At 43.5% G+C, this 71870-nt stretch overlaps 4 protein-coding genes and 1 long non-coding RNA gene across 6 annotated transcripts; 3 read left to right on the top strand and 2 right to left on the bottom strand.

Annotated features, from left to right (window-relative positions):
- The first annotated feature begins 21287 nt into the window (after nucleotides 1-21287).
- Ir7a (Ionotropic receptor 7a) lies at nucleotides 21288-23129 on the top strand. The gene has a single exon (XM_064683628.1). The coding sequence runs from the start codon at nucleotides 21288-21290 to the stop codon at nucleotides 23127-23129; it is 1842 nt and encodes a 613-aa protein (XP_064539698.1).
- Nucleotides 23130-29527: 6398 nt separating this feature from the next.
- On the bottom strand, nucleotides 29528-42847 carry LOC135429415 (uncharacterized). The gene is made up of 3 exons (XR_010436416.1): nucleotides 42661-42847; nucleotides 42385-42607; nucleotides 29528-29677 (listed from the first exon to the last, which is right to left on the bottom strand). It is a non-coding gene; the product is annotated as an uncharacterized LOC135429415 (long non-coding RNA).
- On the top strand, nucleotides 29930-31487 carry LOC135429347 (aladin). The gene has a single exon (XM_064683620.1). The coding sequence runs from the start codon at nucleotides 30000-30002 to the stop codon at nucleotides 31368-31370; it is 1371 nt and encodes a 456-aa protein (XP_064539690.1). The 5' UTR covers nucleotides 29930-29999; the 3' UTR covers nucleotides 31371-31487.
- Nucleotides 42848-47343: 4496 nt separating the features above from the next.
- Nucleotides 47344-48250, top strand: LOC135429391 (uncharacterized). 2 transcript variants are annotated; one of them, XM_064683673.1, is made up of 4 exons: nucleotides 47344-47546; nucleotides 47608-47688; nucleotides 47743-47967; nucleotides 48033-48250. In XM_064683673.1, exons 1-4 carry the CDS (start codon nucleotides 47483-47485, stop codon nucleotides 48119-48121), a joined length of 459 nt encoding a protein of 152 aa, XP_064539743.1. In that variant the 5' UTR covers nucleotides 47344-47482; the 3' UTR covers nucleotides 48122-48250. The 2 variants fall into 2 exon arrangements, with proteins under 2 accessions (XP_064539743.1, XP_064539742.1); XM_064683672.1 differs by having other exon boundaries at nucleotides 47605-47688.
- A 1066-nt stretch (nucleotides 48251-49316) lies between these two features.
- LOC135429356 (protein PF3D7_1417600-like) lies at nucleotides 49317-50896 on the bottom strand. Its single transcript, XM_064683627.1, has 2 exons — nucleotides 50852-50896; nucleotides 49317-50687 (listed from the first exon to the last, which is right to left on the bottom strand). The coding sequence occupies exons 1-2, from the start codon at nucleotides 50894-50896 to the stop codon at nucleotides 49317-49319; spliced, it is 1416 nt and encodes a 471-aa protein (XP_064539697.1).
- Between the last annotated feature and the right edge of the window lie 20974 nt (nucleotides 50897-71870).

The following is a 71870-nucleotide window of genomic DNA, read 5'->3' as shown; positions in this document are numbered from 1 at the left end:
TTTTGTATGCATTTCTTAAGCCCTGTATCTTTTTCAAAGATCCGCCCAGAAGCCTCAAAGTTACTTCAGATTGCATTTTCGTCTAACGAGTACTTGATGGCAGCTGCTCGCCAGCTGCAGGGTATTTGCTAGTCGGCAAGAAAATGCTTCATTTATTTTTTATTTATTTTTTTATTTTTATTTTTTTTTGACTGCGAATCGTGGCGCGAGGACGCGCCGTTAACAGAGCGTGTCCGGAGTTTGCTTTTCGGTAACTGCGCTGGCTCTGCGGGTGGCAAGGGGGGCGTGGCGGGGGGGAGGGATGGGAGGGGGCGGGGGCAGGCGGGCAGAGGGGTGTGTGGCGCGGATGTCAACCGCTAAAAGGGCGTTAAGTGTTTTATTTACCCTCAAAATATAATTTATATATTGTGATTGTGTGTGTGCGAGAGGGTGTGCGAGAGGGTGTGCGAGGGTGTGCGGGGTGTGTGTGTGTGTGTGTGGATTTGTATTGTGACGCTTTTGGTCTGAAGTGATTTAAATTTTAAGCACTTTTCTGCGTTTTGTTTGTTTGCCTTGGCGTCGCTTTAGCGCTTAGAAGCGCTGGCGAGGGGGCTGCTGGTTCGAGGGCGGGGGGAAGGGGGGAGGGAGGAGGGGGGGGGCATATTAGAGTTGGAATTTTGGGAGTTGGGGTTTCGGTTAACGCGGGCGTTGATTACTTTTCTCATATTGCAAATTGACTTGATGACATTCTCAGGGTAATTTGCACACACACACACGCACACACGCACACACACACACGCACACACACACACACGCACAGACAGCGCTTAGCGCTGTCAACAGCCCAACCCCCACCCAACCCTACCCTGCCCCCCCTGCTGCCCCACTTTGCGGTCTCAGTTGATTTAACCAATTATTTTGTCAAATCCTTGACAAAACGCAACAACTTTCGCTTTTCACAATTGCCGAAAAATGTGTTGAGCATTAATTTTGTGCGTCTAACCCTTAGTCAGGGTTAGACCCCCCCCCCCCCTCCCTACGTGGCGAACAGCCACCCCTCCGTTCCTGGTTGGCTGTAATCGCCTTGCAAGTAAATTAAAATATTTTAATGAGTACTATTTATAACGCGCCAGCGGCCCAGCGAGTCCTTGCCGCAGCGTCTGGTATAAAAAAAAAGGCAGCAGCAGCAGAAGCTGCCGCCCCCGTCCAACACCCCTCCACCCCTCCCCCTCGTGTCGTTAGCCTGGGCTGCGGCAACTTGTTGCGACAACATTTAATTATTGGCGACAGGATAATCAAGTAAACTTCCTGCCAAGAATTTCAATTTCATTTAATGGTTTAACACATTTTAACAGCAGACTTTAAGGGGCGGGCCAGGCGGATGGGGGGAGGGGGGAGGGGCCGGAAAAGGATTGAGAATGCGGCCATTGACTAAGGGTTAAGCCTCAAGTGTCATGTTAACGGCATTAAATGAACGCTGGAAACGGGCCACAGCGAAAGGGGTTTTAACATTTTGGGTCTTGATCCTTGGCAGCTGCTGCTGCTGCTGCTGCTTCTTCTTCTTCATCATCTGCTGCTGCTGCTGCTGCTGCTGCTGCTGCTTCTACCCTCGGCGCCTATCATTGAACAATTAGTAATGAAAACAGCAAAACAAACAGCAGCAGCAACAACAATTAACATAAACATAATGCCCGCAAAGACAATTATTTGGGTCCTTTGGATTTGAATGGGCTGCAAATCGCTTGAAATTTGAAGGTAGCCTCAGGCGCAGGGGCAGGGTAGATGTTTGTTGGGCTGAAAGGGGTTAAGGGGGTGATACGGCGGAAGGGTTAAAGAGTTAAGCGGAAATGCGTTGAATATTCTGCTACAAACGAATATGACAGGCAATGGAACGTGTGGAATGAAACAAAAGTGCTAGGACAATAGCACAATTTGGAACGAGTGGAATGGAACGGTTGTCTAAACGAAACATTTGCTCAATAAATCTATGGATATTCTGCTACAAAAGAATATGACAGGCAATGGAACGTGTGGCATGAAACAAAAGTGCTAGGACTATAGCACAATTTGGAATGAGTGGAATGGAACGGTTGTCTAAGCGAAACATTTGCTCAATAAATCTATGGATATTCTGCTACAAAAGAATATGACAGGCAATGGAACGTGTGGCATGAAACAAAAGTGCTAGGACAATAGCACAATTTGGAATGAGTGGAATGGAACGGTTGTCTAAGCGAAACATTTGCTCAATAAATCTGTGGTTTAATAGCCCTAATATCAGTATCAATTGTAACTGTTGACTAATTAACGCAAACAAAAATGGTAACTTTTGAAACAATATGGAATAGCTCAACAATGGAACGTGTGGAATGAAACAGAAGTGTAAGTGAAACGTGTGCTAAGCACACCTTTTGCAAAAGCTTTAATATCTGTATCGATTCTTAGCTATCGACTACATTACGGACACAACAATGCCAGACTTTGGAACGTGTGGAATGAAACGGATGTATAAATGAAACATGAACTCAATATAACTTTGGTAAATGCTTAATAGTGAATATCAATTCTAACTATTGACTACATAATGAGCAGAACTATAGCACATTTTGGAACGTCTGGAATGAAACATATGCTGTCGAAACCTGTGGATTTGTAAACGATGCATCACCATGCCAGCAATCGTTTACAGTAAGAAGGTAAGTGGGTCACATTTCCGGATTGCTTTGAATTATTGTGAACATGGGCATATAACTAGAGAGACAGCAACTGTAACTTACTACAAATAAACTAGTAAGCCCTTGTTGTGGGTTTCACATAAACCTGATCTGCTTAGGGCAAACGAGAACTGGAGAGATGAACTCTGATAGACTCTGTGAATTCATGGACAGATAGACAGACGGACTTCGGATCGATTCCGTTCTTGATGCTAATTAAAAATCAATTAGAATAAACATTTACTAATAAACGGCATTTTGTTTTGTGCTTGTTACTATCGATAACTTTCGATGGCTTGGTAACACTGTGAGTATCGATAATTATCGATAACCATCGACAGGCATAAAAAGCATATTTAAAGAGTTCTCTTCTTCACTAGATTTCCCTTTGTCATTTATTTTGTTATTCGCTCAACTATCGGTTTTTAGCAATCAATTTGGATATTTATCGATAGTTATCGATAGCTTAGCACCTGCATATAAATAATGTTTGCGCTGCAAAGTGTTGCTAAACTTTGGCATTTCATGTTGTCGCACACATGTGCAAGTGTCACACACACACACACACACACACACACACACACACACAGACGTAGACAATGAAAGAAGCCGCTCAAGGGCATTTGACATCAAACTACACACACACACACACACACACGCATACAGACGCAAATGGGTCACTTGCTGGCCTTTGTTACACACACACATACACACACACACACACACACAGGCGCATTCATACGCGCGCAAGCGTCTGCATCGCATTTGGTTCTGGGAATGTAATTAGTTGGCTCGAGGTGCTTTAATTAAAATGTATATCCTTATTGTCCTGCCCACGTTCTAACGGATGCGGGGGGTTCACGTGGTTGAGTACGGGCTGGCGGGCTGGCGGGCTGGCGGTTGGCATCGGGCATCGTAATTGTGCCGTGTTACAATTAATTATGTCAAACGGGCCACAGCGGCAGGAGCCAAAGGGGAGCCAAAAGGGAAGCGATTTCTCCTCCAATCACGAGTCGCTGGCCACTTCACGCACATGCTCTAGGTGTGCGTGTGTGTGTGTGTGTGTGTGGCATATAGAAATCAAATACAATGGCCAACAAGCTGCATAAAAATACAATGCGCCAGCAGCAGCAGCTGCGAGAATTGAAACGAATTGAATTGGATTGAATTCACAATTCGCATTGGCATCTGCATGAGCAGCAGCAGCAGCAGCACCAGGACCAGGGGCAGCAGGGGCAGCGGGGAAACAGGGTGGAGGGGCGGGGTGGAGCTGTGAGCCTGTCAATCAATTTGCATATCGATGACCTAAACATAAAACGCTCGAATAGCGCCTCGCCTCGCCTCGCCTTGCCGCGCTTTCAATAAATAAATGTAATAACAGTAAAATGGCTTGCGGCCAACTTAACGTTGCTCGCGATTGACGCTGCGCATGTTGTCCATCTTCTGGTTTCGTTCGACGGTAGCAGCAACAATTGCAGTACCAGCGAAATGTTAATCAAAACTTGTTTCATTCATTACGCGTACTTGTAACTCCATAAATGTTCAAATAATTCGTTGATTGAAAAGAGCTCATAAATGTACAAACAATGGGAAAATCAATTAAAAAAGTACGATTGTTGTTAGTACATGTCAGAGCTTTAAACAATAAGTTGATTAGATAATAAACATATTATCTACATAATTATGTGGATGATTGATTGACTGATTTAATTATGAGCTGACTGATTAACTCACTTTTCGGCTAAACGGCTGATAATCTTCCTAACTGAGTGGCTCCCTGATGGACTGATGGACTTACCAATTGACGGACAGATTGACAGACTGATTGATTGAGAGACTGATTAACTAACTGGCTAACCAATTGACTGACTGAAAGATTGATTGATTAGCGGACTGACCATCAGGGCGAGTGGTTGAATGCCTAAATAATTGACTAACTGACTGATTGATCGATTATTTGACTGACTGATTGATCAATTAGTTGACTGAGCATACTAACTGACTGAGCTAACTAATTAACTGGCTGATTAATTAGATTATTGACTGACTGACTAATTGATTGCCTGACTAATTGACTGAGTGATTGACTGACTGGCTGATTGAATGACTGACTTATCGACTGTCTAACTGATTGATGCTCAAACTCTTTGAGTTAGCAGAGTGCATTTATTAAAAGTAGTTACGTTTCGTAAGACAAATGAACGCTAAGACGCTACGAAAGATGTAGAAAATGTGTGAAAAGCTTAAAAATTAAAACTTGATGCCCCTATTTTTATATATTTTACAATTGACTTTGATTGATCTGTGTAGAAAAAGGGAAACGGATGGCAAAGGCAGGAATGTGGGCAGCCAAAATTTCACGTAAGGCCGGGTAATATTTTCTAGAATATAATAAGCCAACTATTATATTTCCTGCTTCTGAGATTAGCTGCCACACGCTCTCTGGCTTTCACTCTTAATAGTATTTGTAGGGCTGTTCAAAATGCAAATTTAAAAAGGTAAAAAAAAATATTCTGCTGTCTGTCAACTTTAATCTAACTTAACCGAAATGGGAAAATATGCAATAATTGTTTGGTCTGTAAAAAATAACAGAATTCATTGCTGTTTATGCACAATGTTAACAGAAAAGAAAAGGTTAAGCAATAAGGCGCGCTGTTACTAACAGCTGTACGCCATGTTACTGAGAGCTGTTCATAAACTTATATCTATACTTGTAATTATAACCAGTTGATGTCCAATATATATATATATAAAGGATATTTCTACTAAAGTTAACAGTTTTCTGTTAACATTCGGAACACTTAATGTTAATGTCACTTTAACATTGCTGCTGCAAGGTGACTTTGACTAGAGCCATTTTCATATATTTTCAGCTTGTTTTCGAGTTGATTTCTGCCAAAACTTGGTGAGCAAAGCGCGTAGCCGACTTTGTTGGTGGCCAACAGCCGACTGTCGGCACTTTCCTGACTGTGGCTGCCTTTTATGCGGACGAGGACAACACGGACACGAGGACAATACTGTCTTGAGGCAACCAGCCAACTCTTATACTCTCAACTAATACTGGGAACAGTTCGCGTCATATGCTAGCTATGCGCAAACACATGTTTCATGTGAAGTCTTTGCGTATTCCCCCCAGATAATAGCACAAAATTATGTAAATGATATTTATATGTCGAAGTAGTAATCGCTGGATAATCAGATCTTTTCTTATAATAATATAATTTGGACTTGATAATCAGACTTAAAGTTCTCCAGACATAAAAGAACACGTTTTATATAACCTACTAGCGGGTCTACCCCGGCCTTGACCGTGGCACCCATAAAATAAATTCTCTCAAAGATCTTTGAAAATTCGTTTTAAACCGATCAAAAATTTTGACCCAAGTCTATGTTGGATATTTGATTGATATTTGAGGGTGCCATTTTTCACATGAATTTTGACCAAAAATTTAGATGCCAAATTGATCGAGATGCCAAACAATGACCAAAACTTTATCAAAATCGGATGAGATTTGACCAAGTTACGGGGGATGGGAAATTTAAATCTATGTCTATATGGGATATTTAAAGGTATACCTCGGCTTTGCCCATAAATAAATTCTTTCAGAGATCTTTGAATATGAGTTTAACGCTGAGTTTAAAACTGAGTCATTTCATTAACCATTTCATCCATTTCCCGGTCGTTTCCCTAATTGTCCAGCTGGGAAAAACTGTTTTATGTACTTACCTGTAAACTGTCACGATTATTTTATCGTCATCAATCGGATTGCGGGAGACGAACTTTTATAAAAACACATTACTGAAAGAAAAGCGGAAAAATCGTTTGTTAAAATACGGATTATTTGCTGAACCTGAATTGAATTAGTGAGAATCGCGTAGAAGAGTAATATTTAAAAATACGTTTTAAGCTCAATATACACACATATTCAAATACATGCAAACCAAAATGCATACAGACGATTGTCATAGTTATTACTTTTGTTAATCATAATTGATTATGTTTATAATACGTACCAGTTGCTTCAATGGCCTCCGCCATAGCCATAGTCACTGCCTCCTGCAAGTTGATGCCGTCCCCTTAATATGCTCAAGCTGCCGTCTCCTCAATAGTTATTAAGGCCATCGTCTCCTTCATCGTTCAAGCTGCGTCTCCTCTATAGTTGAAGCCGCCTCCTCTATTGCTCAAGCTGCCGTCTCCTCCAATATTGAAGCCGCCGCCTCCACAACTTTAAGTGAAGCATATAGGCTTTTCATACGACTAACTTGAATTCCTGAGAATCGCGTAGTAGGGCATTAGTTAAAAATACTTTTTTTTGCTTGTTATTGCATATAAACATGTAAGCTATATGCATACATTTATTTCTATAAAAATAATGCATACATATATACATGCATATGCACAAATACATAAATTCGTATATGCATACATACACACATACATGCACACATACATATAAACATATTTACATGCATACGTACATGCATTCATAAGTATATACATTTTAATTGTAAATTTTCATTAAATTTTTAACGCATTATGCAAAAGTGCGTTTATATCGAAAACAATTTGATGAAATATGTGAAAAGCTTGAGTTCAATCGGCTGTTTGGCAAAGTGTAAATGAGTTTGAGCTGATTGAAGCGTTACACTAAAAAAGTTTCAAACATTCATTTTCACCTATTTTCCACACTTGACTGTGGAATTCGTCAAAGTTCCGTCTCAACATGCGTTAGCATCACATAAGGTAAACGCAGTAAAAAATTCAGATTTCTATCTCTTACAGCTTGGCCTGTGCGTTGCTTATCAATCAGTCAGTCAGTCAGTCAGTCAATCAGTCGGGTCAATCAGCTTTAAATCGAAGAAATTGCTAAGAGTCTTTAAGCTTAGGTTAATTTTTTACTGTAGAGCATATTTGATACATCTTCTAAAAACACCTTATTTTTATTTTTTTTGTAAGTATACCCTGGAGCCATTAAAAATGGGTAAAAAGGGTATAATGTATTTGTGCAAATGTATGTAACAGGCAAAAGGAAGCATCTCTGACACCATAAAGTATATATATTCCTGATCAGCATCATTAGTCGAGTCGATATAGCCAAGTCCGTCCGTCTGTCCGTGCGAGTTTTTTTCCGATAATCGATAACTTGCACCGTCTCCAAGCATTCGATAAAAATCGATATCGAAATCCGGTTTTTTGAAGCAAATCTGCTTTTAAGAGCTAGAATCAACAAACTTGACATGAAGCTTGTGGAATAGTATATGGAGGTCAAGTATCTTTCTAGAAAAGGGGTTTAGGGTATCTCCTAGTCGGCAACTCCCGACTGGAGCCTCTTACCCGTTATATTTTTTCTTAAATGTTTTTCGATCAGCTTGAGCTTGTTTGCTTTTAAGTTTTTTTATTTAATATTTGCCACATACATACTTTTAATTTGCTTAACTTGGCACAAGTTATGCAAACTACAAATGTAGATATATATATAATACATGTAAGATATATAGTTGTATATATATATATATATATATACATATATATATATATTTTTTTAAGATTTTTGTATATTTTTCTTTTTATTTTTGCTGGCTGTTTGGTTTGGCTTTAGGTACGTTTGGCGCTTTATTTGAGTTACGTGACCCTGCGCCATTGAGCGAAAAATTTTCCTGCGACATGAACATTAAACTCCATGGCACACACACACACTCACGAACACACACACATGCACACACAGCCAAACTGCATAACGTATGTGTCTTTCTTTCTGTCTTTCTTGCTTTCTGTCTGTCTGTCTGTCTGTCTGGCTTTCGTCTCTGTTTTCGACTGTTTTGTTGGTGCTTGTCCAAGTGCAGCTCCTGCTGCCTGGCATGTCCTGGCCCGGCCCGGCCTGGCCTGGCCTGGCTTGTCCCGGCATGTCCTCGCAGTAGGTGCTGCTCCTGTTTTTCTGGCTCTGCTGCCGGCATGTCCTACTCCTCCTCCGCCTCCGCCTCCCCTTTCCGCTGCTGCTCCACCTCGTCCTTGTCGTCTTGTTAAGTTCATTAAGGTTGAATAATAACAACAGTAACTACATTTTAAAGGAGTTGTCAGTGCCTTGTGCGACGTTTCCGCTGCTTTGCGTTGCGTGCCCCTTGCCCATTGCCTCTGCCAAAGTCATGTGCTTGTCATGCCTTTTGGCTTATGTGTGCTTGCGTGTGTGTGTTTGTGAGTGTGTGTGTGGGCAGGTGCTAGAAGACTTCATCTTGCTCATGTTTCGCTCGCGTGTGTGTGTGTGTGTGTGTGTGTGTGCTACTCTTTTTCGGGGCTTAGTCCATGTTGTTAACTGCTCTTATTACAACTTATTTTACTTATGCGCTCTGCTTGTTTGTCAAACAACAACAACAACAACAACAACAACAACAACAACAACAACAACAAGCACAAGAAGAAGACACAGCAGAACTTGCCACAAGGCCTTTTGTTTTGTGGCAAATGCTTCGACTTAAAGTTGCATTTACATTGAAGTTCCACACACACACACACACACATACACTCAAGCTGAGAACTCTTTTTGCCACACACACACACACACACACAACACATTTGGGGCTAATCCAAGCCCCGCCCCCCTCCTGCTGCTGCCTGCTTCCGCTGCTTGTACGCTGCGGGCGCCGCACACAAACATCTTCAGTCCGGAGCCGCACACACACACACACACGCACACACACACACACACACACACAACATGTGGCGTGGGCCAACAAAAAATATATAAAAAATAAGTTTCGAGTGCTCAGGTCGAGCGTGCCCGACTAGCAGATACCCTGCATCGAACGATCAGCCGCCGTTACAAATATTACAGCATCTCCTCTAAGCCACACACACACACACACAGGGGCTGCGGCCGTGCTTCTTCTTGCCTTTGCGGCACACTTAAGGCAATGTGATCTCCTTTAACTTCGGAGTTTATAGTAAATAGGGTGTAGAAAGTAATGTGCATGGCAAACCGCAAGGCTCGAACTTTAAGGGCAGGTTTTCCAATTCTAGGAGGAATGGGAAGGAAGTATTCGAATTGTAAAATGTGTCTTCGAGTTAAGCCTAGATAGCCGTGTCTCACATTCGATACTTATCGATTTTATGACAATAATAAGCTATCGAAAGAAAATACTAAACACATTGGAGAGGAGGTTTCTAAAATGTGAAATACTCTAATGCTGCGAGTCGTCAGCTATGCCCAAGATAACAGGTCTCAACATCGATATTTATCGATATTATGAAAGTGATAAAGTATCGAAAAAAAATTGTGAACACAATGGGTAGGTTTCTAAGAAGAGAAACGTTCTCAAGCTGCGCGTCGTTTGCTGTTTTCGTGTTAAACCTAAGAATCAAGGACTCAAAATCGATATTTATCGATATTATGAAAATGACAAAGTATCGAAAATACAATAATAAACACATTGTGTTTATGGTTTACGATATTATGTGCATCAAATATCAAGTCCCTAGCTTTTTTAGTTTCCGAGATAAATAGGTGGGCATGACGCATAGAGAGACGCAGCTTTCCCTACCCGATCTCGACTATATATATACTCTGTGGGATCGATGGGGCTATCTTCTGCCTGTTACATACATTCGCACAAAAACTTAATGCGCTTTTTTCTTAAGTATTTGCAAGGGGTTCGAAGCATATCAAGTACGCATGTCACAGTCGGGTCTCACCGACCAAGTAATACTCTGTCTATAACCCGTTTGAGCCAGAGGCTCTTGAATTGTTACCTTCTGGCAATCAGAGAGGGCGTGCGTGGGCGTGGGCGTGGCCGTGGCAGTAACTATGCATCATCAATTGCACCCAGCGAATATACCCATTTTGCACTCCGTGAACAGGGTATAGAAATTGCAAAAAAATCGCAAAAAAAGAAAGCAGCGAAAATAATCAAGTTTCCGACAAACATCAACATGACGCCAAGATAAAAACCTTCAGGATGCGCCAACGCTGACGTCGACGCTGGCGTCGCAGTCGCCATCGCTGCAGACAAGATAAGACACATCAGCAGCTGAGGCGGCAGCCGTGGTCCATTTCTATTACAGTGTGTGGTTGATTTTAGATACCCTGTAAATGGCACAATTACTCCATGGGGTATCAAAGCCAGCTAGAAAAAGACAACTGTGTGCCCGGAAAGGGTATGCATCTAGTCGAATATGGAAAGGGTATGCATCTAGTCGAATATGCACACCCTTTCGCCCAGCAATTAATATGCCAAGCAACTCAAGCAACTTAAAAGCCACATATAGCTTGTAGTATATACTATATAGGGCATATAGTTACTGGGATACCCTATACAATGAAAAAATACAACAAATTTTCAGTTGTTTAAACTGTGACATATGAACTCTTGAATACCCTACATAATTAACATAAGAACTTTCATATTTGCTTCTCTGGAAATCGAATAAAAGGTATCTAAATTAATCATATTGTTTTTAAATACGTTCTATTGATAAATATTTATTGCTTTGCTACTAGCTGAACTTAACCGGCGTTGCCCGGCTCAGTATTTCTGATTGTGCTTCTTAATTAATGCAAAATTAAGGTTCGAAAATTGAAAAAAAAAAAGCTTGTAGAAAACTTCTATGCTTATCATACCAGCCAGCATATACCCTATATTTTTAAGATCAATATTTAATACAAATAATAATTATCTCCATAGCAACAAGTCGATTTTAAACGATCTGGTGTTTACTCTTCGAACTCGGGAACTATGAATATTACGATTATAAACTTTGGTATGCAATTAAAGGAATATATTAGCTAGCAAAAAATTAGAGCACAAGGTAATAATTACCTCTACAAAAGGAAGTCGATGCTACCTGATATGGTATACATCCCTTGAACTCGGGAACTATAAGTCTTACGATTATAAACTTTGATATGCAATTAAAGGAATACACGAATTTACTAAAAAAGAAAGCACATTTTGAGTAACTCTCGATTCAGCTGAGATTTAAGGCGAATCGATAGTCTGCCTATCTTTGCTGTTTACAGGGTATTAGCCAAACTCATACGTTCAACTGGCTTGGGCTCTTTTCGCTTTTCGCTTTTCATTTTTCATTTTGGCGGCTCTTTGGCACTAGATTGGCTGCTGCTCTGCTTTCGAATTGGACCAGCCGCTCGACGCGCGCTTCAAGCTGTGTGTTTGCTTTGAAAAGTATATTGGATTGGCTGCCTGCGCGGGCAGCCCCGATGCCCCTGCCCCTGCCCCGTTGCCCCTACCCCGATGCCCCTGCCCCTGCCCTTAGTGCAGACTCTGCGTCTGCAGTTGCAGCAGTTGCTTCAGGCTGGAGGTCGACGTTTTGGACCTGTGCTTTGTTTTAATTTTTCAAGCGATACGGAAATACGAGTGAAAAACAATCAGAAACGCTTTGCGATAAGAGAGAGGGGGGGGGGGGCAAAGGGGGGGGGAGAGCGACTCTCGAGTTGGCCTGACAAAAGTAATTGCTTTCAGCTTGATGGATTTTGAAGATAATATACCAAAGGGATTTATATTTGCAGCATTGCCAGATAAGTTGTCCACAAGAAATACGCCTCGTTCGGGCAACTTAACCAGCTGGCCTTTGGCCTGAAATTCAGGCTTAGGACTTGTTTATGGCTAATGTCTTTCGTCTATATATAACATATACATATATATACAGGGTTTCTTGATGATCAACGCGGAGAAACAATCTTAAATCTGAAGTTCTTACTGAAGCTTTCCTTTTCCTTACAAGGGGCTCCTTGAAAGCGCGGATGAAAATGTCGCTCAACTGTCGAAGGGCTAGAAATGTGCTCTGCCAGCGTGCGGTCAAGGGCCCAGCTTAGGTGACCGCGCGTTGAACCAGCGGGCGCGAAGTCGCTGGTTCAAATTCAGCAATAAGTCTTTATTATAGCGGATTAAACTGCAAGAACTGACAGAATAGATATTTAGCATACAATACTTGCATATGGAACTAGCCATCATATATGTGACATAACCGCAGAAGCTCTGAGGGGGAAGGCCCTAAAATTCCTAAAATTTCAGCAGGCACATGTTTTATTTCTATAGAGTTTAAAGCTCTTGAATAGAGCGAATGCAAAATCCAAACAGATTGGATTCCTGTTGATTTTTGATATGACTTTTGGTATATTGCGGGATTCTAGTTCTAGAGATTCCGACCATATATTATTTCTCAGCCCTTTACCTTGGAACTTTTCCCTCTTCAGCTCTTTGCTTTCTCTCACACAATGCAACCGAGTCTATCAGGAATCTCTGGAGAAGAAACCATTAAATGGCGCCTCGTGTAGCTTTTCAATAATTGAAGTAATCATAATTATTTTAATGCTAATTTATAGTTAGTTCTATTTGTTTTCGCCCTTCAACTTTTTGAGTCCCCCTTGAAACTAACCAAATCTTTCTACCCTTTGGCCTTTGGCCTCCGGGCTTTGTGTTCCTTTTTTTTTGCATTTCATTTTATTATTTTGGTCGCTCGGCCCAAAAAGTCCAGCAAATATTTTTGTTTTAGACGGTTGATGGAAATAGTTAAAAGTGTTCCGTCCCAAGCCCCAAGCCCCATGCCACATGATCCCACGCCCCCGCCCCCGCCCCCGCGCTACACGCGGCTGCAAACAAAGCCACTTTGAATGTTAAACAAAATTATAACTGAAATCGTATAAAAAGGTTAGTTGCCAATACACCCACACACACACACACACACATGCACACACACGCACACACTCGAAGTGAGGCAATGTTTGAATTTCTGCTGAAGTTAACATTTTTATAATTCCATTAAGCGGCTGCTCGCGTGTGTGTGCCTGCTCGTGTGTGTGTATGTGGAGGTGTGTGTGTGTGTGTGTGCAAGCATGTGTGTGTGTGTGTGTGTGCGTGTGTGTGCGTAACACGAAGCTGGCCATGTCGCAACTGACAACAACAAGAATAACAACAAGGAAGCGAACTCTAGTCGGCATTGCCCGACTAAGAGATACCCTACGCTACCCAGCGTCAAGCATACCAGCACCTATCTGCGCACTTTATGCAGCAGATGTGCTTTTTCGTCCCTTCTGGGAAATGCTTTCTTGTATTACTTCGGTGCTTATGATCCGATCTTTATGCAATTAGCTTAGTATAACATGCTAATATGTGCATATACCCAGGCACAGGGCTCTGTCCCTTAAATTGTGTTTTTTTGAATATAGATTAAGGGGCGTGACGAGAAGCTGCTTGCCAAGTTTGATTGTTGTAGCTCAGATACTTTTCGAGCTATGCTTAAGAAAACATTTCTCGAAATCGATATTTATCGATATCATAAAGAAGCAGAAATCGACAAATCGGAAGAATATATACTTTACATTTAATATAAGAATTGATGAAATTTTCAAGATTTTCTCAAAAAAGCCAAGTGCTGAAAACCGATATTTATCGATTGGGTGGAAAAGAACAAGTAATCGAAACAAGTATTAGCTTTTCAGGACAATCGCAGTGAAATTTCTAGATCGATATGGTATATAGATACATATATATAGATATATGCCTAATCCTTGCCTTAGTGCAATATACCCCTTTGCTTTTCAAGCCACCTGCAATTATTACAGGGTATCGTATGGCAGGCGTAGGCGGCGCCGCTGCTAACCAAACGGTTCCGCAAAAGTTGTGGGCCAAAAACTTTTTGCATTCATAAATCATTTCTCGCGCTCTCCCAGCCCCAAGCAACCCTGCCTACCCCCTCCCCCCACTCCCCACTCTCCGCGCATATTACCTTGCGTGGCAGTTTTTTAAGGTGGAAAAAATACTTTTCGCTGAATTTGTAGAAATTTTCTCAGCGCGCTGCCAGGTGAATGCGTAAAGGGTTGAGGCAGGGGTTGGACAAAGGATTGGACTAGGCGTGGGGCTTGCCTTTCAGCTCTCATATGCCATACACACACACTCACACACACTCACACACACGCACAGACACACGCACACTAGACTCGAGGCAGAAACTTGCAACTTGTTGCGAGCGCTTTGGGTTACACATTGCTGCCGCGTGTCCTGCCCGCATATCCTTGTCATTTTTAATTTATGCACAGAAATGAAGCCGGAGCCGAAGCTCGATCTCCCTCCGCCACTCTGCTCCCACTCCCCCCCCTAACCCCTCAACCCCATCGCCCCTTTTCAAACTTGAACTTTGGCTACAACTTGGCTGGCAGGCAGGCAGCTGCCCCCGCCCCTCTCTCCACTCTTCCAGATAGTTGACTTATGGCCATATCATATCGTTGGCCTACCCCTACCCCTACCCCTCCCCCTACCCCCTTTCGAAGCCGCCCCTGCTTTACCTTATCCTTTTGCTTTACTTCTGCAGCTGCTCAAGCATGTGGCATACAATTTAATTGGGTTTTCCAGCCCCATCAGCATATGGTCTTCAGATTAAGTTATGAGTGGAAATTGTGTATCTTGGAGGATTTTCTTTTGTGTTATCGATATGTTTCGATTTTCGATTAGTTTGTGCAGTTTCTAACAAGTCTTCATATCCTATTTTAATATGGATTTCTTCAATTAAAGACTTGTTAAACTTATCTGCCTGGTAAATATTTGACATGCAGTTTGTATAGAACGTTGCCACGCGGCAATTGATTTTTGCACATCCGGCAGCACTCCAACAACCAGCTGGCAGCACCACTCGAGAAGGCGTCGCTTCGGTGTGCTGCATGATAACTGCATGTCAACTATTTACCAGGCAGATAAACTGTTAAACTGTTAGATAAAGGAACGAGCTCGGTTCAGTTACTTTTACTACAAAGATAAACTTGAAAGACAAGTGCTTTAGTTAGAAATACATAGCTCGGACTAAGTTTTATTCAACTGTCTTGTCAATCGACTTAATGCTATGCATAATGAATCATAGCTGAAGAGATTGTAGCAATTTTAGCTTGTGTTCAGCAGAAGCCACAGCAAAAGCAATAAAAGCAGCAGGAATAACATTCAGTTGGATGCCTCGTCGGTTTCTAGTGCTCGGTGTCCATCACAAACGCAGCCACAGAGCCCAAAAGCGAGCCCAGACCCAACTCAGATGCAACTCAGCTGCGGCTATATAATATAACAAGGCTGTCTCAGCCCTGAGGGCCAATCTACTTGTTATACCCTTTAATTGAAGAGCTGCACGCTGTGGGAGCTGACAAATTGTGTTGACATTTCGAACATAATCAGCTGTTAAGCTGTTTACTTTTAGACTATTATTAGATGCTAAGCGGCTGTTACTTGATTTTCGATCACTAACAGCTGTTAAGAAGCTGTTAATCACCTTCGGGCATTAAGAGCTGTTAAGACTCTGTTACTCACATTCGATCATTAACAGACGCTAAGGAGTTGTTACTTACATTTTGATTTATAGCTGTCAACCAGCTGTTACTTACTTACTATTAATAGATGCTAAGCGGCTGTTACTTGATTTTTGATCACTAACAGCTGTTAAGAAGCTGTTAATCACCTTCGGCCATTTACAGCTGTTAAGACTCTGTTACTCACATTCGATCATTAACAGACGCTAAGGAGTTGTTACTTACATTTTGATTTATAGCTGTCAACCAGCTGTTACTTACATTTCAATGATTAACATCTGTTAAGCAGCTATTATTCACATTTCGATCAAGAACAGCAGCTGTTACTTACATTTTCATCATTAACAGCTTTTGAACGCCTGCAAATTTTGATTATTAAGAACTGTTAAGCAGCTGTTATTTACATTTTGATTAACAGCTGTTAACCAGCTGCAGCTGGTTTTTTTGGTACTTTAACATTATTAACACTGTTACATTTGGATCATTAAAAGCTGTTAGTCACATTTTACTCAGTAACAGCTGTTAAGCAGCTGTTAATTTTCGATTATTAAGAGCTTTTAAGTAGCTGTTACTTACATTTACATAATTAGCAGCTGTTAAGCAGGTGTTATTCACATTTCGATCATAAACAACATAAACGGTTAAAAAAGGGGGTTCGAACCCTGGTTTTCCTAATTTTTTTCATAAAACTTTTTTATCAGCGCTAAAGGGTATGCTTTAGTCGAGCTTTGCTTGTTACATGCCCAAAGCGCGCTGCTGCGGTTGCAGTTGCATCTTGGGAACGCTAGCGGGGTGGCGACAAATGGCCAGCAGGGGAGCGGTGGGGGGGGGGGGGGGGCGGTCGGCCAGAGAGATACAAGCTGTAAAGAGCCGCAATTTTTACATCCTGAACCCATTGCAAGGGCCCAGAAAGGGTATGATGATTTTGTGCGAATCTTTGCAACGGGCAAACGAAACCAAAAGCAATATACTTCAATTCTTGAGCAGAGCGAGGAGCTGAGTCGATCTTGACATGTTTGGCAAGCAAATGCATGGATCCCGGGATCTGCAATACGAAATACGAAGTACTCTTTACCACAAGCAGAAGGAGTGTGTTCTCTTCGATATATTGAGGAAGTTTCCCAATATCGATAAATATCGATTTTGAGGTATATTATATTAAGCATTATTCGGAAAATACAAGAACTAGCTAAACCAAACTCGGCGGGCTGGTTCTCGAAATTCGGCCTACACAGCCAAAGAATATGTCATTTTTCTTGGATACCCTTCCTCGAGACCGCTCGAAATTGGTAAAACACTCATTTTTGTAGGTAGAACCTTGCGCTTTGGTATGTAGAGATTTTAATATGCCATAGTCAAGCCCTGAAAGTTTCGATAAGATCGAACTCTACCTACACCTTAGTTAAAAGAGATCACTCTTCCGAAAGTCTGTCGCTAAGTAAAGAAGAAGAAGCAGCATGCTCGGAAAGGCGTAGAGTATCTACTAGTCGAGCATGCCCCACCCACTTCCACTTCCCACTCTTATTTGTTTTATCTTTGCGCTTTGGGATTGGCTCGAGCTTTGGACAGCGGCAATTGTAGCGAGTGCCCGCTGTATCTGCCCCCCCCCCCCCCCCCCTCACTCTCTCCATCTGTGAAGCTGCAGCGCGCATAAAAATTAAAAATTTCATTAAATGCACGAAAAATGCTTCAAGTGGAAAAATGTAATATCCTTTGGGCACAAAGGATATGCGCATATAAATGCAAATGCGCCGCCCGGCCAAAACGATATGTTTGCAGCGGCCATCGAAGGGCGACGCCAACGGGGGAGGGGGGGGGGGGGGTGTATGAGGGGCGGGCCAGTGCGACATGCATGAATGCACATGCCCTACACACACAAACACACACACACACACACACACATGAGTGTGCTTGTGGTTGCGTAATTAATGTGCGCATTTGATAAACAAAAGGCGAGCAAAAAGCGCAGGCAGCAAAATTTATTCTGTTAACACGAAACTGATAAAACAATTATTTCAACAAGCCGCACCTCAAATACCCTTCAAGCAAATCAAAACCCATTAAAACATGAGAAAGCGACAGCTTTTAAATCCTTTTGATAAGGTATATAGTATATAGGATATAGTATATAGTATTTAGTATATAGTATATAGTATATAGTATATAGTATATAGTATATAGTATATAGTATATAGTATATAGTATATAGTATATAGTATATAGTATATAGTATATAGTATATAGTATATAGTATATAGTATATAGTATATAGTATATAGTATATAGTATATAGTATATAGTATATAGTATATAGTATATAGTATATAGTATATAGTATATAGTATATAGTATATAGTATATAGTATATAGTATATAGTATATAGTATATAGTATATAGTATATAGTATATAGTATATAGTATATAGTATATAGTATATAGTATATAGTATATAGTATATAGTATATAGTATATAGTATATAGTATATAGTATATAGTATATAGTATATAGTATATAGTATATAGTATATAGTATATAGTATATAGTATCTAGTATCTAGTATCTAGTATCTAGTATATAGTATCTAGTATATAGTATCTAGTATCTAGTATCTAGTATCTAGTATCTAGTATCTAGTATCTAGTATCTAGTATCTAGTATCTAGTATCTAGTATCTAGTATCTAGTATCTAGTATCTAGTATCTAGTATCTAGTATCTAGTATCCAGTATCTAGTATCTAGTATCTAGTATCTAGTATCTAGTATCTAGTATCTAGTATCTAGTATCTAGTATCTAGTATCCAGTATCTAGTATCTAGTATCTAGTATCTAGTATGTAGTATCTAGTATCTAGTATATAGTATATAGTATATAGTATATAGTATATAGTATATAGTATATAGTATATAGTATATAGTATATAGTATATAGTATATAGTATATTCGGTTCATATGAACAAAATATGAACTGGTTCGAATTGGAGTCTTGCTTCTGGCATAATATAAATACAGTATTCGTTCACTTTCATTCCTTGGTTTGCATGTTTGGTGATAGAATCAACATGCCCCGAGTGAGTGTATTTAAAAATTTGGACTTAAATCGTTTGCCAAATATTTGGCTTGACGCATTTTTTGCTGTCTGCGAGCTCACATAACCCGCAATGGCAATAATTTGCTTAATAAGATGCCAACTGCCAGGCACACACACACACGCACACACACACACACCCATTAAAAAAAAATATATATATATAGATATAAATAAAAAAGAAATAGTCAAAGTCGTCGTCGCAAGTCAAAAAAGTTGCTAAATTAAAAGTTTTTTGCTGCCGCCAAAAATAAAGTCACCGAAAAGTTTTTTAACTGCTCTCCCCCCGCCCCTAGCACCACCCCCTTCCCCCTTAATCCACAAATTCAAAACGCAAATGCACACACACACACACGCACAGTCACATATGTATGCGTGTGTGAAACTTGCGCTGGCAATTATGAGCCTGGCTGAGAGGGAGCTGCGCCCATTTGCCAGCGAAAATGCGAAATGGAAATGGAATGGAAATAAATGCGAGCAGCTTGCAAAATTCAAAACTCAAAACTCGAAACTAAAAACTCGAAACTCAAGAAATGTGAGTCAAAAGTCAGAAGTCAGTTGTGTGCAATTACGCACAAGAGTTGCCACACTGTGCCACACGGCAAAGGCGTTGCCATATCTATCCATGTTATATTTCCCCAATATTTCAAAGGATTTAAAACAGTTGAGGATCGTAAGAACTAAAAGAACTGGTTCGACCATGTAAGACTTTTGTATTTTAATTAAATATGAGCCGAGAGCCAGAAGTGCAATCACGCACAAGAGTTGCCACACTGTGCCATACGGCAAAGGCGTTGCCATATCTATCCATTTTCTATATGTGTGCTATTACCTCAATATTTCGAAGGATTAAATGAGTTGAAGATCGTAAGAATTAGAATGAGCTGAACTAGTTTGGAACCACAAGTAGGTTCGTTTATGCGAAATGAGCTAGATCAGTGTCAGCAGAGCTGATTTCTTGCGAGTTTGAGACACCTTTTACTTTCAAGAAAGACTCGAACTAAGCTTTGACTGAGCATTCGTCTAATTTTGAACCCCCATTTGAAACGAGATGATCCAGTTATTTATGCAACGAACTAGTTCAGTGTCATGAGAGATGGTTCGATGCGTATATGAGGAACTTTCAACTTGATCAAAAGGCACTAATGCAATTCTTAGCCTCCATAGTATAACGATTAAGGATCAGTTGCGAACCAGTTCCAACAATTAATTTATTAATGAGAAGAACTTGATGAGAGAACGATCATTGTCATGATCTGGTTCGCCCCGAACCTTTTTAAGGGCTCAGAATAAACTCTTGCTCTGTTTTCATTAACTTCACTGATGAGCCGGAACCGAACTAGTTCCTGCAATTCTTCAGTACAAATTTAAGTAGGCAATGTTTGGCATCTGTCTATGTTGCGAAATTTGTATGTTCCAAACGAGTTGAACTAGTTTTCAGTGAAGTGAACTAGATCAGTCTCAAGATCTGGTTCGCCAAGAACATGGTCTGTCAAACGCATGAAATGAACTCCTATTCCTATGTTGGCATATTGCCTTCTTCCACTATACCCATGAGCTGGAACCAGTTATGAACAAGTTCCAGCAGTGCTTTTGTCTAAACCCTCGAAATAAGAAACTCTTCAAGCATCGTTTGGCGTATTTTCTCTTCCCAAGGAGTTGAACTAGTTTTTAGTGAATTGAACTAGATCAGTGTCACGATCTAGTTCACCTGGAACCTGTCCTGTCAAGGCCACGAATTGAACTCCTGTTTTTTTTCTTATGTTAACATATTCCCTTTATAAACTTAAACGATCAACTGGAACTAGTTGCGAACTAGTTCCGGCAATTGTTTCGTCCAATTGAACTAGATCAGTGTCACGATCTGGTTCACCTGGAACCAGCCCTGTCAAAGCCACGAATTGAACTATTGTGTTTTCATATGACGGCACATTCTCTTCCTAACTCCAACCTCCAGCTGGAAAAAAGTTGCGAACTAGTTCGTTAAGCTCTATTGCTTAAACCCCTTTGCCTAGCTTCGCTTGCCAATTGCACTATCTAGTATCTGGCTTATCTTTAAAATATATGCGCTTACTTGGAGCTAATTAAATGGACTCAACCCCCATCTGGCCGGCCGGCCGTCCATTAATGGAATTAGCTGGGGCTGTGGCTGTGTCCGGTTCCCAGTTGTGAATGGGGCCTGCAGTTGGAGCTGTTCGCTTGTCGCCGTCAAATGTTGCTGCTGGTCTGGCTGCTGCGCCACCTGGCGCTCTGTTTGGGTGCAGTGCAGCCCGTGGACGAGTATCGTCCCTCGGAGCTGGTGAACGCCGCTCTGCACGTGCTCGAGAGCTCGGTGGGTCCGCGCTTCCATGCCCTGTCCATCATGGAGCTGTCGCGCTCGGATGCGGAGCATCGCTATCAGCGCCGCGCGATGAGCTACCTGCTCCGGCGGCTGAACGAGCGGGTGGCCGTGCAGCTGCTGCAGGACAAGCCCATCGAGCAGCCGCGCGATTACATCCTGTTTCTGGTGGACACGCCGCAGGCGTTCCGCGCTCTCCACTTTCAATTCGCCACAACCCTCTTTGATCGCGAGTTCAATTTCCTGATACTGCTCAGCTGGCGCGTGCAGGAGGAGCAGGCGCTGCTGGCGGGACTGCACGACATCTTTGCGAAATGCCTCCGCTTCCATGTGCTGAACGCGGTGGTTATCGTGGAGTCAGCGGATCCCAGTGTGGTGCTGTTCTATGGCTTTCGCCTGTACGCGCCCGACTGCAATGTGTCCATCACGCCGGAGCTGATCAATCGCTTTGCGCAGGGCCAGCTGCTGTCGCGGGGTCATCTGTTCGGGCGTGCGCTGCGCAGCTTCTATGGCTGCCCGCTGACCGTCAGCTGGTATCCGTTGCCGCCGTTTGTCATGTTCACCGGGGATCGGGAGGATCCGGAACAGCGGCTGGAGACGTGGCGGCTGACGGGCGTCGATGGGGAGCTGCTCAAGCTGCTGGCCACGATCTTTAAGTTCCGGCTGCGTCTGCTGCCGCCGTGCGAGAAAAAGACGCTGGAGCACAGCTACAGTTACAGCGCCGACGATTGCTTCCACCAGCTGGGCGTGGGCAACTCCTCGGTGGCGATTGGCGCGCTGAGCGCCTCCCATTTGCATCGGGAACGCTTCTCCACGACCAGCTCGTACCATCAGAGCGCTCTCGTGTTTGTCGTCCGCACGGATCACTATATGGGCGCGGTCAATCAGCTAGTGCAGCCCTTTTGCGGCACCGTTTGGCTGGCGCTGATCCTCAGCTGCCTCGCTGTCCTCCTGCTGCAGTGGGCCTGGCGCCGGCGCAGCGGCTACTTCGATTTAACCGCGTGTGCACTGCGCGTGCACACCACACTGCTCGGTAATCCGCTGGAGGCGCGGGCCGTACCGCGAGCGGGTCCTGTGCGCTGCTACCTGGGTGCCTGGCTGCTGCTCGCCCTGGTGCAGCGCGTCGCCTACCAGGGCAAGCTATACGATGTATTCCGGCTGCCCTACCATCGGCCGGTGCCCGAGCACATTGCCGAGCTGCTTGAGGGGGACTACCAGTACCTGTCCCCGGACTATGTCGACTACTTTCCCCAGCATCGGACGCAGCTGCGCACGTTCAACTTTCTGCGGCGCTTCGAGGAACTGGAGGCGGCCGAGGACGGCGCCCGGCTCACGACGAGTGCCCTGCTGGACAACCTGGCCCACTACAATCATTTGAACTGGCAGCACAGCCGGCTGACCCATGTGCGGGAGCATATCTACCTCTACCAGCTGGTCATGTATCTACGTCGACATTCCATCTTCAAGTTCGCCTTCGATCGCAAGCTGAAGCAGCTCCAGTCCGCGGGCATTGTGGGCCACATCAATCGCTACTTCGAGCACCGCATGCACCAGGAGCCCTACGGCCATGCCTCGCACGAGGTCTCCCCGGTACGGCAGGAGATGTTCTGCGGCTTGTACTTCATCTACTACATGATGCTTCTCGCCGCGTTCCTTGTCTTTCTCCTCGAGCTGATCAGCCTCCGCGTCATCTGGCTGAGGCGTTACTTTCTCTGAATTATAACCTAATAAATTCCCAACAATGTTTTTGTGCACACCCTTTGGCAGTCAATAAATAAATAAATAGCATACTCAATGGGGAGATGGTCCTCAACTGCTTTGGAATATTCCCAAGCTCGAGTTTCGGCATTTTGGAAGAACTTGAATGCACCAATTAGCTTTGACAGGTCAATTTCCCTACGGTGAACCTCTCTATGCGATTCTCAGGCAATTAAAACGTTTACCTCAGCTAAATTACAGTATGTTGAGCCTTTCTATGCGATTCTCAAACATTTAAAGCAGCAATTGTTGTCGTCACAAAGCACCCAGAATGATTAAATTGACCCATTTGGCTGGGGCCCCATTTTAACGGAGTCGGCTCAACTTTATCCATTTGGAAGTGCAGCCAAGTCCTGTTCCGTTTCCGACAGCCGAAGCTGAGTTTGTGGCAACCAGGGTTGCCAGGGTTGTCCACCAAATACCAAATACCAAATAGCGTAGCCTTAGTTTCATACACATTTCCCATTATGACACCGCCACAAGCATTTGTTTTACGGGGGCGGGCAACGTGCCACAGAATGCGGCGGCCTCGTTAACCAGCAACAACAACAAAAATTGCGCAACAAAACAACAAAGAAGAAGCAGCAGCAGAAGCAGAAGCAGCAGCAGCAGCTGAAGAAGAACAACAACAACTCGAGTCGGACATAAAGCGAACTCATTAGCCTACATGGCCGCATTTTCCGCCTACACATGTGGGGCATGCAACATGGCGCAAGTGGCACACACAAATGCGACAACTGTCTATCGGATGGGGGAGGGGGGCAGGAGTAGGATGGGGCAACATGGCCGCTGCTGGCTGTCTGCTCGCTGCCGCATGCAGCTTGTTGCAAGGCTGCATGCTACATATTTTGTTTGCTTAAATGCCGGAAGTGTTGCGGGGCCTCACAGCCTGGCAGCGGCGACGGCGACGGCGGCGGGGCAGGACGAAAGCCGAGGGAGGCACTAGATGACGAGCAACTGGCAACTGGCAACTGGCAACTGTCTCGTGCCCCTCTGCTCGACTGGTTGGTTGCAAGCAACAAATGTTGTCATCGTGTTGCACACAATGTACGATTTGTGTTTTTAGTCCAGTCAGCAAAAGGTGCTGGTCGACGGTGGAAACGGGGGGGGGGTAGGGGACAAACTGATTTCCAGACATGTCTATCTAGACCGTAGCAGAAGACATCACAATCATCCATTGTCCAACAGCTATTTACAGTCAGCAATAAAAGTTTACTCCCCGATCTGACTAGAAGTTAAATGATATCCCGCCCTCTCGCACGGGGAGAACTTAAGTTCTAAACTTCTATCCCTAGCACATAAATGTACTGAGGTCGACGTGTTCATACATACGGATGGACGGACTTGGCTATATCGACTCGACTATCGACGCTGATCAAGAATATATATACTTTATGGCGTCGGAGACGCTTTCTTCTGCCTGTTACATACACTTGCACAAATACATTATACCCCTTTTTATCCATTTTCATTGGGTTCAGGGTATATATAGGGAATTTTTTTAACTGGATAATTCCCAATATTCTTATACTTTAAATACCCATTGAAAATTGTTTTGTGCACTCCTCCGTCCGTCTTGCCCTCTATCCTATTTATTTAGGGTTCAATCTGGGGAACTAAATGAGCTAGAAACTGAAAAAGTTTAACATTTTTTAAGATATGACCTTGGGTTTTGGTATTTACAAACATTTGGATGCCATTATTATGCGCTGAACATTTTAAACAGATCGGACAATAAGCACCGAAGTTGCAAAAGTAAGCTATCTCAAGTGTGTTCTAGTGATGCGATATGATTCTGTTAAAGAATCAACTGTTATCTTGTTTATGTATACTCGAGAGTTAAAAGAGATTGATTTTGTATAGATAATATGTAACTTTTCTGTACAAGAATATTCCCGACTTAATATCCCACTCGACCATGTCTAGATAAAAGGCAATCGGAGGTTTTCTATACCAGTTTACTTTCAATATAGTATTTGTAGTTAAGAATTTGTCTAAATTGTAAGCCTACCTGAAAAAAGGAATCTATATAGAGACAGGTATACATCGATTTCTCTATAGATATCTCTAACATCTAAAGAAATCGATAGATAAAGTTTCCCAAGATCAGCTTCTATATTTGATTCCATTTCATTCTATTTCATTTCATTCTATTTCATTCCATTCCATTTCCTTCTATTCAATTCCATTTTAGATAAAAAATTATAATTTGTTGAATTCAATTGAATGCAGGCGCTTCAGGCCAAAGCAAACACAACAAATGACTAGTTCAACATTCGGTGGAATGCGAAAGAAACCGAATGATGCGTATGACAGGAATGATAGCCAGTGGAATGCCATCAGTTGTTGGCTGTAACTCATTCAGTCGCAAAACAAATGCGCCCAAATGAATGTTTAGGCATGCCCATTAAATGTTGCCAGCTGCAGTGGAATGCGTGTCATTGCGAATGACAAGAATGTTGCACATTCGCCTGTAGTTTGACATCATTTCGTGGCATTCTAATAACTCCGGCTGGATAATTGATGTGCGTGTCGCGATGCCTGAGGCCTGAGGCCCAGCCCAGCCCAGCCCCCAGCCACAGCTGCTGCCCCGCCCTCCCTTCTCACCGTACAGATTCCCACCAATGGGCACACACTTGATACTCGTCAGGACGTCAGTTCGGCGTCAGAGCGTCTGATAAGCGCTGATAACAAAGGTAAACAAAAACGCCGCCCACCCCGCACCGCCCCCCGCCCCACGTTTGCCCTGCTGCCTGAGTTTGGCGGGAAACGCTGCAATTCGTCGGACCCGGCCAGCAACGAGGCGCATGCGCCAGCCGAACGAACGCACGCCGGCCCGAATCCTTCACCCACATCGGCCGACAGAGCGTATAAGAGCTGCAAATAACTCGACTGACTCCCAGCCAAATAAACTGGGAAATTTACGAGTCAAAAATTAACTGGCAGTCAACAGATCGAATCGAATTCCCGATAAGATCGTCGACTGCATGGCAAATGAGCCGCAAATTAATGCGAACAAGAAGAAGAAGCATCAGCTGAGATGGGCTAACGTAGGAGGTATAATTGACGGATAGATACCCTGTAAAAGAGTTAACGAAATACTTAGATAAATAATGAGAGTCTGCAAATCCTGGCAATTAATGCGAATAAGAAGAAACTTCTGAGAGTGAAGTAGATATGTAGTGTGGTTGACAACTAGATACCCTGTAAAGAAGATTATATAATAGTTTTCTTAGCAATTAATGTCTGCAAATGTTGGGGCAATTAATGCGGATAAGAAGAAGCGTAGGAGAGTGAAGATGAGAGGTAGTGTGTTTAACAACGAAATACCCTGTAAAGGTCATAATCTAGCACATTGATAAACTAATAAAGTCTGCAAATATTGTTAATTGATGCGAATGAGAAGAAGCTACAGAATTTGTAAAAGTTCGAGGGTGTGATTGGCGAGAACATACCCTGTAAACACTAGCGAAATATTCAAGAAAAACTTTTTAATCTGCAAATGTTTAAGTAATTAATGCATATAAGGATCTGCAGTGTGGTTGCCGGATAGATACCCTCTAAAAAGTTACGAAATACTCTCACGAACTATTAAATTCCACGGCTACAACATTGTCATCGGGAGAATAGCAAATACCCTGTAAATACACATTGCCACTCACAGATATACACGACATACACGACATGAAGTGGGAGTTGCCTGTCAAATACCTTTGCCCTCTTCCAATATACCCCTTATAAGCCATTTCATGTACAGGGTATAATGCGCAATTTGCAATTTCAACTAGTTGACTTTGGTAGGCAGCGCTGCGACTTGGCCTTGGCTTCTATCTGGCTGCCAAGCCCAGATGCGAGCTGTGACTCGCTATAAAAGCAGCTGCCTGCGCGGAACCAGTCAACAGTTCAGCATTGGTTCCAGTTCGTTCATTGACTGGTTCGTAAGATGCTGCTGCCCCTGCCCCTCTTGACGCTCTGCGGGCTGCTGGCCAGCGCAGCTTGGGCCACTCGTCTGCCAGCCCTTGCCTACCTGCCACCGGCTGTGCCACAGCCACAGCAGCTGCCCCACGTGGAGCGCCAGCAGCAGGAGCTGTGGCTGCCACAGCAGCAGGAATACGCACTTGATCTGCCACTGGAACCCTACTGAGCACAGCAGCCATCCATATTTGTGCTTTGCTGCCAACGCGTAAGGTCTGCGCTGTGCGACCGAGAGATACCCTGTAATGGGCTTTTAATTAACTAAAATCTATTTATTGCGTATTACAGCCACACTTGCAACTTATTTGGCCACACTTGCAACTAATTTGGCCACACTTAAAGGGAGATGCAGCTGAAGCCAATTTTTCTATATTATGTATAACTATAATGCCTTTAAACAAAAATAATATTATTTTTCTTGAGTATATAAAGAATATTGAAATTAAATAAAATTAATTAAAATTTCCAGAGAATTTTTGAAGCCTGGAAATTCTAAAGACTTGGCTCAAATAAAGTGCTTGAGGCAAGAATCTTTTGCACTTGCTTTGAGCATGTTTTTTATTATTTTAAGCATGCAAATACTTATTTTAAGATAAAATGCGTGTTTTTAAGCTGAAAAGAAATGTTATATGAACACAAAGTGCTGACAGAAATTTATAAATATTTAAATTAAATGTATTTTACTTATTTTGATATCGGGGCGCATGCAAAGTGCAAAATCTGCCAGATAACTTGGGTTCTGACTACGTGGGGTATGCTCGCACACACATACCGCGTTTGTTTAAACAAGCTATGCCTGTGCCTGCGCCCGAGCTGTCGAATAGACGAAATGGACTCTAGTTGACTTTAATGTTGCGTGACAAACATTTGCAATCAGTTAATATGCCTCGATATCGAGCGTTTTACAGGGTATTCGAAATAGTTATAGCTGCAACTGTGGCATCATTGTGCATCATAAAAACGATGAGAGAAGTCAACTCTTTGTCGTTGGCTGCACAACCGCAACTTAATCCCTGTCCGCAGTTCCCAGTTCTCTCCCCGCTCGTCGGACCTTACCTGGCTGATGCAAGTCAAAACTTTGGCCATGTGCGTGTGTGTGTGTGTGTGTGTGTGTGTGTGTGTGTGCGTGTGTGTGTGTGTGTGTGTGTGGATGCGGTTTAATCAAGTTTCGCCACTTAAGTTTGAGCTCGGGTGGCAAACACTCAAGAGTTGTCTGACCGAACCGTTCGGAGAGCTGAAACTGAAACTGAAACTGAACCAAATCCAAGCCAAAAAACCATAGCCACCCCTCCTCCCCTTCCCTTCCCTTCCCTCCCCTCACCACCCCGACCCCGTCAGTGGGAAACCTTAGCCCAACTGCCGTGAAAAGTTTGAACGCTGGCTCTTCTGTTTGGTGGTGGACTTCTAACCTGTTACGCATTTGCCGGCTGCACATGCCTGTCCATTGTTTTATGGCCACTTCTCTGAACCCGCCCCCGCCAACGACCACGCCCCTTCCCCGCTGGACAACACATTGCAGGTTAGTTCTTTCTTTCTGGGCTGGCCACAGCTTGTCTTTTGCTGACTTTCGTCTGACGGCAACTTTAAAATCAATTAAATTGAGTGCCAGCATGATTGCGCAAAATGATTGTGCAAGCAGTATAAGTAGCTATGCACAAAATTCAACATGTTGAACAAGCTTTCGTTGCGCTCCTCCCACAAAAAATCGAGCAAGCGTGCTTGAGTCGCGACTGCCCGACTAGCAGATACCCTGCACTGACTCCTGAATCGCGTCTGTTCGACTGTAAGATACCCTATATTCAGCGCCTCGCGACTGCTCGTCTAAACGATACCTCGCGAATGCTCGACTTCAAGATACCCTGCATCTAGAGCCTAACGGCTGTCCGACTAGCAGATACCCTGCACCCATTTAAAACATTCTGGCTGATTAACTTCGGTGCTTATGGTCCGATCTTCGAATGTCGGGCGAAATATATTAAAAATATCCTTTATCTGTATATGCTATACGATACCCTACATAATCATTTTGCAGTTCGTAGCTCTTATGAATTTCGGGTCGCTATTATCGAGAAAAAATGATAAGCATTTTCTAAGCTTAATATAAGAGAATATATATGTAACGATTGCCATTCGATGGACTATACATATATGTACATATATGGATTATATATAATATTGAGAACTTTAAGAACTCAAGAGCTTAAATAATCCATCGAGACGATGATACATCGAATCGATATATATATATATTAGAGCACTTGAGTTAAATTTTTCTCAATATTTTATTTCAAGAAATCGCTGAATGAACATAAACTTAATTGTTTTAAATTTTTCAAGTAACGAGCAACAACGAATATACAGATTTCAGCTTGCTTAAATAAAGGAAAAAATGTGTATTGTAAATAGCAGAAGGTGAAAAAACACTTGAACTAACCTCTAAATAGCCTTAACTAGACAAAAGTCTGTGGTTTGAACCAGCAACCTCTCTTTGCAGTTGCTCTTCAGCGCCCAGATAGCTCATCTGACATAGACTGAAAGCAGAAAATACAAATATAAATATTAATAATAATTAAATAATAATATTAAATCAAAAAAAATATAAAATAATATTATATAAAATGATGGAGTTATGTTTAAAACCATTCGCTTCAGCTTAAACTACGTAAATAGGTAGAAAGCGTATGGAATAAGACTTATTTCGCAATTGGGCGAAGTAGGCGATGGTCGGTCGGCTTTTCCATTTGTTTTGGGTCAGTGTTGAATTCAATTCAGTCTAGTCTATGCTCTGTTGAAGGGCAGAGCTCAAAATCTTTGGAAAAATAAGCAAAAATAAATAAGCAATACAAAAAATAAATGTATCCCAATCGAGACAGATTTATACCCCAGCGGATGAATGGCAGAACGGCTTATGGGCCGCCGGTTTTGAACTTCCAGAACCGAATGCTCGTGGAGCGCGCTGTGCAGAGACTTTCGCGACTGTGGCTGTCGTTTGGCCAGCACTTTGCATTTGTGCGGAAGGTGTTCGAGCTGATCTTTGGCCGGCTAAGGAACTGGGTGCACATCCGGCTGGGCCGGGTGCCGCCGACGGTGAGAGATCTGGCGGCCAGCATTGAGACGTGCAACTGGCCGACTGCCTCGATCCGATACATCGCCTGCCATCCGACGGGCATGGAGCGCGCTCTGCTGACCAGCATGGATGTGGCGCTGCTCTACTCCGATATGCGTGTGCCGCCCCAGCGTTTGACATCCGCCAAGCAGCGGCATGTTACCTGCGCCGCGTTCCGGCCCTGGTCCAGCTCCGAGCTGGCGGTGGGCGGTGCCGGCGGCATTTGCCTGTGGAAGCCGCTGCCCACCACAATGATGATGCCCGGCCCGGCGATGATGAAGCTCACCTGGTACGGCTACAAGCCGAAGGACTTCATTGTCGATCTCCAGTGGCTGCAGACGGGCACGCATCTGGTCAGCGCCACGCTCGGCAATCGCCGCATACAGATCTGGCATCCGGAGCTGAAACAGCTGATGCAGGAGCTGAACGTTCCGCTGCCGGGCACCCACTGCTGGGTGATGCGCTACCAGTCGGACATGCTGCATCTGATCAGCTTCCTCAAATCGGATGCGCCCATTTTGCGATATCGCAACTCGTTGAAAACGTGGAGCAATCAGCTGACCAAGCGGATGCCCATCCAGACGGCCGCGTGGACAGCCCGCGGCAATCATTTGATGTATGTGGTGAAGGGATCGAGCAAGGTGTACGGCTCCACCTCGAGCATGGTGATGGGTCCCTTTCGGCATCCGTTTATGGTCTGGAGCAGCAGCGAGGTGATCGATCTGCGCAGCTTCTACTGCAACTGGCAGCAGCACGAGGGCGGCCTTGTCCAGTCGATGGTCATGGATCCGTTGAATGTCTATGTCGCATTCATGTTCAAGCGGCGACCCTTCGTCCTGCTCTGCCTGCTGCACATTCCGTTCAACTGCAGCCTCAAGCTGAAGCCCATGCAGCTGATCAGGAGCGCCGACGGACATCCGGAGGCCTTTCCCACATGCATCACCTTCGGCTTTATGGATCGCGTGGCCAGGCATCGGGATCGCAGCCTGGTCATCGGCTGGTCCACGGGCCGACTGCAGATCGAGGAGCTCATCGCCCAGACTCGCGAGGAGGCGCTCCTGTTCGAGGAGCTCGAGATTCGCCATCCGCAGCAGGTCTTCGAAATTGATTTATATTAATTTCACACTTTTGTTCATCTTTATAACGTCTTCTCATTGCATTTTAAAGAGTTTCTCTCACTTTTCTTGTTGCTGTAAATTTGGTTTTATCGTTAATAAATATCCAAACTAGGTTTATTTTCCTTTGTGCAAATCTGTGTAACACAGCGGAAGGCATCTCTGAGCTAGCTTGGAATTTGAGCCCGGATCCTACATGTTTAGTTACCCAACTGACTCAACACTTTCTCAGCCTGCATCAGGAAAGCGTTGACCTTCCCATGCGCTATGGAATATAGGTGAGGTTATCAAGGCCTTTGCGGTCGACCCATTGTAGAGGGAAGTTTGGAGAGTATCCAACAGACAGCGGAAGGCGCCTCTGAGCTAGCTTGGAATTTGAGCCCGGATCCTACATGTTTAGTTATCTATATGATTATGGATCTTCACTACGATAGCTCATCTGCCCCGGACTGCATATGGAAAAATTGTTGGTATCCATGCGAAATATTCCTTTGAGCTGATCAACGCTTTTGAGGTCGACTGATTATTCCAGGAAGACAGGAAGATAGGATATACGATTCTTAATACTGAGCTTGGAATCCGAGCCCTACATATTCCTACATGTTCAGTTACCCAAGTGGCTCGTCAGCTCATTTACCTGCAAATGGAAGGTTATCACGATCCTATGCATTATATTCCTCTGAGGTGATCAACGCTTTTGAGGTCTACTGATTATTCCAGGAAGACAGGAAGATGGAATATGCGATTTGTACACCCTGCATCGATTTTAAAAGGGAAGTTTGGAAAGTATGCAACAGGCAGAAGAAAGGAACTCTGACCTCATAAAGTGTATACACTCTCGAAAAGGAGAAAGAGTTTAGTAAATTAAGCCATCCCCATTTTGGAACTACAAAAGCTAGAGACTTGAAATTGGAAATATATTCACGTATGTCATACGCCGAACTAGTTTATCATTTACTTTCGCGTTCTAGCGAGAATTACTAGCGCGCTGAGAATTACTCAAAGATCGGACCATAAGCACCGAAGTTAACTAAGATTTTATTTCGCAGACAAAGCGTGGGTTGTGCGGGAAGAAAAAGAACAGCTTGTGTGTATCTTGAGGGGCAGAGAATGTCAGAGAATGTCGGCAGCTTGGTGCTGGGTATCTCCTAGTCGGGCACTCCCCGCCAAAGCAGTTCCAATTGTTTTGGGCTTATCCCTTAAATTGCTTTATCCATCTGAACTGAATTGGCCTTTGCATATTTCACTTTCAAATATTTATCAAACCAGGTTAAGCAATCAATTTGTTAATGGACGAGATATGTGAGCTTGCCGCAGTCGACTAGCTGCTACCCTGTAAAAGAGCTAATTAATTTTTTATTGTTACTTCAATAAGTAATTATATTTTGAGCCTTTTTGTTGACAAAAGTGGTTCAAACTCAGTTTAAAACATGCAAATCAATGATTATTTTCACTGCAAGACATAACCAGCTAGACATATCTAGCTATATGCATTCATACTTTATTCTCAACTTTTTATAGGGTATACCATAAAGTCAAAATAGCCCAGGCGTGTGCAGCAAGTGCAGGGTATGCAACTAGTCGAGGCCATAGAAATGAAATGTGAGAAAAAAAACGAATATAAAAATATATAACAATTATGTGGCTGAGTATAATATAGAGGTGTGTGTGTGTGTGTGTGTGTGTGTGTGTGTGAGGATGTGTGTGTGTGAGTGTGTGTGTGTAAAAGCGAAGCCAAAGTCAATTGTCAATTGTGTTGTTGTTGTTGTTGTTGTTGTTTGTTAGCTTCATTATTTGCCAAGTAAAAGTAATGAGACTTTTGTTGGCTTGTTGTGTTGCACATGACTGCGCCTGTTAAGCTTTATATTTGCACACACTCACTCGCACACACACACACACACACACACACACACACATACAAACACAATGCATTTGTAGAAAATAAGCTGCCCCTGCACCCCGCTTCATCCTTAGCTTTAGCTACGTGTGTGCTGTTGGCCTTTTGTGTGTTGGGCAAACAAAAGCGCAAAGCGTTGACAGCCCGTGGGCCGCCAAAGGGTCGCACAAGGCAACAGCAACAACAACAACAACAACAATAACAACAACAACAACAACAACAACAACAACAGCAACAACAAGAACAACAACAACAACAACAACAACAACCACAGTCGGGGCGCAAACAAAGCAAAAGCATTTCGCAATGCACGCCGCAGTCTGACTGCAGGCAGCCGGATCAGGAGGAAGCGGGAGGGGGAGGGGGGGAGGGCTAGGCGTCCTGGCCGGGCAGCCGGCGATAAGGACTTGCAGCTGGCTACAGGCGAACGGACGAGAGTCCTTTTTGGGGCGCCTGCATTACCGATAGAAAATAAATTAATTTTCATAATAATTGGCCGCATCGGCCCAGCTCTAACCCAGCCCCGCCCATCGCCCGCCCAACCCGCACAGCTACACTCAAAGAAAATGTTGACTAAATACGATACATTTCTAAATTTCAGATCTTTTTTTTGTTTTGCTTTTTAATAAAATGTTCGAAGTTTTCTCATATAAAGAAAAAAAAATCAAAGTTTTTTGAAATTATTTCTTGCCTTTTACAAAAAAAAGAAGATTTTGCTTTTTCGAAAAGCAAAGCAAGGAAAACTCAACGCATTTTTCTATATATTTAAAAAAAATCACTTGCTGCTTTTTTGCAAAAGTTTTTTGCTTTTCTGCTTTTTTTTTTTTTAATTTTTATTATTTTACTTCAGATTTTGTTTGTTAATTTTGTTTAAATTTGTGGGCTGCCTTCGCTTTTTGCTGAGTGTACTTTGCCGCATTGCCTGTAGCCATGAGTTAAGGGCGAGCGGGTTGGATGGAGGCGGAGGGGGGGAGGGGGGGAGGGGGGGGGGGGTAACCCTTTTTCTGCGGAACTGAGCGCCAATAATAATAACATTGTTAACACAACGTGCGCATGTAATAAAATCGTTTATTGAATTGGTCATAAATTTTCTCTCGCAACAGCCGCAAATTCGCCCTGCCAGCCCCTCAAAATCCAACCCCCCGCGAAACGTTAAGTCAAAGTTGCAGTCACTTTGGCAATATAGAGCAGGGTAGGGAGGTAGGGAGCAGGCTGTGTGTGCCTTTTGCACTTGGGCCTTTGTGCAAAAGTTGAGCCAGAGTTTTAGCCAAGGAATCAGTCTCTCTCTCTCTCTGTCTCTCGTTCTCTTTGTGGCAATTGAAGAGAGCTCGCCGCAGGCGGAAGCTTTAGTCTCAGCCTAAGCAACCGTCAGGTGGGCGTTAAGTAATCAGATTAGGAAAGCGCTTAGTGCTAGGCTTTAAAGGCTGACATTTAGTGAAAGCTCTAAAAGACTCGTTGCTCGTTACTCGCGACATTTGGTTAAAGGCAAGCTCTAAGGGCGAAGTAAAATGCGTAACAAGAATTCGGCAGAAAGTAACGAGTAAAGGTTCATTAGTAACGAGCTGAGTAATGAGTTATGTGTTACCAGTAACGAGTAATCAGCGAACCAATTCATGAATACAGAGCCATTTTAACGAATAAAATGTAACGAGTAAAAAGTAAAGAGCGAGACGTAGCGAGTAACGAGTAAAAAGGGTTAAATATAAACTCACGAATAAAAGATAGAGAGTAAAAAGTATCGAGAAGCCAATCATATGTAGCATGTTATGAGTATAAAAGAAAAAGTAACGAGTAACGAGCAAGCAATAATTGTGGAGAAAGTAAACATTAGCGAACGAAGCGAGTTGTAATGTGTTAATGAATAAAAGTTGACGAGTAAAAAGTACAGAGTGAGATGTAGCCAGCAGCGAGTAATAAAATGTAACGAACAGAAGGTAACGAGTAGCCCCTAATATGTAGGCTGTTATGAGTGAACGGTTACGAGTAGTTAGTATAAAAGAAAATATACACAGCAAAGGGCAACAATTAGCGACTGATAATTGAATAAGAACTATAAAGTAGCGAGTAACAATTAACGAAGAGAGGGCAATAGGCAACAAGTAACTAAGATAATTTAAAAGCAATTAGTAAAAGGAGCATACGAGTTGACATTAAAAGGCATAGTAAGTGCTAACGAGCGACGAGTAACGAAAAAAAAATAAACTTACAGCGAGTAAAAGTAACGGTAAGAGCAACAGGTGATGCATAGGGAGCATGGAATAGAGCAGAGCAAACAAAATGCATCGAGTAAATTGTAACGAGTCAACACAACGAGTGAAATTACATAGGATATGCAATGACGAAAAAAGACTAAAGATACGTTTATATTAACTAAGTTTCATATATTGCAAGTGACATATAACGAACAAGTACTATCGAGTAACGAATCGAGAGCAACGAGTAAAGAGCGTTAAGCTGTTCACTTGATGAAAATATTATGATGAACACCTATATTAATCTATACTTGTGCTGTTGACTGCCAGAACTTGATTTAAGTAAGGACTAAAGCAGCTTCGTTAAAGCCAGCGATTTAAACGTGAATATCCATTCGGTTCGGCCAGCTTTCAATGCCAAATCGATGCAGTGCAGTGCATCAAAGAGTTTAACAACAAAAGGTAACTTCGACTTGTTACAGCAGTCCTTGGGTCTGGAGTGCACTGCCTTCTGCCATTAATTTGTGGCTGCGTTTTAACTACCACACATAAATTGCATGTAGTGCCATTAATAAGCATAAAAGCATTCGCCTTGCCACTTCGCCAAGTGCACGCGGAGGAGCTGCCTGGCTCCTAAGAGTGTGTGTTCCGCCTGGCCCAGGCAATTCCCTTTGGTCTGGTTATCGCTGGCTGCACGTCTTGCGGCGGGCCACTTGGCTTTCAGCTGCTCCTGGGCGAGTGAAACACTTCAAATGTTTTCAATGCTGTTCAATAATTTGTGCAAGGACAACGGCGACGATAAACGCGACGAACTGACTAAGAGATAAGTCCCAGCCCAAAGGGTTCCCCAGCTAGGCTAGAGATGGGCGCGTGTCATTGACGTGCAAGGATTTAAGTCTGCTTACCGTTCAGGCAGGGACTAAAGTTGTTATGCCTTTCGAGTAGGTATTAAAGACTTTAAATTTCATTCAGCCCAAGACACAGTCTTTTGAGTTGCGCCCGAGCAGGGACTGTAGTGACTGAGTGTATCTATGCCTGAGGCACGACATTATTGATTATCGTTTAACTCAAACCAAATGATTGACATAGTTTCCAGTATGGGAAGTTAGTTTAGTGGTCGAAGTTCACAGTCACCTATTCCCGTGTCACGAGCTGACACAAACCTCTAACCCAAGGTTGTCAGTGATTGGCGCGCGAACAGGGACAATATGCTGCGTCTTTGATACAAGTCCAATGTCGCTTGCTTTCGTGTCATACAGCAAGGTTTTCCCTGTCTTTGATGAAACTCAAAAGTCGCCTCCAAGCCCAGCCATCTACCAAGGTCGTCAGTGGAAGTAGAAGATAAAATTGTTTGGCGCCCGAGCAGGGTCAGAAGAGCGTATTTTCGCATAGGACACAATAGCAGAAGCGTCCGAGCAGGGACAAAAGACTGTACCTCCGATCGAATTCCACAGGCACACAGCTTTGATCCAAGCCATCCGCAAAGGTTGTCCTTGTTGTGGAATAAGTTGTTTGGGTCAGAAGAGCGTATTTTCGCATAGGACACAATAGCAGAAGCGTCCGAGCAGGGACAAAAGACTGTACCTCCGATCGAATTCCACAGGCACACAGCTCTGATCCAAGCCATCCGCAAAGGTTGTCCTTGTTGTGGAATAAGTTGTTTGGGTCAGAAGAGCGTATCTCCGCAAAAGCACGACAAAAGAAGCCTCCGATCGAATTCCACAGGCACACAGCTCTGATCCAAGCCATCCACCAAGGTTGTCAGTGGTTGTCTGGCTAGCGAGCAGGGACATAATGCTGTGTCCAATGTCGCCTGCTATCGTGTCACGAGCTGGCACTCGGGCAGCTCTAATCCCAGCCCGTCTGGTAGCTTTGGCATCGTATGGGGCGAAAAAAAAGGGCGCTTATTTTGAAGTGTTGTGCAAACAGTTGCATTATCACTGAAACGACGTTCGAAGCGATAAAAGCGACTCAGCCAGAAGGCGTTGCGATTGCTCGATAAATTTTAGCTGCTCGCTAATTATGAAGTGATGCATTTTTCTGTGCTTAAAGGAATGCAACAGGAAATTCGTCGCTGCGAATGGGTTTAGTTCCCATAAAGGACATTCCTTCAGCACTCGGCAAGCGTCGAGTGATGAATGGCTGAACAAGTGAGGGGGCGAAGGGGGGGGGGGGGGGGGGGGGGGCAAGAACAAGAGAAATAATGGAAATAATAAGGACAACAATAGACGTGTCCTCTGTCCATACGCTGAGCTGCCTTCCTGAGCGGAGCACTGTCCCGGCGCTTACTTCACTTTTAATATGTTAAACTGGGGACTCGACAGCGCACAAAAGTGCGGCATGCCTGGCATGTGGAATCCGGAATTCTTGCCCCGCCTCACACATGAAGCCGAACGAGGGGCGTTAGCCGCCCGCAGCTCTAGTTCATAAAATGCAAAAGAAACAAGCGAGAGTGCTCCGGACGGGTGTGCCTGACTGGTGAATACCCTGCATGTCCAGCTCCCAACTACTTCTTCCATTGACCCACAAGACGGGAAAATCCAATCTCGATTAGCTTCGGTCTTTATTCAGTTTTTAAGCTTACGTAGTTGTCGGATAGATGCCTTCTGCTGGACAAGTCAGATATACCCTCTTGATATAAATTTCAATGGGTTCTGGGTGTAAAAAAAGTTGAAGAAGAAGCAAAGTGAATCGGGCTCCCGGACTTCACATAGATAGCACACACAAAGCAAGTGCACAAAACTGAAAACTGTAGCCAAGCACTTTTTGATTTATGGAGTAGGGTAGCGCTAGTTGTAGCGGGTAGCGGGTAGGGGTAGGGCTGGGGGTAGGGTGTGCACTCGTATGGTTAGGATGAGATCGGCGGCGGGGTTTTGGTCGGAAGTGTAGACAATTTGTTAGAATTTATACAAAAAACTCAGGCCGCTTTGGCCAACGAATGATGGTATTTTATTTTTTTTCGGTGCAAGCGGGGCCAGTTTCGTGAGGGGACGGGGGATGGGGGTAGTCTGGCATATAAAACCCCGAGTGGCATTTTATTTTAAAGTAGCTCAAACAAATGCCGAGGCTTTTGTGTAAAGTTAGAACTAATGATTTTCACTAAACATTGCGGCGAGAAGGGAATGATGTTGGGCGAGGGGCGAGGGGGTTGGCTTAGACCCGGCCTAGCGGCTGGCGGCAGCATCTTCTGGCTGAGACATGCCCGGCACAGATTTACATGACATTATGTCATTGTTGTTGTTCTTGTTGTTGTTGTCTGCTTTTATGACGTCAATTATGTTTATGAATGTCTAAACAAAAACTTATATAAAGCCTTCCATCGCTCGCATTGTCCTCGTTTTGCGCCACACACACACACACGGCCCAGAGAGGGGGAGTGGGTCGTGGGGCGGCTTTATTCACAATTTTCGGGTAGTTTGAGTTTAAGTGAATTTATTACCATGAGCAAAATTTATTTAAGCAGTCAAATGCACGTGAAGTGCATCACAAGAAAGCTGTCACACAGTCTCGGCTGACATCAAAGGCGATACAGGATCCAGGCGGAGGGCCAGGCCCAAATGCATATGTAGGAGGCTCAAGCGCTTCTTTTTTTCTCAAATCCCGCAACAGGGTGACTCGTGAGTTGAAACTGGTTTTTAGTTGCGTTATTCGGAAAGCAAAGGTTGAGGCTTCGGAGAGGGGAAATGGGAGTCTTGTCGTGGGGGCAGGTTTCCTGGTTTGGATGTCCATTGAGCAGGCGCCTTCCGGCTGGCCCTAGAACTGAGGCAAGCGGCGGGAATCTCAAGCTCATATCGTTCAGATGTCTAAGATGCTTAAGAGTAGAGACAGAGGAGGAGACTTAATCCCATAGGAAGAAGCTAAAGTGTCAGCCGGAACAGACTCATGGGAATAATAAGCTGCAAGGTACTGGTTCAAAAAATGAAACCTTACTATTTTGATGCTTTAGGATAGGTAGTAGAAGCTGATTAGTTCTAACTAATTTCAACAGAGACTTTCATAAATTAAAGCCCGGACTACGGACATGGGAATAAAGCTATATGGATCCTAATCCTAAAGCTAACTAGTTCCAGAGTGGGACCTACGGATAATGTGGCGCCCGAGCAGGGACCTAAGAAGTTCAGCCTGAAACTTGAAGCTGACTAGATGTCAAGATGTCAAGCGTTTGAACTGGGACCTTTAGTTAGTGTGGCGCCCGAGCAGGGACTTGATAATTAAACTGCATGGATCTAAAATTTAAAGCTAACTAGTTCATAGATGGGAACTATCGACGTTGGGTTATAGTATGAAATCTATGGATCTGCAAAGATCTTAAACTTAAAGTAGAAACTTAAATATTGTGGCGCCTTAACAGGGCATGTATCTAAACCCTGAAGCTAAAGTGACATCCATGGATATTGGTAGCGCCCGAGCAGGAACTTGTCAGCTTTAGGGACTTGAGAAGCGGTTGCTTAATGCTGTTGATGCTGCTGACTAAGCCTAGAATGTCAAGCGTCCGAACGGGCACCTGCTGGCGTCCGAGCAGTCTCTGGGCTCAAGTGCCAACAGCCGTGAGACGCCCTAATGTCAAATGTACAAACACATTGAGAATGACAGGGCCATATAAAGCGCACTTGTGCCAATGACTGACATACTCTCTCGCACACACAGACAGAGAGACAGACAGAGAGACAGACACAGAGCCACGTTCGTGCTGGAGGGCAATGCAAATGCAGCAGTTGCCAGACGTAATTCCAACTGAAAGGCAACACACACACACGCAGGCCCCGAGGCACGCAGAGCATGCAAGATGGCAGTTGCAAGATGGAAGATCGGAGATGCAAGTTGGAAGTTGGAGTGGCAACCGTTGACAAGGACGACGTTGGTCGCCGCCGCTTGAAATCAAATCAAATTCCCCGGCAAACATCAAGAGTCCGACCTCGACTTTGCTGCGAACTGTTGGAATTATGGCCTTTTTTTTTTTGGAGATTTGGTTTTTGCCTTGCGGTAAATGGAAGATTGTGGCTGACCTTGGGCTTTGTGCAGCTTAAGCAATTAGCGTGTGGCACTTGCCACAAAAAGTTGAAGCGCCAAATGCGCAAAAGCTCGAGTGCAGCAAAACAGCACTCGAGCCGAGTCGAGTCGAGTCGAGTCGAACTGGCAACCCACTGGCTGTGCGTGCATATTACGCTTTTCGCACGATTTACTCTCGAGTGCTAACACCCCAACCCCCAATCCCAATCCCAATCCCAATCCATTCTGTGCCCCTTCAAGTGGCCACGCCCCATTGAAGAAGACTCGAATCCAGTTGAGTTCAGCTCGCAGCGCACCTACAATTTCCGCATGTCAACTGCACTTTGCATGAGTGCGTCCCAGCCCGCAAATAACCATGCCCCCCCCCCCCTCCCCCCACCCCCTTCCAATTCCCTGGCATATATATATATACATATATAGCTGGCATTTCCCAGCACATTTCCCCCTGATTTCTATTTGGTTTTCACTCTCTTTTTTCAATTTTCTATTTTTTTTTTGTGGCATTTCCACTTGATTTACAAAACTCAACGCTGGCTGCCGCACAACAACAATAACACAGCCACATTTGACTGACTGATTGACTGACTGACTGACTGACTGACTGACTGACTGACTGACTGACTGACTGACTGACCCCCCGTTTGCCCCCTCCTTTGGTGTACGCCATGTCCCGGCTGCCTGTGGACTGTTGATTTATATGCACGTCGATTCGACGTAATTGAAGACGTGATCGAAATTCAAATTTTTGATTTTTAGACCCGTGACTGCATTGACCTCCCTTCCCCTCTTACCCACGCTCCTTGTTTTCCACACACACACATATTCGCAACGTTGGCGGGCTTAATGTGATTTTGGTTTACGCTCTGCGTGTAAGCGCCCACAACCAGCTCTCCCCCCCCCCGCCTCCGCTCCCACCGCCCCATCCAAACACCCTTCCATACTGCGCTTCGTCCTGCCCAATTTCCATGTTAATGTCGCGTTACATTTTCCTCCGTTTTTCTTCTTCTTCTTCTTTTTTATAGTTTTGTGCATTGAATTAATTTTCATTTTTGGCAACAAGTGAGCCCCCGCTCCCGCCTCCGCCGCCGTCGCACCACCTGTCGCATTCCATCAATGAGTTGGGAACCAGGAATCAGGCTCCCCTTGGAACTCCGACCCCTTCCGCTGGCCGAAAACCACAGTCAACCCAATTTAGTCTGCGCAGCGAGTGGCTTACCAACAACCAGCAAATCATTGAAAGCTTTGTCAATTTCACATTTTATCAGTTTAAGGTCTTCTCTGCACCTGGAGCGGAGTCCATTAACTATGCGCTGGCTTTTGGAATTCCCTTCGGACTGTGTCAAAACTGAACCAATTTTCATGCTCGTCCCATTTTGATGAGGATATAGGATAAATGCAAACGTATTTACTAGGTTCTTCGCCTAAGTAAATACTAAGTCCAAAGACTAGCTTGGAATAGTTGGAAAGGAGAACTTCGTCCTTCCCATGCGCTATGGAATATAAGTGAGGTTATCAAGGCCTTTGCGGTCGACCCATTGTAGAGGGAAGTTTGGAGAGTATCCAACACACAGCGGAAGGCATCTTTGAGCTAGCTTGGAATTTGATTATGGATCCTACATGTTTAGTTATCTACATGATTATGAATCCTCACTACGATAGCTCAGCTGCCCCGGACTGCATATGGAAAAATTGTTGGTATCCATGCGAAATATTCCTTTGAGCTGATCAACGCTTTTGAGGTCGACTGATTATGCCAGGAAGACAGGAAGATAGGATATCGAGGAGAGCTTGGAAAGTATGCAACATACAGGGGAAGGCATCTCTGGCCTAGCTTGGAATTCGAACCCGGATCCTACATGTTTAGTTACCCAAATGACTCATCAGCTCATCTATTTGCATATGGAAGAATATCACTTACCTCTGCACTATACTCCTTCGAGATGTTCAATGCCCTTGTGGTTGACTGATTATTCCGGGCAGTCAGGGAGTTGGCATATACGATTTCTCATATCCTGAATCCATTGTAGAGGAAAGATTGGAAGGTATGCAATAGGCAGAAGAAATGAACTCCGACCTCATTAGGTATTTGTACTCTTGGACAGGAGGTAGAGCTGAGACCCGACTCGGGAACTACAAAAGATCTGAAATTGGAAAAAATATTTCCGTATATTATATGCATTATATTATTGTTTACTTTCGATATCTTCTTCCTTTTGCATCGCCTCGATTTTCAGACTAAGTCTTTTAAGCATGCAGATCCTGGTATAGTATATACAGGAATATTTCACTTCTCGGATTCCATCCTTCTTTCGCCTAGGGCTTCAAAAACAACCAGAGGTAAAGCCCTGCGCTTTGGCATGCAGACGCTTCTGTATGTTAAATGGAAGCTTGGAGTATTTTTTAAGGATAGAAGTTAAGTTAAGAGAAGTTAGTTAAGTTCACATGGTCTGGGCGAAAGGGGCGGAAGAAGCACTTGAATAGAGCATTTTGTATTCGCATTTGGATTTCTGCTGCTTGAATAGGCTGCGGGCTTGAGCGACGTTTTCTCTCTGCTTCCAGCGAGCTGCTTCTCTTCCGCCCTCTCAACTTCTCGTGCTCGCTTCTCTCACTCTCACTCTCTCTCACTCTCTCTCTCTCTCTATTTATCTCTCTCTATGTTGTATCTTCCCAACTTTGTTAAATCAGCCATGAAAACGGATTGTCGTCTGTATTCCACTCGGTCTCTCCCTCTCTGTCTCTCTCTCCCTCTCCCTCTCTCCCTCTCTGTGTGTCTCCCTCTGTAGCTGTCTGCTCATTTGACTTGGGCGCTGACTGAATGACTGCCTGCTGGACGGAGGACGTGACCTGCTGCCATGTCTAAAAGCTTTCAATAATAATGGCAGAGAACCTGCCGAGCTGCTGCTGCTGCTTATTAACATTGCCCCGTCCTCCAGCCTGCGTGTGTGTGTGTGTGTGTGTGTGTGTCCTGTGCGTCTTGTGCGTCTTGGGGATTATGTCTCGACATAGTAACCCTCCTCCCTCCCAGCTCCCAGCTTCCCCTGCAGCTGCGTGTCAGCGTCTCGTCTCACGACTTTTCCGCCTCGTCTCGCCGTTAACTTCAACACCTGTCCAGCTCCAGCTCCAGCTCCAGCTCCAGCTACAGCCACAGCTGCTGCCTTGTCTGTCACATGCAGTAACCTACCGCCCCCTCCCCCCTTTTTGAACTCCTCTAACTTCCAGCCCTCCTCCCCGTCGAGGGGCGACCCGCTAGACACATGCTAATGGTAAATGGTTGTGTTGGCGACAGTCAGAGACAGAGAAACAACTTCGCACACACACACACACACACACACACACACACACACACACACACACGCACGCACACATTCGCAGTCTGTTGTGCTTTTGTCTTAGGCTGCGTTTGTGTTAATATTTACATAATTGTGGTTAAAAGTAGCTTTTAAGATGTTTTTAACTGGCAAATGGTAAAAAGCATTTCACACACACGCACGCACACACGCACACCTAGACACCTGGCCACCCCTCCCCTCATCTACATCCATTTAGCCCTGTACTTTGCCTTTGGCATTTGCCAGTTTGTGCTTTTGTTTCTATTTTGTGCTGCATTTAATAGCAACAACAACAACAACAACTGACAAATGTGTTTGATGGCATTTTATTGCTAACCCACCACCTGCCCCCTTCCCCCTCACCTAAAACGCCGCCCACATTCAGCCCCTTTTTATGGTTTGACATTTTAATAAAGATGCGTGGGCTCTGCTGAAGGGGGGCAGGGTGAAGAGGGGGAGGTGGCTGGGGTGGCTTGTTGGTAATAGCAAAAATAGCAACAATTTCAGGCATTTAGTTAGTTTTCGCCTGCACACACACACACACACACGAGCTCGGCGAATTGTTGAAAAATATTTTTGGCTAACCTCAAAACATTTCATTTGGGAATTTTTATGCGATATACCCCTTGCGAGTGCAGACAACAAAACATGGGTAGATTAGTGCGTGCACACACCAAACTTCGACAAGTAAGAGGTTCTAGTCGGGAACTCCCGACTAGGGGATACAGGGAACCCTCTACTTCCGACAGGCGATAGGTATAAAATGAAAGATACTTGATATATATATATACTATTCTAGAAGCTACATGTCACGCTTGGTGACTCTAGCTCACATTATTTGCCGAAATTGCTCAAAAAACATTATTTCGATATCGATTTTTATCGATTACTTGGAAACGGGGCAAGTTATCGAATATCGGAAAGAAACTCGATCTGCGTTGGCATTAGGAGGACCTACAGCTAAAATTTCAAGCTCTTATAGCTCTTATAGGTTGCGAGATCCTTGCGTTCATACATACGGACGGACGGACGGACGGACGGACAGACATGGCTAGATCGACTCGGCTATCGATGCTGATCAAGAATATATATACTTAAAGCGGTCGGAGATGCTTTCTTCTGCCTGTTACATACACTCGCACAAATATATAATACCCTTTTTACACATTTTCAATGGGTTCAGGGTATAAATATAGCCTATAAAATAATTAAAATATTTTTTGCTCGAGCTAGAGATATCAATTCGTTAAAGTTTTTGCTTTTCTGAAATTTGTTGACCAGCTGACCAGTTGCTAAATGTTCGCTTTGAGCCGGAATGCAAAAATAGCTTGTAGCTTGTATTAACTGTAACTGAACTATATTACCAAGCAATATACAAGTTGATATGCAAGCCTATTTTATGGACAGGCAGAAGCAGGCTCAGCCCAAGCCCTATGCTATATATATTCCCGATCAGCTGTCAGTCCTTAACTATATACTAATATATTCCCGATCAGATAATGCTGTTGCACAGATCTCTCGACATGAGAGAGTAAAAGAAAGAACTACTTGCAAAGAGCATAATTTGTAGCTAAGCGATAATTTCTGCCAATCGATAAATATCGATTTCAGCTTTTCGATTCGAAATGCTCGATTTATCGCATGTTGCATGAAATTCTTCTCTAATAGAGAGCATATTTTTCTATTTATATAAAATAACTTTCTTTCTCGTTGTTCACTCGAAATTCAGCTAAATATTCCATATTTTGTATACACATATATTTCAGGGCTAATTTTAAGTATATATGTATATATGAAAGAAAAGTTACTCAACAATGAAATGTATATAATTCATTTGCAGGGTATCTGGCAGTCGTGCGGCCAATTTGTGTGCTTGAATTTGTTGTGCATTGGCTTTTATGTGAATTTGTTGCAACAATTTCGTCGGGCTTCAAAAATATTGAGCTGCAAAAAGTTGTTGCCACTAGCACCCCCCCCCCCCCCCCCTCCCCTATAACCACTGCCCCGTCACCCTTGAGTCCTGCCCCCTTCTGTGGCAAACGCCCCCGGCAGTCCCCCTTTGGCTGAGGCTTGTTTAGTTAGCTCTTGAGGTTCGGCTCGTGCTACCAAATCGTTTACTGAGTGTATGTGTGTGTGTGTCTGTGTGTGTGTGTGTGTGTGTGTGTGCAGCTCTTTATGCTGCAACAAGAGCTGCTCCTGCTGCTGCTCCTGCTGCTGTTGCCGCAGCCGCAAAAACTTTAACTTTCAGCAACTTGTTTCGTCCATTCGAACGCCTCCGCCTACGCCGCCTCCACCGCCACGCCCCCGCCACCTGCCCCCTAATGCCTTTTTTCCATATAGATTGACAAGACGCTGGGGAGCGGGGCAAAGTAGTGGGTTTGAGGTTAGGGGGAAGCCGCATAAGGCAAAATTGTGGCAAGCCAAAAGCTCAAAGAGCGCAAACGCTTCAATGATAACAACTAGACGTTGCTTGGGGAGGGGAAGGGAGGGGGGGGGGGGGGGGGCAAAAGAATATTCAAATGGCAGTTGAGCAAAGGACATGATATCGAGGATAAACGGACACCTGATAACTTGTTGGGCATTTGCCTAAACGGGCTGGTTTAATTGCCAGTGCGAGAAGCGAAAATGGGCTTAGATATACATATGTATCTCCCTCTGAAATGACAAGGAATGCCCGACTAGGAGATACCCTGAACCTTCCTCTCACAAAGGCTCAAACTAGCATTGATTGAAATATACAAGTTAAAGTGTTTAAGTCGGAAGTGCCCGACTAGGGAATACCCTGAACCTGCTCCTCACAAGGGGTTTAACTAGCATAGGGAGAAACATACAAGTCCCCAACTATCTTAAGCGTATATAACAATTCACCAAGGCCCTAAAGCTGCAAAATTTAAGATAATTGACCTTTATAAACAACTCTAGCAGCTGCTCGTCAAATTTGATGACTCTAGCTCATAAAACCGAAGAGTTTTGTTCAAAAAACAAAATTTCGATATCGATTTTTATCGCTTGCTTGGAGACGGAGCAAGTTATCGATTATCGGAAATAAGCTCGCACTGCGTCGGCACTAGAAGGACTAATGCTTAAAATTTCAACTCTCCAGCTCTTATAGGTACTGAGATCGACGTGTTCAAACATACGGACGGACGTACATGGCTAGATCGACTCGGCTATTGATGCTGATCAAGAATATATATACTTTATGCTTCCTTCTGCCTGTTATATACGTTCCCACAAACACATTTTACCCTTTTTAACCCATTTTCAATGGGTTCAGTGTACAATTTAGTACATTTTTTGCTATAGTTGAACTGGCGATTTCACGCTTTCTAGTTCGACGCTCCAACACCGAAGACAACTCGCGACGCACAGGAAAGTTTCAGGGAAATGCTTTTGTTTCCCAGTTCTCAAAGGGATACTAAATATCGAGAGATGAGTTTTTGTCTGGTGAACTTTAGAGGTCGTCTACGAGCTTCATTTTTTTGTTCAATTCATTAATCGATATTAATCCGAATCGAGTTGCCTCTCAGCTAGTTATCCTATAGTCTGTCAAATTGTAAAGCTGTCAGCTAGCAAAGCAGATCAATTAAGAGCTGAAGAGCCAGAGAAAGCTAATACAGAGCGAAAGAGAGAGAGAGAGAGCGAGAGAGAGAGAGAGAGAGAGAGAGAGAGAGAGCGAGACAAACGATGGGTTTCACGCAGAGGCTCTCCTGGCTGCTGTTGATTTTGACGCTGTTTCTGTTGCTGTTCGGTAAGAAGGTTTTCCTGGAATTGAGCTAATCCCCGACTGATTTCGCATCCCCATTAAGCAGCACTGATCGGAGGCAAGGGGGAGGGCCAGCTGGCGAAGGGGCAGCCGCCGGAATTGACTCGCCACAAGCGCGAGGGCTCAGGTAAGTGGGCATTCCTGGCGACCGAACCTTCCGAATCCCCCAATTCCCACGCAGCCTTCAAGTCGCACGTTAGCAAGCGGCAGGGCGCTGTCTTGAGCGACGAAGATGCGGCAGCCATAGACGATGATGGCGACGACGTGGAGTGGGATGCGGAGCAGAAGCATCAAATTAGCATTCAGACGACCAATGTGGATGAGGAGGAGCGCAAGGAGCGGGAGAAGGATCGCGAGGTCAAGCAGGCGCTCATGCAGATGATGAAGCTCACCGAGAATAAAGTTGGTGAGTGACCTCCCCCCCCCTCAAAACATACCCGGTACGCCCATGGCTGAGCAACTGTTCCACAGCAAACAGACAGCAGGAACGATTCGATAATGTGCCCGGCCTGGACTTTAGGCGCGAATTCGCAAGCGACGAGGCCAATCCCTACATCTAACCGGATCTCCACACCATCGGGCTGACCCTTGAACCCCTTTACAGTTCAGGACAAAGATGCGAGCAATTTATATATATATATAAATATCTATGTTTCAGTAAATATCTTATTTTAGAAGTTTGCAAATAATTGCCAGGTTCTCCTAATGTTCATCTCTGCTGAGAAGGTATTTATACTCTGCAGTCATTAAATGTGTAACCTATATATATATAATCTTGATCTCCATCAACTGTCGAGTCGTTATAGCCAAGCTCCCCTGTCTGTCCGACCGTCTGTCTGTTTCTATGCGAGCAAGTCTCTTGGTTTTTTTAAGCTTTCGTCTTGAATCTTTGCATAGGTTCGTCTTTCTGTTGCAGGCAGGATATAAGCCGAAAGAGATCGGATCGGAGCAATATATCATATAGCTGCCATAGGAACGATCGGTCGAAAAGTTGGTTCTTGTATGGAAAACCTAGCTTAACTTTGCTGCCTATAACTGAGCCAAGTCTTAACAAGTTCGCATCACTCTATTATATAGCTGAGCTGATGTATGGCAAAATATTCCGTTTTCCAAGATAGATAATAGATACCCGAGCTCATCAAGAAGGTTCTTCACATTCAGTTTGTTGGGAAAAGAAGAGTCGCTGAAGAAACTGGGCTTTGGACTCGAGTATCTCGTAGTCTCAAGTAGAGAGCGCATCTCAGCTTCATCTGAAGAAAATCCTATCATTATGTGACCCTTATATAGCTTCTATCGGAAAAATCGGTTCATGATTGAATTAGTTTAGGTCAAAATTGTGTAACCGGGCTAAGAAATCGCTGCATCTGCTGCATGTTGAGCATTTGCTAGGCTATTTGATTTTAACAAGTATTTTTCCATTTATAAATTTAAGCACCTCCTGGGCATTAATCAGGATTTTCAAGATCCCAGGCATTCACCTAATTCGAACCTTGAGCTAAGCCAGAACCAAGCTTTTGGCTTTCAAGGAATCTATTTTGCACACTTAACGGCAACTTGTTCTGTCCGCTGCCTTCACAGGGAATATTCCTTTGCTATCTAGATTTTCGGCTTGGACCATTAATTTTGTAATTTTCTTGTTGTGGAGGCGTGTCAAAGTTGAAGTTTCATTTCGTTTCCGTTTCCGTTTTCTTTCCACATTTATTCAGATGCTTAATTATAAAGTCATTTGAGTGTCAGCAAAGCGCGGAGCACAGTTCAGCTAGAGAGACACGACTCTAGATACCCTGTAAACATCAGGCGGATCGAAAATGTGGATAGAAATCTTATCAGCAGATAGCTTCGAGTGGAAAAGGTCTCATTGGAGGAGACCTCATCGGAGGAGAACTTTTTGGAGAAGACGTCATTGGTGGCGACCTCATTGGTGGAGACCTCATTGGAGGAGAACTCATTGGAGGAGAACTCATTAGAGGAGACCTCATTAGAGAAGATCTCATTGGAGGAGAACTCATTGGAGGTGATTTCATTAGAGGAGAACTCATTAGACGAGACCTCATTGGAGGATACCTCATTAGAAGAGACCTCATTGGAGGATACCTCATTAGAGGAGACCTCATTGAACGAGACCTCCTTGGAGAGGTTCTCATTAGAGAACTCATTGGAGGTGACCTTATTAGAGGAAAACTCAGTGAAGGAGATATCATTAGAGGAGAACTCATTGGAGGAGACCTCATTAGAGGAGACCTCATTAGAGTAGATCTCATTGGAGGAGAACTCATTGGAGGTGATTTCATTAGAGGAGAACTCATTAGACGAGACCTCATTAGAGGAGACCTCATTTGAGGAGATCTCATTGGAGGATAACTCATTGGACGTGACTTCATTAGATGAGAACTCATTAGAGGAGACCTCAGTAGAGTAGACCTCATTAGAGGAGACCTCATTGGAGGAGACCTCATTGGAGGAGACCTCATTAGAGGAGATCTCATTGGAGGATAACTCATTGGAGGTGACTTCATTATATGAGAACTCATTAGAGGAGACCTCAGTAGAGTAGACCTCATTGGAGGAGAACTCATTGGAGGAGACCTCATTAGAGGGGAACACATTGGAGGTGAATTCATTGGAGGAGAACTCAGTAGAGGAGATCTCATTAGAGGAGACCTCATTAGAGTAGATCTCATTGGAGGAGAACTCATTGGAGGTGACCTCATTAGAGGAGAATTCATTAGACGAGACCACATTAGAGGAGACCTCATTGGAGGAGAACTCATTGGAGGAGACCTCATTAGAGGAGACCTCATTGAACGAGACCTCCTTGGAGAGGTTCTCATTAGAGGAGAACTCATTGGAGGTGACCTTATTAGAGGAAAACTCATTGAAGGAGATATCATTAGAGGAGAACTCATTGGAGGAGACCTCATTAGAGTAGATCTCATTGGAGGAGAACTCATTGGAGGTGATTTCATTAGAGGAGAACTCATTAGACGAGACCTCATTAGAGGAGACCTCATTTGAGGAAATCTCATTGGAGGATAACTCATTGCAGGTGACTTCATTAGATGAGAACTCATTAGAGGAGACCTCAGTAGAGTAGACCTCATTGGAGGAGAACTCATTGGAGGAGACCTCATTAGAGGGGAACTCATTAGAGGAGAACTAATTGAACTCGACCTCTCTGGGGAGTCTGGAGGCAGCTTTTCGTATATCCCAAGAGCTAAACATATTACAGGGTATATTTTAGTCTTTTTCTGTGCGCTGCACTCCAATTTTCAAATTTGAAAGCTGCATACTTTGAGGCGCTGCTGAACTTTAATGCGCCTCTTATTGATCAGCATTTGGCGACTGTGCGCGGGGGCGGTAGGCGGGGCAGCTGTGTATGGAGCTCAGTCGGCAATTTATGGCAATTACCAGCGATTAAAGAGTTGAGCGCGAGGCAAGAGGAAGAGGAAGAGCCAAAAAAAAAAGAAAAGAAAAGCATGGCAAATGAAAACTTTGCCGGAGCCGTCGACAGAAATGCAGAACACGAAATGGAGCTGAGCGAGAGACAGCTGGAGATTGGCCATTGGATGTGGGCGGTTGTGGGTGGTGCTGGGTGGTGCTGGGCGGCTGCATGGGGCAGCTGCTGGCGCGATAAATGTAATCAAATTTAATTTCGACAAATTGCTTTTGAATTACGCGACCTTCGACGTTTGGCGCCGGCGACGCGGCGCCCGAAACACAGTTGCAAAATTGTTGTTAAAATAATAATAACTTGCGAGCGAGTGTGTGTGTGCGAGTGTGTGTGTGTGTGTGTGTCGGCCGGCGTACAATTGCCACAATAACAACAGCAATTTGCGCTTGAAATGATGAAAACAAAGTGACGACGACGACGACGAACTTTGCCGCACACCACGGCGTATACGTAATAATAAAAATTATGATTCATTCGCAAACACACGGCGGGGGGAAAGGGGGAAGGGGAGGGGGAGGGGGTGCAGACAGACAAGGGCAAGGGTTGGGCACTGATTGGCCATTTTGGCTTAAATGCAAAAATTAATTTGATTGAGCCTCGCGCTGAAAGTTTTCAGTTTTCCGTTTTCAGTTTCAGTTTGCAATTTTCAGTTTTTCGTTTTTCGTTTTTCGTCGTTTTCAGTTTTTCATTGCAAAGTTTAAGCAAATAATTATTTTGTTGGGCTGAATGCGCTGATTATTTAGCCGCACAATTCGCAAATGGAAATTGAATTGTTTAAAGGACACAAAGGACGCAGGACACGGCCAGGCTTGAAATTATTTCCAGCCAATAAATGTTTAAATGTTAAATATTTTAAAGCTAACAGTAAAAACCACAGCATTCCACGCATTTTCCGAACTTGTGGGGAATTTCAGCAATTCGATTGTTTGATAATGTTGCCACAGTCATTATTTTCCGACAGCTCGAGTTCCCATAGATATAAGCTAGACAGTTACAATATAGAGAATCATTTCATTTGATATTGAAGTAAACTTGACAAGCCACAGCTAGAAATAAAACCTGCTTCTCTCAATGTGGAAGAGCTGCCGCATGATCCGAACTTGAATACGAACCCCCAAAGCAACCCTGCTAAATAAGATACCATATACAAAAAAACCTTGGATCCACATTTTTCGACCAGGATTGGCTTTAGTGTACTTCCAATCGTTTGAAAAAATCTCTATGTATACGTCATTTTTCACCAATTTTCCACACTTGCGGATGGAACTTGTGAAAAGCCCATTTAAGTGTTTATTTTAGTTACATAATCCGTCAGTCAGTCAAGGACTCTATGAATAAGTCAGTCAGTCTGTAAGTCAATCAGACAGTCAATCAATCAGTCAGACGGCCTGTCAATCTGTCAGTCGATTAGACATTTAGTCCATCAGACACTCAGTTAAGCAGTCATTCAATTTGTAGTCAATCCATCAATGAGTTTATGAATAAGTCATTTAGTCAGTAAGTCAATCAGTCGGTCAATCAGTCACCCTGACAGTCTGTCAATCAGTCAGTCACACTTTCAGTCAGTCGGTAAGTCAATCAGTCAGTTAGTCTGTCAATCAGCCAGTCAATTAATCAGACAATCTGTCAATCAGTCAGTCAATCAGTGAATCAATTAGTCAGTCAGTTAATTTGTCTATTAATCAATCAGCCAGCCTTACAGCCAGTCAGTCATTCAATCCGTCAGTCAGTCAGTCAACCAATCACTCAGTCAGTCAGTAAATCAGGCAGTCGTCTGTCAGTCAGTCAATCATCAGTCACCCAATCAGTCATTCAATTAGTTAATCAGTCGGTAAACCAGTCAGTCTGCCAGTCAATCAATCAGTTTGTCCCCCAGGGAATATATTTATACGATTCATACTTTCGTAGTTTGTTGTATATTTCTTTCTTAATTTTTCAATCAGACCACAGAAGGGCTCAGCTCTGAATTCGGCCTGTGGCATATTATCTAAAAAAAAAAAATAGAGAAAAAAAGTAGAAGCAGTTGCACAGAATTTAATCAACGAGCCCGTCAAAGAGCTTTGTTAATTGCTCTATTCACATTGCGACTCTTCTATGCGATTCTCACAGTCTCTAGCTAATCTGTTGCTACATTTGAGTGCACTTCATAATTAGCTTTCGGTTTGTAATTCTCCAACTACAGCCCAAATACGAAAATAAAAAATAAAGCAATGAGAAGTCTGCTAATTCGCTGGGACAGACCAAATATTGTGTTTGCTGTCATTCTCTCTCTCTCTCTCTCTCTGTTTTTTTGGTGATACCCTGCACGCTTTGGGTATGTGTAAAAATTGGGTATAGCGTGTCACAGGCAGGACATTAGGCATTATATTTTTGATAAGCATTGAAAATCGGGCTACCAGCCTATCGTAGCTCAGAGACTGTAAGCTCTGGAGCTGGAAATTTTGGTGTGTGGGTAGTTATAGGCCGGAAGGAGCTTAAAGTTAGGGTATCTATTCGATGACTGTCAATGGAATAAAAAATAAATAAATAAATGAAAAGAAAAGAAAAGATGCTGGAATTGTCTCAATATTATGTTAGGCCTCAAACTAATATAAAATGTATTTATTTTAATTAAATTTTCGGCACTTTAGGGTATCTATGCGTCGCGCAAACTGGCTTCGATGTTTTTTTCTGTGTATATTTTTTAGGTAATTTCCATGCAAACAATTGCTTGATCCCCTTTTGGCCACCGCCGCTGCCGCCGCTGCGGACAACATCAACTGACAATTTTACGGCCAGCCACAACTGCTGTCGCCCCTCCTTCGCCCTCTCTCCCCTTCTCTTGCACTCACTCTCTCTCTCTCTCTCGCTCGGCTGGCTGCGCATTTACATTTTGACAACTGGCGAAATGCAAGTGCGGAGCAAAAGGAGCAAAAAGTCAAACTAATCTAACAACTGCTAACAATAAGAGCTGCCCCCCTCCACCACCCCACCCCTCTGTCTAGGTCTAGCAATGCCACGCCCAGCGGACAGAACGCCCCCCAAAAAAATGGCCGCAGGGCAGCGCTTAGAGCTAGAACACGCGACCCCCCCTCGGCCCAAGCCTTTGCCACGCCGAGAGGCGAAAGCCTTGTCCAACAGAGCATTTGGCAGTGTGTGTGTGTGTGCGAGAGTGTGTGTGTGTGTGTGTGTGTGTGTGTGCGAATACGTTGACAATTTGCGTTTGTCAGTTGTTGTTTTAATTAGAAAACTTTTTTACCAAACAACAGCAGCAACAACAACAACAACAACAACAAATGCGAAAACTCAAAAACGATTTTGAGCACCACAAAAGTTAAACCCCCTCCCCCTCCCCGTCCCAACCAACGTCCAGCGCAACTACTTCCCCCCCGCCAGGCCCAGCATTTGTTGTATTTGTATTATTTGCATTTTCTATTTGATTTTGTTGTTTATATGTTTGCAGCTCTTCCCCCCTGCGCTCCCCTCCTGTTGTTCCTGTTGTTCCTGTTGTTCCTGTTGTTGCTGTAGGCAAATGAATAATGAATTTCGAATTTCTGTTCATTTCGTTTCGCTTTGAATTCCACATTTAATTTTTTTGCGAATTGCGTTTAGTTTGCATTAACGCAATAAGCATAAGAAGAGCGTGAGGGCGAGCGGGCGAGCGAGCGAGACAGAGCTATCATCGTAAAAGCCCAAAATACATTCATACATACATACATAGATAAGAGCTTCGGCTTGGCCAAAGATGTGCTCAAGATAAATATGCACAAGTGCACGGGCACATACATATAAAGAATCCGAATAAAAGAAGCAAAAAAAAAACAAAAAGAGGGAATCAAAAACAAAACGCAAGAGATAGAGTGCAGGAGCGAGTGTAAAGGCGAGGCAGAAACAGTTGGAAATACACACATACATACATACAAATGCACATGCGTATGTAAACAAATGTATATATGTATGTATTTATATACGTATGTAAAAGCTAGCAAAAAGCGATTTTTATGTTTATTTTGCAAAATTAAATCCAACGTTTTAGTTTTATGGGGTGAAATTTGCTTTGTTTGCAAAATAATATACCACATACTATACTATACTATACATACATATATATAATATATATATATATGTACATATATAGATACACATGCCGTATCAACCGACTGCAGACCGAGGGCAACTGGCAGAGCTCCAGACGGAAAGACGAAAAAAAAATCAACTGCTAGCGCGGCACAACGAAACTGAAATACCCTTTCCGTGTGCCAACAGAAGTGGAAAAATTGCGCACTAATGCACATTTACGGATTGCGAAATTATATTTTTGAATAATTTTTCGAATTTTTTTTTGTTTTTCATGTTCGAAATTTCAATGGAATCTATTTAACAGATATTTTTTTTGCGATTGCTAGCAGAAGCTCGAACTGGCACTTTCACGGAATGTGAATCAATATTTTTGAATATTATTATTATTATTTTTTTTTTTTCTTTTTGGTAATTTGTTTAGAAGGGATCTATATAACAAATAATAATAAATCTACAGCTACATTTGAGGCGTCTTCTGCTGTCTTGCTTGAGAGTGGAGCACATGATTTTTCAGCTGTTTTTCAGTGATTTTCGCAGTGCGTTGCATGCTTGATGTGCAAGCGGCTTGACCCGTTGCTTGGAATATGGCTTAAAGCGTGCAGCAAACAAATAAAAACGCAACACCCAGCGAGACACACACACACGCACACGCACACTCGCTGCATGTGTGCGCGTGTGTGTGTGTGTGTGTGTGTAGAGTTGGCATTGCGGTTTGTTGTCAATCTCGTTAGAAAGGAATCCTTTCGTAATCCTTGTGCTTCAGCTGCAGCTTTGCGTTATTTTCGTTACTTTGCCCTCAAGCTACAACCCCCCTCCCCCTCCCCCTCTCCACCACTCTCCTCTCTTTGCAATACTACTCTCCCCGCCCCCCGCCACCCCCCCCCCCCCCCTCGGCACACATTCTGTCAGCTCGTGCGTTTTGCTGCTTAATCCGGCGGCACTATCAAGATGGAAGATGGAATGAAACTGGAACCGTTAGCTACTGCGACTAGCTGAAGTTTTGGATTGCGCCTGCTCTGGGCAATCAGCTGCCCCGCCCACAACCTGCAGCCCACCCCACCCCTACCCCTCCCGCTAGTCTCGTTGGATTGGCTCGTTTTCAATTTCAGGCCCTGTGTCCAAATCCCACATAAGAAATTGTTTTTCCACTTATCTCCGTCGGCGCATTCTCATCCGTTTCGCTTTCGCTGGATTTGCGGCCATAATAATTACCAGCATTTACTTATCTCGTGCGACTAGTTAACCGCTTGCTTCAAAATGTTATAAACAAATCTGGGCCATTTATCTTGGCCGGGCCGGGCTCTGCCCTCTGATTTTCCGGGCAGTGGGCGTGAATTTGGGTCTCTCGGTACGCTGTACGCCTCTGTGCTCTACCCTAAATATGATTGATGGCACCTGTCGCGTTACGTAATCGCTGCCATGTGCACATGCTTATGACCCCGTCAACCAACAGACCCCGTTTCCCGGCTCTCCGAACCCAACCCCAACCCCTGTCCCTGTTCCTGTCCCTTTCCCAGCCCGAGGTCTGCACACATTTCACATTTTTACAGGTGTGTCGAGTGTATTAACACTTTGTTGCCCTGACACGTTGCATGTAGAGCACGACAGCAAGTTTGTTAAGGGTTGTTCGGCGGATGGTTTGGGGGCGGGGGACGGGGAAGGGGGTCGGGCAGACATGTTACGTGATTTAGATAATTATCAACATATTTTGTATGACATTATCAAAGCCTGACGGCAACTTGCGAGTGCTGAAAACGGCACGTTAAGCAGCGTGTAAGTAAATAAGCTGTCAACACACAAAAAACATGCGCTCCTCTATGCGCTTCTCAGCAACTCAACCTGTGCCTAGTAAGCGGCACATTGGTTTATTTAAGAAATATGTAAGAAAGTTTCATTTGTTGCTTTTCCAAATACTTAAAGCATAGTACTGGAATACAGTCTCTCAACATTTACGCACAGGTCAAACCCTACGAATAGTAAGTAAATAAGCTGTCAACATGAGCTCTTCTCTGCGCTTCTCAGCAACTCAATCTGTGCCTGGTAAGTGACACATTGGTTTATTTAAGAAATATTTAAGAAAGTTTCATTTGTTGCTTTTCCAAATACTTTAAGCATAGTACTGGAATATAGTCCTTCAACATTTACGCACAGGTCAAACCCTCGGAATAGTAAGTAAATAAGCTGTCAACATGCGCTCTTCTATGCGCTTCTCAGCAACTCAATCTGTGCCTGGTAAGCGACACATTGGTTTATTTAATAAATATTTGAGTAAGTTTCATTTGTTACTTTTATCAAAAACCTTAGGCACAATACTGTAATATAATCCTTCAAAATTTAAAGCTTACGAAACTGGAATTTCACTTGGAGCTATGAAATATGAAGATTTGAGAACAATTGCTGAAAACTTTTGTGTTTAGCTTGAACTTTAAAATATGTGTATGCATTTATGTTGGATGCCAGGACATGAGTCAAATGCTCTACCTGAATAATTTATAAGCGGATTAAAGGCCACTTTCCCTCTCTCTCCCTCTTTCTCTCTCTCTGACTTTAATGGAAACTCCTTTTGGAAATAGATCTTAAAGATATATTTATGGCAAATGCTTTAAGATGGCAGTTGGGAATTGGGAGAGCCAAAGAGAAGTTGAAAAATGTTTAAGGCACAGTTCAAAGGGGCCAAGGATGAGCGCGGCAGGACAACAAACAGAACGCTGCGATGGAACGCATATTTACGCATTAATCAATGAGGCAAACAGGGACATTTGGCAAAGGAGACCAGCGAATGCGAATGCGAATGCGAATGGTTAGCATTGAATGATTGGAATGGGCTGGGAAATGGGGGTTGGGTGATATCGAGTATAAGGCTAAGGCTGAGAGCCTGGCAAACAGGTAGCCAGGCGTTTTGGCCCTGTTGTCGTCTTCCGCTGCCTTGGCCCGTTCATCTGGAAATCGAGTGCGGTTTCTGGCACTAGACATACAAAAAAAAACCAAGCGCAAACATGGCACGCAGGAGATGCGAGCCAAGCCAAGGCAAGGCAAGTGGCATCAAAGCATTGTTGACAGGACGCTCGGCGGAGGTTGTTGTGCGAGGCGCGTGGAGCGTGGCGCCGCAGGACATGCGCCATAATGATATGAGTCACTGACTCCGCTCCGGAGTCGACCCTGACGAGGGTGCATAATAATCGCGTCTCGCGTCTCGGCGTTGACGTCCATAAACCAAATCAATTCGCTCCGTGCCCGCGCCTTACACAATTTTCCTCTGACTCTCTATATGTGTCTGCTTTTTTTTTCTGCCTATTTCAGCAAATTGTACGCCTCGAGGGGGGCAGCATAGCTGCTGCTATTTACAATGCTACATGTATATTGACAGGCGTATAAATAAATTATTAGCAAAATAAATGTTTGGTCGTTTAGCTCTGGGCTTAAGCTCTTAAGCTGCAGCGCCATCTAGCGAACAGAGCGTGAAACAAATGAGCCTGGAATAGATTGAACAACATTCGCCTATTAAACGTTCCAATCAAATACGATCAACTACTTGAAAAAGTCTGTTTGAGGGCATGTTAAGGTCTTCGCTTGAAAGTCTAACCCAAGTCCAAAAGTCCCTGCTCGGGCGCCATGCACAACCTTCGCATATCTTCTACCTATTCGTTAACATTTAGATACATTCATTCAAAGATAAGGAGCATCTCGAAACAGTCTGTTTGAGGGTATGTTAAAGTCGTTGGATGAAGGTTTAGTCCAAATCCGAAAGTCCCAGCTCGGGCGCCACGAACAACCTTCGCATATCATTTAACTCCAATTCTGGAAACCTACATTCCTATTCGTAGGTACTCAGCTACGTTCAATCAAATACGATTAGCAACTAGAAACAGTCTATGTGAGAGCATGTTAAGCCCGTTGGGAAAGTCATTTAGAGATTGATTAAGTCGTTGGATAGACGTCTAGTCTAAGTCCGAAAGTCCCTGCTCGGGCGCCATGCACAACCTTCGCATATCTTCTACGTACTACGTACTAATTCGTTAATATTTAGATACATTTATTCAAAGATAAGGAGCCTCTCGAAACAGTCTGTTTGAGGGCATGTTAAGCCCGTTGGAAAAGTCATTTAGAGATTGATTATGTCGTTGGATAGACGTCTAGTCTCAGTCCGAAAGTCCCTGCTCGGGCGCCATGCACAACCTTCGCAAGTTAAGTCCAATTCTAGGAACCAACGTGCCTATTCGCAAATATTCAGCTATGTTTAATCACGTACGATCAACCAATCGAAACAGTCTGTTAGAGTGCTTGTTTGAGTCGTTGGATAAGAGTCTAGCTTAAAAGTCCCTGCTCGGGCGCCATGCAACCGCCATCTTTTATTTTGTAATTCCAATTCCAGCAACCGAAGAGCCTGTTCTTTGATTTTTAGACATATTTCTTGATGAGCATTGGCAATTAGCCTCTTTGAGGACATATTAAGTTGGTTGTACAGAAAACTAATTAAAGAGTCCCTGCTCAGAGCTATGCAACAGCTTCTTTCAGTTTTTAATTCCAACCCCAAATGTAGTTCATTACTCTTCTTTTTTTAGAAGTTTAGATTTTAGCAGTCCGTGCTCCAAGTAAAGATTAATCAGCTACTAATAACTAGTCGACCAACTGCAATCGACAGCTCAATGGAGGACACATGAAATATCCCTGCACGGGCGGCAATTTATTTATTAGCACATATTTTCCGTTTATATAAGACCCCAATCTATAGACTAGCTATATTTTTGGTTTAGACGGAAGACTACAAGTCTCTACTCGATTTATGGAAGATTAGCCCTCAGGTGTTTCATCGCATTATTAAATTAATTAATGCTCATATTCCAGGAGATGGCAAGACACGATTAGATAAGTCACTTCTTAACGAGTCTGGATGAAATTACATTTAAAGAGCGAGCCATTTGGGATAGGATGCATTCTCAGGAATCTCTAGAAGTTCAAACGGAGTAAAGCCAAAAAAGTTCCGGCTCGGGTGCCTCGCCGCACTCCACTTCCGACAGTTTACAAAGGGACGAGCTCCATCTGGCAAACATATTGGTTAGCATTTAGATGTAATAGCCCGTCCCTGTTTTCGCTCCGCACAGTCCGCATTCCACATTAGACGTGCACAGTTGAATGCTATTAATATTATAAGAAATCAAGCAATCCAGAGCCACGACGAGCAGCAACAATGCACGTTTAAATATTTTTGAATTTGAATAGGATGTAAAATGCAGGAAAATGTGCGAAACAAAGCTGGGCCATGGCCATGATGTGGGCATCAGGCTGGGGGGTCCGCTTGCGGATTGCGGATTGCATATTTAAGAAACAATTTTTGGCAAACTGATGCATATCACATGAAGTTGATGATGAAGCTGCCGCTTCAATTTGCATGTGCCGCATAACAATGCGAACAGAAGCTGTAGCTGAAGCCGAGTCGAGGACAAGCGCTAAACGAACTTTGTGTCACGGTCGGAGGCAAGGAACGGACGAACGGACGGACGGACGGACGGACGAAGGGAGTGACTGAGCTTGGATGGTTGGTTGACTGGATGAATGACTGAGAGCGAGCCAGTTGCTGGAAACTTGACGACAAAAGTTTTTAACCGAATTAGCATCTTGCCAGACAGTTTCCGCTTCACAGATATCTAGGGTATTCCCACACCTCCTTCAACTTCAACTTGAGCTTGAGCTTGAGCTTGAGCTCCCTCCCCCCCCCCCCCCCCCCAAGCTAGAGCCTTAGTCTCCGATGCCAAACGATTTCCATATGCATTGTTATTGTCACTGGCTTCATTCTGTGGCCATTTGTTTGTTGTTTTAATTAGAAAACTTGCCGATTGCCGACTGCCGGAATTAATGAATTTGTCGCCACGCTGGAAACCTACGCTCACATCGTCTCTTTGATTGTATGTGGACCAATGGGCCGAGGGCCATAAAAATGCGCCCGACCAGCAAATTGGCAACGATTTTTGGATTTATATGCGCATTGGCTGTCGCGCGTGCCAAATGCCACAATCCATTTTCGGCTCAAGACCGTTTTATGGCCCAGGCCCGCATCCATATGCGATTACGTAGCTTTAGCTGCTGCATTCGAATGCGACCTCCTTAAGACCTCGGCAATGGCTGTGCAATTTATGTTGATTTGCGTGTCGCGACTTGGCAGCTTCCCCATTTAATTGCATGTTTCAAGTGCGACAAGGGCCATCTTTTATTTGGGCTGGACCATAATTAATGAGGCCATCATAAATCTAACGGCAAGCGAGCTTCTCGTTAAGCTCTAGTTCTTAGTTAGTTCACACGCTGCGGCCAGTCGGGCATATTGGTTAGCCAAAACCGCTTGCGACACTTGTCACTTAGTCAAATTAATTCATGGCTGAGTCCCACCTCAAGCGTTAAGTAAGTCGCTCTGCTTGCGCGCGATGGAAATAATTCTAATCGGGTACCTTGCAAAAGTCCCTGCTCGGACGTCAAGTTCCTGCTTGAGCGCTATATAAAAATGAATGATCGTCATGTTAAAGTTCGGCCCCAAATGAATATCTCGGCTTGATCGAAATGTGCTGATCCCTGCTCGGGCGGCAAGTGAAGATTCCTGCTCGGACACCAAGTGAAGGCACCTGTTCGGGGGTCCAATAGTTCTGTGTCAAGATCCTTGCTTGGTCGTCAAGTGAAGATCCCTGCTCGGGCGCCAAAAAGAGATCCCTGCTCGGGCGCCTTTAATCATTGACATATTGAAGTTCTGTACCAAGTGAAGATCGTTTCTCAAGCGCCATGTGATGATCCGTGTTTGGGTGCTATGTAAAAGTCCCTGCTAGGTCGCCATGTGAAGGTCCCTGCTCGGGTTCTAAGTGAAAGTCCCTGCTCGGGCGCCGTTAATTGACATTATAAAGTTACGTTATAAGTTGGGAGCCTTTTTCAATCGACATGTGATGATTCCTGCTTGGGTGCCATGTGAAGGTCCCTGCTCGGTCGCCATGTGAAGGTCCCTGCTCGGTCGCGATGAGAAAGTCCCTGCTCGGGCGCACCTGTGCAGGAGATGTGCACATAAATTTGTTCACTCATTGAATATGTTTCTGCACAGCTGTCAAGCCGTATTTGATGTCCGTATTTCTGGTTCCGTGAGGGTATTGTGCAGTCAGCTAGACTTAATCGCAACGAGCTGCCAACTACAATGTCCCGGACGCGTCAAAAGGGTCAGTCTCGGTTTTGGCGGAGTAATGAGCATTGTTGGCCCCTCGGGGTGCTCGGGCGTTTTGCAGCTATTCTTTTTGCCACTTTTTTGTCGTCGCATGCTTACGCGACGTCAAACACTTTCGCTTTTAATTACCGAGCAGAGAGCACAGTAAATTAATGTGTGCTGTCATGTTTGCCGGGCACAAACAACAACAGCGGCAAGTGGAAATGGAGTGGAAGTGGAAGTGGAGTGGAAGTGGAAGTGGCACAAAAGAATGCTGCGTACTTGGCGCAAATGACAAATGTTGGTCACTCACTTACACATATTAACTGGAGAGGGCCACACAAGTGGCAGTTTATTAAGTTTACGAACCGAAACCGAAACCGAAACCAAACTGGAGACCGTAACCCAAATGCTTTTGCAGATTGGCGACACTTTATTAAAATCAAACTTAATGCGCAAGCAAATTAATTTCCTTGACCAAGTAAACATTTAATCTGCTTTCAGTCTCCTAGGGTCTGTCGAGTGTGAAGACAGCTGTCAGAGAGACAAAGGACACGAAGGAACAAGCTGGTTACCTTTTGTGCCGAGTTATATTTGTGATTATGGAAAGTACTTGTATTATTTTAATAAAGCAAAAATTCCATTGTGACATTTCACCTTCCTTCCTATTTGGGTTAGGTGCTGGGTCGCCTTGATGAGGGTCAGTCAGTCGTGGGACGTGTTTGGTTAGGTTCTATTTTTTTTTGTTCAGCTCCGTTTAATGCAGCTAAGCTTTTGGCGTCTTTAAGGAAGAAGAAATGGCAATAGCTGAAGCAAAAGCAAAACCATTTCATTAAAAACTTCCAGGCTATTAAGCAAAACTTTGTGCAGCATTTGCCAAACTGTGTGATAAGTATCTGAACAAAATGCAAAGCTGCCAAAGGACGACGACGACGTCGACGACAGGAACGATGACGATGACGACTCGCAGGACGACGACAGCTGATGAAAATCGCGCTCGCTCTACAACAAATCACAATTTTCCGCCGCAAATTGCTGTCGGGTAAAAGAAGTTCAAACATTTTTGGCCAAGACGCGAAACGGAAACGCGGAACGTAGGGGGGGGGGGGGGCAGCTGGAAACAACAATTGAATTGCAGTTGCTGTCGTGCCGTGCCTGGCGTGACAAGAGCCCAAGAAGTGCCAGCCCGGCCCCAGCTGCGGGTGGCTGGGCGGTAGCCATAACCCCGCGTCAAATGCGTGCTCCAAAGCACAACGGCAAACCAAATGCCAAGCAGCTGGATCTGTGCTAAGCCGGCGCAAAAGCCAGCAATAAACCCGCAAAAATACAAATGAAAACAGGCGTTCAGGAATTCGGGCATTCAATGAGATGCACACGAGACTAGACCAAGCGAAATGGAAGAACTACGGATTGATCACGTTGCGTCCTGCCAAAGACAAAGTCCCATTCAGTTTTAATTTCTTCGTTTTACTTTTCAAGCTTAAACAAACTGGATTTGAGCCGCCGACCTTTCGCTTGCCTTGAAGTGGAAGAGAAGAACTAGGGATTGATTACGTTACGTCCACGGACAAAACCCAAGACAAATTATTTTATATAGCTCAGTCACATTCAGTTTAAAGTTCTTAACTAAACAAGCTGAATCTGAGCCGCCGACCTTTCGCTTGCCAGGAGCGCAGACCTTTGATCATCTTTTTCGCCCACCTTGAAGTGGAAGAGAAGAACTGGGGATAAATTACGTTACGTCTTCACGGGGCTGGATGGGTTTGAGCCTGTCTAAGACAAAACCCAGACGAATTACTGCTAAAAACCATTCAGATTTTATTTTTGAAGCTTTACCAAACGGGACTTGAGCCGCCGACCTTTCGCTGGCCAGTCCGAGGCTTACGTATTTTGATCTACTTTTTCCCCTACTTTGAATTTAAGTTAGCCAAAACCCTATACAATGTCATCTTCCCAGACCTTAACCTTTGGGCTGTGGGTTGATCAGCGTGCACTGTCTATATATTTATGTATATATATATGTATATAGCTTTGGCTTAGTTTGAAAATGTTGAATTAGGCTACGATAAGCTCGATAACCCATGCAGAGAACAAGACATTTCCTTATGCATCAAAGCGCAAAGGTAAACTCCAAGCAATTCGGAATCCTTGACACCCTTGGAATACCTTCATCCAGCTGGTTCGACACAAACCTTGACCTATTAAACACTTTATCCTTACAATGATAAGCATGAGTCTTCAATTTCATGAGCAGCACTCGAAAATGTTTTAATCTCCAGCCAGTGGGTGTCGTCGATGGGTTTGCGCTTCCGGTACGGCTGTCGGTAGGGCTCTGGTGTTGACTGAATGAACTCGGCTACGTCTTTGGGCTATTTGTGTTTGTTCTATGAATTTAATGGCAATTTGCAGAAGCCACCAGAGCGTCGCTTGGCTAATGTAGCACATGATTTATAATATTTCCAATGAAAGCAGCGAGCCCTGCCCCTCTGACGCACGGCACCCCATCAAACCGAAAGGGATTTTCTGCTTTTCTTGTTTTTTTTTTAACTTTGAGCAAAAGTTTTCCCTTTGGTTGGCCTTGTTTTGCCTTCGTTTCTGCCAGTAAATATATGCTAAATAGGCTTTTTGACATTCTACCTGTCTGGCTGGCCTCCAACACCCTGCCTGCCCACCTGCCTGTGTGCGTTTGTGTGTGTGGCATATCCAGTTACATTTCATTAAATTTTATTTTTACGTGCTGTCTGCTCGCCTCTCTGCCTGCCTGGCCCCATCCAACACGCCCCCTTCCTTCAGCCTGTGTGCGTGTCCTTAAGCGGAAACTTCGACAGGAAACACCTGATTCGTAAAATATTGAAAAAGTTTCTTTTTTTTTCTTGCTTCCCATTGCGGCTGAGATCTTTTGACCTCGGCTGTTTTCGGCAGCTGGAGACTGTTTTCTGTCTGTTTTCGCAATGCGCTACTTAAATTGGGCATACTGAAAACTGTCTTCCGTTTGACGAGTGAGCATTTTGTTGGCTCAAAGCTTTGCTAAGCTTCATTTAATTAGAGCTGGCCCCGAGCTAAGCTATGCAGAGCGTTAAAGCTTTTAAGCAATGTACTCTATAGCTTATTATTAGGCCTAAAAGCTCAGCCTTAAGCAATGCAAAGCCTCAAAGCTGACTTGGCAGACTTAAAGCCTTGTTTAAGCTTTAAAGCTTGCGAACACACAATTTTAAAGCTTCTTATTCTTAGAAGACAATCTTCCAATAGGTGATATTTTTGTTAGAGCTCCAATATAAAGCTTTTTAATATTAACAGACATGTGAGACCTATGCGAAATTTAAAAGCTCGCCATAGTAGAAAATATCAGCTTTTAGATAAACAAGCTCTTAAAGTTGGGAAGACTTTGAGATTTTATAAGCGAGCTTAAAAGCATATTAAATTATTAATCATCCAAGCAGACGAAAGCTCTAGTCAGCAAAGACTTTTGAGGCCATGACAACAAATAGGATTGTCTGGAAGCTCGGAGCAGAAGCTTTAGCCTTAAGCTTGTCTTAAAAGCTGCTCAAAAGCTTTTTACCCTATCTAGCTCTATGAAGCTTGCAAGACGTGTCTAGTTTGAAGCTTCTTGAATTCACAGGCTCGACTTTGAGTGGGGCTGAACGAAAGCTCTCAGTCCCAGCCGCTGCCAGCTGTTCGCATTAACAAAATGTTGGCATGAAGCGCCACTGACAGCGACCCTGACACAATACCCTCAGCTGGCGTCCCCTCTAGACCCACACCCCTGTCGCCTCCGCCCCTTCCACTGTCCGCATCGATGTTCTATCCGTAGGCAACCTTCGTCGTGGCTCCGGTTATTTACATTTTGAATGCGTGTTTTTCTTTTGCATGTCAAGTTGTTGTTGTTGTTGTTGTTGTTGTTGTTGTTGTTGTTGTTGTTGTTGATATTTTGAGCCGATATGAAATTATTGCAAAATAAATGCAAATTGAATTTCTCATGCATAATTTGTTTAGAAGTTTTACAACAACCAAAAAACACACACAAACAAGTCCCTGGACCGCTCTGAACTTTGATGTATTCCTTTTTTTGTATTTCGTTTTTTTTTGTTTTGTTTTTGGTTTTTTCGCTTTTTACGCAAGTTTATAGAAGTGTGCCTTGAATTTTAATGCGGTCGCCAAATGATGCGTCCGTAATCGAATGAAAATGAGAGTAAGTGGAAGACAATAGCAAGGAAATACCTGGAGCAGCGGCTTAACACGTTCTCAAGGAAGTTTTCCAAAAAAAAAAAAAACAGAGTAGAAAAAACCCCGCACTGGTTTGCGTCTCTGTCATTTTAGCTGGAAGCTAATTGAACAAGACATTTGGGGAAAGTAACTTTGGGAACTACTTAACATGCTATTAGGCGAGTTCTTTAGAAGACCAAAATATCATTTGAACCAAGGGTTGACATAAAGGAATACCTTGAGGGACACCTCAAACATGTTGAGTCACTCCTTTCTATTAATATGAGGGAATATCTTGAGGAACTTCATAATCCAAAGGGAAGAACTACTGAAGAACTCCTTAATACTAAGGAATAACTTTAGGAAAAACCTTTATCTAAGGGAATACGTAGAGCAAGTCTTAATATAAAGGAATATCTTGAGGAACTCCTTACTCTAATGGAATATCTATCATGAAGAATTACTTAACAACTTAGTATAAAGGAATATCTTGTGGACATCCCTAATGTAAAGGAATACTTTCAAAGTGTCTTTGTATAAAGCAATACCATGGGAAATTCCTAAACATAAATGAATGCCTAGAGGACCTGCTTAATATAAAGGCAGATCTGGAGGAATACCTTAATGTTAAGGAATATCTTGAGGAACAGCCTAATTTAAGCGAATAACTAAAGGAATTCCATTAAATAAGAGTATAGAGAGAGGAGCTCTATTATGTAAAGGAATACCTCAAGGCACTCCATAAAGTCAAAGGAGTACCTTGAGGATTACCATAATATAAAGAAAAATACTGCAAACTTCTGAGTATAAAGGAACAAATTAGAACTATTTAATTTAAAACAATTCCTTGGAACATTCTTTGCATTCTTGGGGAATTCCTAAATATAAATAGAATATTGAGAGGAACTATTTAACGTAAAGGAATATCTTGATGAGCTCCTTTTTCTTGAATAAATTGATGAAGAAAGATAAATATTTATAGAAAGATGTAGGGAGGAATCCCAGGAGGCATTGACAAGGTTGTTTCAAATTGCAGCAGCTACATCTGTAATTACATGAACTATCTGTTAAGAGTAACGAAGAAGTTCCATACGGGAGCTAAGCTGGGAATTTATAACAAAGAAGTAAAGTAAATAGACCAAAGTGTGTGAAGGACGAAACTCCTAAAGATAGTTAAGCGAGTGAAACAAAAAAAAACTACAATGAGAAGAAGAAAGAAACCCCGAGCAAGAGATAAGCTAGGAATTCAATAGAAAGGACCAAAGGTTAATATGAAAGAAACAGTAGCTAACTTATCACCAAGTTTAACTAGGAATTCAAAAGACAGAAGCGTAGCTCTCAGTTACTGCTCTGGTTATAAGAACTATGGGTCAAGAAGAAGGAAGAAACTCCAAGCAAGAGATAAGCTGGGCATTTATAAGAAAGAGCCGAAGAAAAAGACAACTTTCATCTATGCAAAATTAAATTGAAAAGAGCTATCAGCTAGGGTTAATGGACCATATTATGCAGAGGTTAATAAGAAAGAAGCGACTCTTAACAAGAGATAAGCTTCACAAGGAATTCAAAGGGAAGAAGCGTGGCGCTGAGTTATATGAACTATGGGTTAATCGAAAGGCAGAAACTCCAAGCATGAGAAGCAACTAGCAACGAGAGATAAGTTTCACTATAGATACAAAAGGAAGAAGCGTAACTCTGAGTTACAGCTCTGATCATTAGAACTATGGGTCAATCGAAAGGCAGAAACTCCAAGCCAGAGATTAGCTAGGAATTCAAGAGAAAGAAGTGTAGTTGATAAGAAAGAAGCAACTCGCAACGAGATGAATTTAAAAGGAAGAAGCGTAACTCTGAGTTACGCAAGCATGAGATAAGCTAGGAAATCAAGAGAAAGAAGTGTAGTTAATAAGAAAGAAGCAACTCGCAACGAGAGATAAATTTCGCTATGGATTCAAAAGGAAGAAGTGTAACTCTGAGTTACAGCATGAGATAAGCTAGGAATTCAAGAGAAAGAAGTGTTGCAAATGGGCAGACGGAAGCGAGCCCATATCTGTTACCACATCAGCTAATTGAGCTTTGGATTGCTGTGGATAGCTTTTAGTGTGTGGCCAGACATTTAAATAATTTTCGTATCGTTTTCACTTATTGCACGGAGAAAGAGAGTGAGAGTGAGAGAGAGAGAGAGAGAGAGAGAGAGAGAGAGAGAGAGAGAGAGAAAGAGATCTGTAGATGCGGATGAGGTTCGTGTGGCACGTGTGTGTCTGCTCGTATTTCAACACGTTTCTCATATTTATTTTGATTAATGTCCACTTATCCACTTGCCACGAGCAATTTCAATCGTCCACGAGAATTCGTCGTTGCACGTGCTACGTGCCAGCTAGCCTGGCCCCCAACCCCCAACCCCCAACCTTTGCGAAAAATGTTGTCTGTTGCCCAGTTGGGCAGGACAGGAATTGATGTGGCGCACAGTTTTCAGGGCCTTTGCACCTGGAGCCCCACGCAGACCAGTCGAACGTCTCGAGGTCCAGGAGCGGGCCAGGCCTCGGCATCAGTTGCAGCGAGCTGTGTACGTGTTCGCACTTGGCTCGCACGTGACTGCTAAAGTGAAATTTATTGAATATTTGGCATTGGCTATTTGATTTCTTATTAACGTGGCCTTTGGCCCTCTAAGGTCAGCGAGACGGCCTCAGACACGGCTAATCCCAACTATCTGTCAGGCCGTGCCGGGCCAGTTGGTGCTTTAATCCTCGCCTCGTATGCTAATTTAAAAAGCCCAAAAGCACTCGTTAAAACACAGCTACTTACATAATTAAATATGGTCCCGAGCCAGCTAAACGACCCTCAGTCCCCGACCCCCCCCCCCCCCCAAACGGACTGTGACTTGTTCCGGATTTGTGCGCCATCCTTTATGTGTGTCATCATATGCGGCTGCCTCCACTCGTTGACGACCTTTGGGCCATGCCATGCCATGCCATGCGATGCGATGCGATGCCACGCCTCCACAGTCCGACAGCGGGCGAAAGTGCAAAGTTAAACAAGTTGGAATGCAATGTACTCGAGATTACCGAACTATGGAATGCGCTGCATACGTGCAAGAATACCAAATTGTCGTGCCCCATCGAATGTTGCATAGTTTTGTCTAACTTCTCTAACTCTCTCTCTCTCTCTCTCTCTCTCTCTCTCTCTCTCTCTATCTCTCTCTGTCTCTCTCTCATTGTTAAATTGTTGCCAAACTTCCAAGTGCTTTGTATAACATCTTTATGCCCTGCAGAGCAGAGTTTCTTAAAGTTGCCAGCAAATTATGATTTAGTTCAAGTACCATTAGCAAACTCGCTGTTAAGTAAGCTACTCGTTACTTGGAAAGAGCTGAAAACCAAAAACAAAAACAAGTTTTAAAAAGCAGAGCACATGCTTCAGCTTGGAGCTTGTAGAGCTCGTTTCTTGGGAGCTGTTCAAAATATGCAGCCTAATTAATAACACACTCGCTATAAAGTGAGGCTCTCGTTACATCGGACCATAACAATATTGGAATTCATTGAATGTTTAAGGTACTCGTTACACTGATAGGAATTCAAGAACATTTGTACGCTGTTTAATGAGGCACTCGTTACATTACAGTATTAGGCACTCGTTACTTTAGAATATGACAATAGAAAACTTCAACAAGCAAAGCAGCTGCTCTAGAGTCAGCTTAGGATTTGAAGAACTCGTTACTTTGAAGGCTTTAAAAATCTTTCAATCGCTGAGGCACTCATAGCTTTGAATTAAACGGTTCTCGTTACTTTAGAGCGTGACGAAAATAAAATTCAACTAGCAGAACACCTGCCTTAAGGTCAGCTTAAGGCACGCTTTACTTTAAACGCTTCAAAAATGTCACACTCGCTATGAAATGGAGCACTCGTTACATTTGAAAATAAGGCTTTCGCTACTTTAGAGAATAACAGAAATAAAACTCAGCAAGTAGAGCACCTGTTCAAAAGTTAGCATAAGGTTGCGAGTACTCGTTACTTTTAAAACATCGGACACTCGTTAGTAAATAAGGCACTCGTTACTTCCGAAAGCGATCTAAGTTATTCCTTATTGCGCTTTGAGCTGAAAATTCTACTTGTTGAAGTCGTCATAAAGGACAGTAAATTAATTATAACACACTCGTCACAAAGCGATTCTCTCGTTAGAGAGTACACAAGTTCAATGTGGACTTAACTTGCAATGCACTCGCTGCTCGTTAAGGTTAAAGTTTTTGATACAAGTTCTTGGAACAAGTTAGGGTGCTCTTAATTTGCGTCAGATTGGATTTAAAAGCGAGGCATACTTAAATACCATCTCCGTGTGTAGCGCATTAAAAAAGCACTCGCACATAACTAGCTGAGTGTGTTTGTGTGGTTAGTACAGATTTCGTTACATATATTTTCATGTTTTTATGCGGCTAGCAAAAATGTTTTTGCAGCGTTCCACTCGTAGACGACAGCGACGACACTTCCGTGTTGTCATCTCTCACAGAACTGGGTTAATGCGGCAACAACAAAAACAACGAGAACAATGAAAAAGCGACGAGTAAAAAGTGCGCTTCACTCTTTGGTGCGTTCAAATGCGACGGCAAGGACGAGTGTCAAGTGCGAATATGCACCGGTATGTGTTGAGGACTGTGTGCACGTGTGTGTGTGTATGTGTGTCTGTTCGTGTGTGTGTGTATGTGCGTGTGTGTGCGTTTGTTTGTGAGCATCAGCTGAGTTTGTGTGTCGTTTTCGTGGTCGTAATCGCGCAATTTTGTTATAAAATCTAGTTCATCGTGTGGCAGGTCGCCAGTTCAAATTCATCTGCATCGGCATGCGAAGTCAAGGGATCGTCCCCCGTGAAGACGGAATTTGTGTTTATAATTTAATCTAGACTATCTTTAAATTATCTATAAATTAAAACGTGGACTAGTTTCTGCCTAAAGTTGACACACAATTTCGATATTAATCGATTTTTCTTCGAGTTCGACTATAAAATTTTATAATATATTTTATAATATGTTTGGCTACCCTGTAGCCATGGGAAGACTTTTAGAAATTGTATCGAAAAATCGATCCGATAATTATCGATATATTAATTTCGATATCGATTCTAATTTAAATATAATAATTTTATTCATTGAATTCGGGAGATGCCACTTATATATAACATATTTAAAAAATGTTTGTCTATCAGATACCCCATAAAAATAAATTGTATCGAAAAGTCGCATCGATAATTATCGATAGTTTAATTGCGAAAGCACTTGCATTTTAAAAATTACTCATTGAATTCGGGAGATGCCGGGTAATATAATATATTGGCAAAATGGTTGGCTATCAGATACCCTGTAAGCATAAATTGTATCGAAAAGTCGCATCGATAATTATCGACATGTAACAGTCAGACACGAAGATAGCATGGAATGCTAAGTATC

This window comes from Drosophila montana, unplaced genomic scaffold (assembly GCF_035044405.1).
Source record: "Drosophila montana isolate Dmon_TW-CO22-7 unplaced genomic scaffold, ASM3504440v1 contig_2666_1, whole genome shotgun sequence".
In the NCBI taxonomy this organism is placed as follows: Eukaryota; Metazoa; Arthropoda; class Insecta; order Diptera; family Drosophilidae; genus Drosophila; species Drosophila montana.
This window is presented reverse-complemented; position numbering and strand designations above follow the sequence as displayed.

Bases quoted from the DNA above. Each gene is read 5' to 3' on its own strand.
- Ir7a (XM_064683628.1), top strand. From the start codon at position 21,288: ATGTTGCTGCTGGTCTGGCTGCTGCGCCACCTGGCGCTCTGTTTGGGT.
- LOC135429347 (XM_064683620.1), top strand. From the start codon at position 30,000: ATGTATCCCAATCGAGACAGATTTATACCCCAGCGGATGAATGGCAGA.
- LOC135429391 (XM_064683672.1), top strand. From the start codon at position 47,483: ATGGGTTTCACGCAGAGGCTCTCCTGGCTGCTGTTGATTTTGACGCTG. The intron at 47,689-47,742 runs GTAAGTGGGCAT...ATTCCCACGCAG, and splicing joins CCACAAGCGCGAGGGCTCAG to CCTTCAAGTCGCACGTTAGC. The intron at 47,968-48,032 runs GTGAGTGACCTC...ACTGTTCCACAG, and splicing joins GCTCACCGAGAATAAAGTTG to CAAACAGACAGCAGGAACGA.
- LOC135429356 (XM_064683627.1), bottom strand. From the start codon at position 50,896: ATGCTGATCAATAAGAGGCGCATTAAAGTTCAGCAGCGCCTCAAA. The intron at 50,688-50,851 runs GTATGCAGCTTT...CCCTCTAATGAG, and splicing joins AAGTTCAGCAGCGCCTCAAA to GTCTCCTCCAATGAGTTCTC.